The 60,948-nt window shown below is 41.2% G+C and overlaps 3 protein-coding genes across 9 annotated transcripts; 2 read left to right on the top strand and 1 right to left on the bottom strand.

The window, feature by feature from the left end:
* The first annotated feature begins 892 nt into the window (after nt 1–892).
* Nucleotides 893–18,584, top strand: FUCA2 (alpha-L-fucosidase 2). 7 transcript variants are annotated; one of them, XM_052784569.1, is made up of 8 exons: nt 893–1,127; nt 5,216–5,403; nt 7,042–7,381; nt 7,996–8,206; nt 9,571–9,761; nt 11,010–11,118; nt 12,591–12,761; nt 17,842–17,924. In XM_052784569.1, exons 1-7 carry the CDS (start codon nt 895–897, stop codon nt 12,729–12,731), a joined length of 1,413 nt encoding a protein of 470 aa, XP_052640529.1. In that variant the 5' UTR covers nt 893–894; the 3' UTR covers nt 12,732–12,761; nt 17,842–17,924. The 7 variants fall into 7 exon arrangements, with proteins under 7 accessions (XP_052640529.1, XP_052640528.1, XP_052640531.1 ...); XM_052784568.1 differs by lacking the exon at nt 17,842–17,924 and adding an exon at nt 14,980–15,171; XM_052784573.1 differs by lacking the exon at nt 17,842–17,924 and adding an exon at nt 1,423–1,537 and having other exon boundaries at nt 1,039–1,127; nt 12,591–13,522.
* PEX3 (peroxisomal biogenesis factor 3) lies at nt 14,355–35,071 on the bottom strand. The gene is made up of 12 exons (XM_052784575.1): nt 34,930–35,071; nt 26,812–26,943; nt 25,376–25,457; nt 21,603–21,646; nt 20,257–20,381; nt 18,842–18,908; nt 18,687–18,741; nt 18,264–18,420; nt 17,271–17,341; nt 16,325–16,447; nt 15,080–15,176; nt 14,355–14,679 (listed from the first exon to the last, which is right to left on the bottom strand). Exons 1-12 carry the CDS (start codon nt 35,000–35,002, stop codon nt 14,596–14,598), a joined length of 1,110 nt encoding a protein of 369 aa, XP_052640535.1. The 5' UTR covers nt 35,003–35,071; the 3' UTR covers nt 14,355–14,595.
* Nucleotides 35,072–35,084: 13 nt separating this feature from the next.
* Nucleotides 35,085–46,067, top strand: ADAT2 (adenosine deaminase tRNA specific 2). Its single transcript, XM_052784576.1, has 6 exons — nt 35,085–35,187; nt 35,460–35,564; nt 43,003–43,153; nt 43,728–43,834; nt 45,541–45,613; nt 45,732–46,067. Exons 1-6 carry the CDS (start codon nt 35,137–35,139, stop codon nt 45,770–45,772), a joined length of 528 nt encoding a protein of 175 aa, XP_052640536.1. The 5' UTR covers nt 35,085–35,136; the 3' UTR covers nt 45,773–46,067.
* The last annotated feature ends 14,881 nt before the right edge of the window (nt 46,068–60,948 follow it).

Genomic DNA, 60,948 nt, shown 5'->3' with positions numbered 1-60,948 from the left:
CAGCGCAAATGCCAAGTGTCATCTACTGAATCAAGGCAGCTTCAGCACAGGCTTCCTCTGAAGCTACTCTAATGGTCAAAGAAATATTTCCTTGACAGGCGTTGGGGCATCTCCCTACCCTGGAAGCCATCACGTATCAGTGGGCTGGAAGGAGCTGCAGAACAATGTTATACCCTGTCCTTCTCGGGAAGGGGAAAGGGAAGGGGAAAGGGAGCTGAACCTGTGGTTGGAAGCAGGCTGGAAGCGCAAAACCAGCAGGCCACTGAGGCCAGCTCTGAAGCAGACCCTGGCTGCACATCCAAGACTCGGACCTGGATCAGGCTGCAGATCCAGCAGACCCCCGCAGGCAGCTTTCAGGCAAGCCCCGAGGGAGGCAGCCAGTGTTCCCAGCATGAGGAGAGCAGTAATGGGCCACGCTGGGCCAAACCGGCGGGGCCTGGGGCGAAGGAGGCGGGAGAAGCACAGCGGGATGTTGGCCAAGGCAGAAGTCAGTTACTCCATTTTCTTAAGATCCTTAAAATCCAAGTGACAAGTTGTGGCCGAGCAGCCAGATAAAACGGCACCGGTGGGGAGGAGAACCCCAACGGCTGGCGCGCTTCTCCACACAGAGGAGGGGAAGGACGCGGCGCTGCCGGCTCAGCCAGGACACGGCGGGGCTGAGCCTCGGGAGGGGCGGAACCGGAGCCCTTCACCGGCCGGCGGCAGTGGCAAGCTACATTTTGGCCGGAGGGCGGCCGGGCTCTGGCGGAACGGGCGGGGAGAGCCCGAGCCCGCCTTATGCCCCGGGCCCGCCCCGCCTGTGCTCCCCCCTTCCCGGCCAGCGGCATCCCCCGGCGCGGCCACGCAGCGCCGCGACCCCCGCCCTGAGGAGCCGCCTCCCCTCGACCCGCCGCCATGTTGGGCCCGCCCGGCCGCAGCGCGCTGCTGCTGCTGCTTCAGCTGCTGCTGGGGCTGCCTGGGCTCCTGCCGGCGCGGCCGCCGGGCGGCGACGGGCGGCCCCGCTACGAGCCCACCTGGGGCTCGCTGGACGCCCGGCCGCTGCCCGCCTGGTTTGACGAGGCGAAGTTTGGCGTCTTCATCCACTGGGGCGTGTTCTCGGTGCCCAGCTTCGGCAGCGAGTGGTTCTGGTGAGCTCCCCGGCCTGGCCCCGGCACTGGCCCCCGCCCCGCCGGCCGCAGCGGCCTGCCCGCCCCGGCCCGCGGGCCTCCCCGGCGGCGGCGGCGCCCCGCAGCCCCCTCGGGCCCCGGCGCCCCTGGGCGCGGCCGCCGTGCGGCAGCTGGGAGGGTCGCACCGAAATAGCTGCTGCGGATGGGTCGTACCAGCGATCTGAGGGGTTCGCTTGGAGAGCGGCTCTTCGGGCAGGTGGGGCTTGGTTTGGTGTTCCCCCTTAAAGTGATGCTTAGGTTTAAAGCCCGTCTGCAGATGGCCCTGGAGCTGAGGTGTGTGGGAAGAGGTTTATTTCCACCTGAGGCCAGTCAGTCAGACCATGGACTCTATGGCGCCGTTTATGAAGGAAGCAGAGTTTTATGTGCTTCTGGTATGTCTGACTATCTGTCTGCCTAGCCCTAAAACTCCTGAATGTGTCGGCTAACGTTAATCAAATTCAGCAGAGGACTTGTAGAGCTGAAAGGTACACTTTCCACAGCGTTGGTGAAAAAGGCGGTTGGTTGAGTGGCAGAAGGAGACCTCTCCAGGGCCGCGATGAAGGGACGGATGAAGGGGCTTTCTCCAGGCCTTGTGGGGACGGGTTGGGGATCTCCCAGCCCCCGGGGAAGCCTTGCACAGCTGCTGCCCTCCGGAGTGCCGTGGCACTGTGTGAGGAGCGCAGGAGTCCATTGCTCCCTCCATCACTGCCCTTGCTTGGCAAACTGCCTGCAGTTTTCCTGTGTGTGTTTTGTGCTGTTGATGGTTTTCTTTTTTTTTTGTTTTGTTATTATTTTTATTAAAGAGTACTTTCTGCTTAAAAGAGCCTAGAGCTCTGATCCTTCAAATAATTTTAATTCAAAGGCTGAATAAAACCTTTAGTTTGTGAGTATTCACTGGTTCAGGCCCTTTGGCTGTAAGCATTTTTTACTATCTTCTTTCTATGCTCTACCAATTATTTCCTGTATGACTTCAAGTGAGTCACATCACTTACAATATGAAGATAACGGTAGCTCTGGGGCAGAGCTATGGTAGACCTTAAATGTAATATTCGTAAAACAAACCAACATTGATATAAACAAACCATTGTTTTCTGACAATATTTGGTCTGCTCTTTTCAGAGTTATGTTCAAGGGTTTCAGCAGTTTTTTAAGTGGACTCTGTTTACTAATAAATTACTTTCCCTGTGCGGGGGGAAGCTAGCTTTGGGTTCAAGCCTTACTCTGAGTGCTGTGCTCTGATAGTGGTGCACAGACTCAGGATCAAGTGTTCATTTTTTGTTGCTCTAAAAAGACCCCAAAACATCTAATGTAATTGGTGAAGTTGTTTTTTATATCCTGTAGCATCCCATCCTTAGGCACGTGTGGGTGTAGACCTGCTTCAGGGCCTTCTGGCAGCATGTGCAGTCAGATGATTGAGGTCCTGTGTTAGCAGCTTCAAATGGAAGTTCATAAACTCTGATATCACCCAGCCCATCCTCCTTCCCTTGGAGCTGCACAGCCTTGGTCAGGATGCTTCTAGAATCTAATCAAGTCAGAGTAGAAGTGCTCATGTTAGCAAACCATGTGACAGAGGGAGAGAAGCAAAGATGTTACCTGTTTTTTTTATGCAATTACGTACTTTAAAATCAGAGGGTGGGGTTTTTTTTCTTTTTTCCCAGGCTCTTTCAGTGAGGAAGGCTGTCTCAGCCTCTTTCTTCTAGATTTTTTTTTCGCTGTTGGCTGCTAGAAGTCATGTTTGTTTATGCTGAAGTCTGGGAAGGTTACAACAATAGCCATATGGTTACTGTGGTCTTGCAGAACTGATGTCAGAGTCCAGTTCAGGACAGGAGAGAGAAACGCATTGCAAACATTCAGATTCTGGCCTGTTTTATTCCTTCACTTTCAGTTTGTTTCGTTGATGTCTAAATTTGCCAACGGCATTTTTTCTGCTTGGCTTCATTCATAGAAAGGTGAATGCTTTCAGACCTTTTTCTCTGTAAGTATTAGCAGTCACAACATATGTTTTTGTTAGAAGGTCTCCAGCAATAAGGCTGTTTATGCAGTAAGGACTGTTGCATGTTGTTTCTGGAGCTCCTCTTTTGTTGCTAGGAGGGGGAGGGATGGAGCAGGTTGAAAATAAATAGTGGTCTGTTGGTGACTTAAGATCTCTGACCATGATGAGGGTGAGAGACCACCGTTGGACCACAGAGCGGAGCTCCAAGCCTTGCTGTGGACTAGTCCAGTTGGAATGGTGACAATACTGGTCACTGTTATGGAGAAGCACAGGATAGAAACTGTCTCTGTCCTTGCTAGGTGGGATGCAAAAAGAGATTATCAGCTTATTTTTCCTTCTGGTTCCTAAATCTCTGTGCACTGGTAGGTAGGTAGTTGTGTGCCTGCGTGTTAGAGCCTGTGATGGATGTGCATTTGTAATTGTGTGGGATTCTTGCAGAGGCATGTTGTTGGAGGACATGCCTTCTAGTAGGGTGCCTTTGCTTCAGAGCCTCACAATGTGTAGCGGCTGCAGTGCACTGCAGTCACAGCTCTCTCCTGCTCTGGGACTGTGGGCATCCACTCACACATCAGGTCACTCAGCTGCATTTGGTGTAGAGGACTCTGGACCAGCAGAGAGGTAAAGCTGCTGGCCCGCATGTTTGTGGGTTGCAGGAGCTGCAGTGTGGGGGGCAGAGCAGAGATGGCTGATGTGTGAGACTTGAGGAGGGCGAGTCATGTTAGTCCAGAAAAAGTGCATTCCTTGTGCCACCTGAGCTGTGGTTTTGGGTTTGTGTAGTGGGGTTTTGGTAGTGGGGGAGGGGCTACAGGGGTGGCTCCTGTGAGAAGCTGCTGGAAACTTCCCCAGATCCAAGGCAGACCCACCTCTGGCCAAGGCCAAGGCCAAGTCCAAGCCCATCAGTGACAGTGGTAGCGCCTCTGGGAGAACAGATTGAAGAAGGGGAACTGGCAGTGAGTAGTGGGATTGGAATGTGAGAGGAACCCCTCTGCAGACACCGAGGTCAGTGAAGAAGGAGGGGGAGGAGGTGACTCCCCTGCAGCCCGTGGAGGTGAATGGTGGAGTGGATGCCCACCTGCAGCCCGTGGAGGTGAATGGTGGAGCAGATGCCCACCTGCAACCCGTGGAGGACTCCATGTCAGAGCATGCAGATGCCCTTGAAGATGGCTGTGACTCTGTGGGAAAACCTGTGCTGGAGCAGCCTGTGCCTGAAGATCTGCAGCCCGTGGAAAGGACCCATGGTGGAGAAGTTCGTGGAGAACTGTCTCCTGTGGGAGGGACCGCATGCTGGAGCAGGGGAAGAGTGAGGAGTCCTCCCCCTGAGGAGGAAGGAGCAGCAGAGACAAATGTGTGATGAACTGACTGCAACCCCCATTCCCTGTCCCCCTGCGCTGCTGGGGGGGAGGAGGCAGAGAAAATTGGGAGTGGAGTTGAGCCAGGAAGGATGGAGGGGTGGGGGGAAGGTGTTTTAAGATTTGGTTCTGCTTCTCATTGTCCTTGTTTTGATTTAATTGGTAGTAAATAAAATTGATTTTGTTTTTTCCCCAAGTTGAGTCTGTCTTTTGCCCGTGACCATAAGTGGTGAGTGATCCCTCCCTGTCCTTGTCTTGACGCATGGACGTTTCTTTATATTTTCTCCTCCTCATCCCACCCGGGCCAGGGGCAGAGAGGAGTGATCAAGTGACCCTGTTGTGCTTTGTAGCTGGCTGGGCTTAAACCACGACAGCTGCTTACCCGGACCATCTGCCTGTGCTCTCTAGTACAGTTTTGGGACTTGGGTACTGAACAAGACTGCCATTTTTCCAGTCTCAAAGCGTAGCTGCTTTGTTTTGTTGCTCCAAATGAAATCCTGGGACCTTTCAGAAGTGGCGTGCTTGAAGGATGTAGAGCATGGGCAAAGAGAAAAGGAAATCTTTGATAATTAATACTGTTCTGAAGCAGTTTTGTCTTATTGCCAGTGTTGTGTACCTCCAGTGCATGTGCCTCTCAGTGTGAGCTCAAATAGGAGCTGATGATTTCAATTCTCTTTTTATTTGTCTAAAAATACACCAGCAGGCATGTTTTGCTCTATATTTTGTAGGTGGTACTGGCAGAAGGAAAAGAGAGCGCCCTATGTGAAATTCATGGAGGCAAATTACCCACCTGGGTTCAGTTATGAAGATTTTGGGCCACTGTTTACAGCAGAATTCTTTGATCCCAACCAGTGGGCAGATATTCTGAAGGCTTCAGGTGCAAAATATGTTGTCTTAACTTCAAAACATCATGAAGGTAAGTGGAAGGTTTGTGAATGTTAGTAGTTGTTGCATTTCTTTCAACAGAAGAAAAATCCAGGTGACTTTTCTGCCTGCTAAGAGAGTTAGAGAAAGCCAGGCAGGCTTACCTGACCCAACCCAGCCAAAGAGGAAGCAAACCACCCAAGAAATGTGCATGCATTTTTCTGACTCTTGCACAAAATCTATGGCCATGAAGCCTGCATAGGAGGAAAAACAGATTGTGCCATTGTTCTCTTGCTGTAGGTAAGACAGCCTGAACCAGTGGGGGCAGCTGAGCTTCCTGCAGTAGCCATAGTTTATTTTTTATTGTTGTGCAATTCATTGCTCAAGGAACCACAAAAGTGAATTCTGCGCTGTTTAACATACGGAGGGCTCCTGTGTACAGGCAGTTAATGAGCTCCATAGGTTTCTCCAAGGAATTTAGGAGCATGTTCCAGGAGTCAACTTCAGAGTTAGAAACGTACACAGGGTATAGCTCTTCCTGATGCAGTGCATAGAAACCAAAACCTTGAACCAGGTTTGTAACTTTACAGGCACAATTGATTTTTGGCGCTGTAATTGTAAGATGTTTTGCAGGAAAAGTAAAGTGGTTGGAAGGAAATATGGTAGCAAAGAAAGTATAAAATACTAAGATGCAATGTGACAGTACATCTAGCGAACGTTGTTGGTCTTTGGGGAGATGTGGGTTCAAGGCTGGCAGCTCGTAACTTGTGAATTTAAATCTCAGCTCTGACACACATAGAATCTTGATCTTGATGATGTTCGTGGCGTAATTCCCAGCGACTTCAAAAGAACCATGATTCATTTAGTCTGTCCTGTAGCCTTGGGCATGAATTTTTAGCTTGTTTGTCTAGTCAATACAATTGCATGTATCCAGTTCACAAAAATATTGCAAGATTTATTAGTGTAATGAGTGTAAAGCAGTTTGAAGGTGAGAGTGGAGCTCCTCTGGCAGTGGTCTAAGTCTGCGGTGCAGTAGTACTTGTAAGTGCTTGTGCTGGATTGCTGGATGTCTGAAACGTTAAATCCTTCGTGATATTTAACGCTGGTACTTTAAAAGCTGTTTCAGGAGTTTTTGCACTCTGCTTATATACATGTAGTGAGTAGTTGATTGAGGTGTTACAAATGTCAAGTCAAATGAAAAGTGAACATTTGCAGAAGATGTAAACAGAAGGGAGGAGAACAGTCTTTGAATGCAAAAGACAGCTTGTGCATTCTGCAACTGAGAGCATTTTATCTTCCAATTGTTGAATGTGTATTCACAGTTCACATGTGATACATTCAGTGAAAATGTAGATGCCTTGGAAGTTGCTGTATTTTTGGTTAATTTAATGGGGACATATAAATGGAGTGAATAATTAAGTAGAAGGAGCAATTATCCTAAGCAGTACAGAACTGGAAAATATAAATGCATATGTGTATTTATAAAAAACCCCATATCTGATGTTATGGCTGCTGTCATCATGCATAAACAGATTATAGGCATACTTTATACCATGATAACAATATTATTACATATATGACTTTTATATTTATTTTTTGCAACACACTTGCAAACTACTTTCCAGAAAGAGGAACTATAACTTCCCCTCTTCTGCTTCCCTTTCTTATCCTTCGATTTTTCTCTTTTCAGGCTTTACTTTGTGGGGGTCCAAATATTCTTGGAACTGGAATGCTGTTGATGTGGGACCAAAACGAGATCTTGTGGCTGAACTGGCAATGTCTGTTAGAAACAAGACTGACTTGCGTTTTGGGTTATATCATTCCCTGTTTGAATGGTTTAATCCTCATTTCCTTGAGGATGCCACCAATGTCTTTAAGACAAGAAAGTTTCCAGCCAGTAAATCCTTACCAGAACTCTATGAAATTGTGACCAAGTACCAACCAGAAATAATTTGGTCTGATGGGAATGGAAATGCACCAGATACTTACTGGAATAGCACTGGTTTCTTGGCTTGGCTGTATAACGACAGGTACATAATGATGCTGGTTTAGCTCCTTATCTGAAATTCTGCTCTGTGTCTCATTTGTCTCATTTTCTATATATTTTGTGGAACCTATTGCCTCTTTTCATGAGGACTTAACTAAATATTAATTTTCCTGAAATCCAGGTCTTCCCTACAACTATCAAAGCTTGCTTTAGAAAAAGACTTCTTCCTATTTTTTTAACCACATTTGCAAATTAATTAGTTAAAATGGTATTTGCTATTCTACCTAATCATATTCTTCTCTAAGTATTGTGTGCAGACAAACAGGATAGCAGGATAATTTGAGAATATGGGTGCATTGTTGTCATAGCAGACTGAATATCTGGTTGTGAATGTGAAGTGCAGGCTGATTTCTGGCAGACCTCCTGTGAAAGTCAAGTGTATTTCCCTAAGAAATGCCAATCTATCTGGACCTTTTACTAGCAAAGGATGAGAATAGGATTCCTGATCTAATTGTTATAAATTAATAGTACAGAAGTCATCCTAAATGTTAGTTTCTGAGAGGGGTGTGCGTGTGAGAAGGCTGGCTCGCTGGCACTGACTCACTGGCTGTGAGTGCGTTTTATAGAATAAAAATAATAAAATTTCTCTGTTTCCAGTCCAGTCCGGGACACAGTTGTGACCAATGACCGCTGGGGAGTTGGCAGCATCTGTACACATGGTGGATTCTACACTTGTAGTGACCGGTATAACCCCGGCCACCTCCTGCCTCACAAGTGGGAGAACTGTATGACTATTGACAAGAGGTCATGGGGGTACAGGAGGAACGCACAGCTTGACGATTACCTCACAATCGAGGACTTGGTGAAGGTACAGAGGGACAAAGGAGTTGCCTGCAACTTCTGATTCTCCCTCCTGATATTATGCTATATAACATTTCAATTATGTATCTATTTTTATAAAAAAATTATTAACTGATGAAATAATAAATAATTTTGTTCATTTGTAGCCTAACACTGGCAGGATGGCATATCCATGTAATTCTTATTTATTTTATAGAAATGACTGAAAGAAAAACTACCTAGTAAAAATTCAGTTTCTTGGAAGCTGTTTCCCCTGTGAGTAACTGGCCAAGACTATGGATAGTCTCATAATTACCTTTTCTACTAAGTTTTTCTAGTAACTGCACCTTTAAGTTGATGAGAAGCAAACAGTTGCAGTTTCACTGTTCCTGTTTAGGAACTCCTTATTGAAGGCTACGTCTTTTCCCCTGTCTAGCTAGAAACAGTTTATAATTCTTAATAGTCTTTTTACCTTGTAGTGAGAAACTTTCCTTTTATCCCACTTCATTTAAAGAAAAAAACCCAACACGCTTATTACAGACATACAGATAAACACTAGTAGAGGCACATAGCTGGTGTTAATAGAATGTTGATTCCTTTTGCTAGTCTAAGGTATTAAAAAAAGATTTGAAGCTTAGGAAAACTGAATTGATCTTTCAGATATATGCATTTAATTGCAAAATTCAGCTAGTGAGGGAAAGATTGTTATTGTTGCTTAATCCAAATCTGTTCCTAGTACTGTCCTTGCAAAAGATAATTTCAAATTGAAGTAACCTCTTTTCAGAGGCAGGTTTAAATTCATTCAGTAGCTTGTCTCCAGCTGTCTGTTCCTCAGACTTGTGCATCTCAGTCCATGATCTCTGGAGGGCAGTGTGGATGTGAACACAAATATTTATGGATTCTCTAGAAGGCTTCCTCATGTTTTACAGATGTCTCTCTAAAATAGGGAGAGCATCAAACCAAGGAAGAAGGAGGAAGTTGCTTCTCTCAGCTTCAGTAAAAATGAAGTGGCATCCGTTAGCCTTATTCTCCTTTCGTGTATAGAAATCTATCTGTCCTATTGGTAAAACTCTCATGAAATTGCTGCAGAAGTCAAAACGTTAAGAAGTTGTGGGATCTGATTCTAATGTAGATTCAGTCAGACACATTGGTGCAAAATTGTATTTTGGGATGTTTTCTGCCATAAAAATTGACAGCGGAGCTTTGTTTTATGGGAGCTTAAGTTTTGTGTTGACTGTTGGGATAACCCCCAAAGTCTAAACAGGCAGCAGTAACATAACTTGTTCAGTTCATTGTTCTGAAGCAGTACGGCAGACTTCAGAAAGTACTTCAAATGTATGATTTCATTAGCCGTAACCATGTGCTCTGTGCATATGTTTAAAAACATTTCAGCAACTTGTAGAAACAGTGTCTTGTGGAGGAAATCTCCTGATGAATATTGGGCCCACTCACGATGGTCGCATTGCTGTTATATTTGAGGAACGCCTGAGGCAGATGGGTGCCTGGCTGAAAGTCAATGGAGAAGCCATCTATGGAACGAAACCATGGAGAGCACAGAATGACACGGTCACACCAGAAGTGTGGTAAGGCTACTGAATCAAAACATAGACTGCATAAAGCAGCAGCAGTGTATGTGAAACTTTGAAATTCTTAATGACTTGATGCTACAGAAATCACCAGCTTAGTTTGTATGCTGTGAAATTAACCCTTTTGTCAGTTTAAGTAACTGCACATAAAAGAGTGTATAAAACTGTAGGTAGACGATGGGTGTCAGAGACAGTAGTTTTGGGATGACGCTGAGGCTGAAGGGAAGGTTGCAAGCCTTTCCTTGGTGATCTTGTGCTTCTTAGCGTAGCTGGCAACAGAAACTATAGAAAAAATAAAATCCAGAAATATAAAACTGCTATGTAGTGTTTATCTGTACAAAGGAATACTTGATGTCACTGTTTAGAGAGAAAGAGGGGAGAGAAAGAAACTAGAAATCAGTCTAGCATATTCTGCATTTCTTTTTAAGGTAAAAATGCATGGGAACATAACAGCAATTGTTTGGTCACTAAATTGTCAGTCTCTGGACTCTCCTCTGCCTTCATGCCTCATAGCTGCTGTAACGCCTTAATGATCCATCAGGGTTTTGGTCTTGACCCTCTTCTCTGCCTCAGTGGGCCTTTTTACTCTTGCTCCCAGTAAGATTTGGCTATCTGGCTTTAGTCTTGAAATGCTCAACTGTTGACTGTTCAGTAAAACCACTTCCGAGAGCAATAAAAAATTGTAACTAAATGAAGGAAGGATGGAGGAATGTTTCAAGTGTATGCCACAAGATTTCCAGAGATATACTGTAGATAATGTCTGCTGAAATTAAATTTTTAAAAAACTAGCTATGCAAGGTGGAAGCTTTATTGTTGCTTGTACTCTTGTTAAATCTTTTTTAGTGGAATGTCTGTATGTTTGTGTATGGATGTGAATTACCGTGTTTTTCTGAATATAACCCACAACTGTCTGTTAATGATTCCCCCTGCCCTGCAAGTACCTCCTTCCTATATGGTTGAGCAGCAGTGAGTTGTTATATGCTTGCTAAAGTTACTACAGATGTTTACCTCTGAATTCAGTTCTTTAATAGTCTCTATTACCTGTAGTTTGTTGGAACATGTTTTCAAGGAACAGTACTTTATTAAAGGGTATAAATTGTCTGAAAAGATGGTTATGTGTGTGAAAGTGTAATTAATGCCAGCTTTTCAAATCCATTTTTCCAGTCTTGAAAGCACTCTGTGTATCACTTCAGAAAATTTACAAGGAAAAACTGGCATGCATTTCTGTTCCCCATTTCCAACCAGGTATACTTTCAGTCCTAAAGAAGGCCAAGTCAATGCTATCTTCCTTAACTGGCCAGTCTCTGGGACTCTGGAACTTGGTGAGCCACAGGCTAAGCTTGGAGAAACACAGGTAAAAAACAACACACCCCACCCCCCCCCACTTGCCCTCTTCCCCTTTAGAACAGTGAGGTTTTTAACATACAGTGCAAGAAATTAACATACTCTGAAGGAAAACACCTCTAGGATTTGTCATGTTCCATCATGTTTGTTTTAGTTTCTGGCATCTTTGGGAATGCATAGCTCTTAGGACAGAGTATGTTGGAAGAGACCCAGCAAAACGTTTTCGTTCTGGGACCTCCTTGTTGTAGTCCTCCCAGTGGGATGCTGCTTCTCCAACAAACAAAGTTAGACTGAATTGTTGCTGGGATATGTTTTAGCTTGCAAACTAAGGATCATAAAAAGAGGCCAAGTAGCAGGGAAAAAAACTGTGCTGCCCCTCCTGTTTCCTGTGTAGACTCTAACTCAGCATGACCTTTCTTTATAAATAGCTTTCCTCATGACTTTGGTGATATTCTAATTGCTGTAATGGTGCAGTAGTTTCAAGTCAAAGCCTTGCACAAAGGGAAAGCACACAGAGGTTTTCATTGCCCGTGGAGGCTAAATATTAAGTTAGTGCGACCCTAGATGGGTGTCAGTGTGTCAGAAATTGAGGACACTGATGCCACATGTACACTAGCAAGTAGAGTAACCCAGTGGAAGCAGATTTATAGAGAACAGCTGGTGACCAGGACTTGGTATCAACACTCTGCATTCAAGGTGGGGATTCACTTTGGCTTAGCTCTGTTTGGGTCTCATGCATTGGCTGTCCACTAGCTGCTGAAATGCATTAAGGGTGTTTCTGGACTGCCTCTTCTGGTCTAGTTCCATACGAAAATAATCTATTTAGTGCCAAGACAGCTCTGTGATAAGGAAGAAAGAGTAATTTCAGAAGTGATGTAGATGCATCTTGAATTTTGGAGAGGCATCTAGACTATATGTGTATAAGACAGTAATGTTCCTCAGCAGTAGAGACTGGTCTTCAGCTGCTCCACTATTTTCAGCATTTCACCAGCTGGTGTAAGAGTCTCACCATGAAACCTATATGTATGTTGTTAGTGGAGGGGTTCTTCAGGTCAGCTGTTTGAGGTATCTGGCTGCACTCTGTAAGAAACAGTGATGCTCATTCAAGACCACAAGTTCCACCGTGGGAAACAGGCATTTTGGAAATAGGCGATACAAAGCTGCGTACTGTGGCACCCAGATCCCTGCTTTGACCCAAATCCCATCCCAAACACTTCTGAGAAGTGTTTTTGTAGCTCTTACAGCCCCAAGTACTTCTCAAGACCCAACATCACTAACTTTATTACTTACATATCATCTACTTTGCAAGTATTTTTCTATTAATTACCTTTAATAATTATAATTCATTTGGTTGGTAAGTGGCATTTAGAGGGTAACTGGATAGTAAGGTATAGCTATGGATCAACATTTCTTTGTCAATATTGCAATTATATGCACTTTGAAAAGACACTGTTCTAATTATGGTGTATGTTTCCATCTCAGGTGAAGCTGGTTGGCTACAAGGAACTGCTGAAATGGGTTGCCCTAGGAGAAAAGGGAATTGTTATAGCTCTACCTCAATTAACTCCTAAGCAATTGCCATGTCAGTGGGGCTGGACTTTACAGCTGATTGACATAAACTGAGCCATACACTGCTGGAGCCTTGGGTAGTAGGTAATGCTGCTCTTTTGCCAGTTTCTCATCATTGGTTTCTAACTGGTACTTGCTTGACTGGGAAACATCAATAATTTCACTTTTTTATGAAAGGTGGGCTGTAATTAAAGGATGGAATGAACCTCACATGAAATCTAGCACTAGATAGTTGAATCTCTGCATACAATTTGTTTCTTTGAACTTGTGTGAAATACTGAGCATCTACCTTGAGCTCTCTACTTTTATTTTTTTTAGTCAGTTTCTTGCCAAGTTTCGTGAAGAAGGGGGGGTGGGGGCAGGGGAAACAGGCACAAGATTTTTAAAGCCATGAGAAAGAACAAAGCTAGCTCAAGCCAGCATTCAGATGGATGTAAGTCAGTCAGTTGTATGTCTTAATGGAAGAAATCTAACTTCCACAAAACTGTACAGTAAAAACTGAGTTTTAGAAAAAAGAATAAACTTTTTCCAGTTGTGTGCAACAACTGGCAGCTGATAGTTTCAGCTGAGTAGGGTACTGGATCTAGAAGGGTGAGGAATATTTCACAAATGTATGGAGGAAATGCATATATGTACATCTTCATTTCTCATTGTGAAAATCATTAATTTTACATGTTCCTACTCTTGAGTAGTCCTATTACTGGGATGCAAGTAAAGTGAGAGAGGTTTTTTTTGCCGTTTTGTATAATTCTACATGCTTAAAGCTGATTCTTCTTTACAGCCATTTTTACACAGTTACTAGGTTGCCTTCTGTGAACTATTAAACAAAACATATACTTCAGTTACTAACTTTTTTAAAAAAGAGAAATAACCAGGAGTTGCTAGGGATCCTCAGCTTTGGCAGAGACACAACATTTTAAGCAGAGGGTAGATTGCACCCAACTTGAAAAATTCCCAAACTCATCATGTGTTAGGATTTGTAAGGACAAATCTGCACTGTGGAGTTTGCAAAGAGGGGGAGGTATAGGACAACAAAAAGCATGAAGCGTTTCAGTGTAGAGAGCGAGGGTTTATTTTTCCTGAGTAATGTTAGTAAGTGCAAAACTATTACTGTACAAGTTTAAATTTATTCTTTCAACTATGTCAAGATTTTAAGTAACAGGCCAAATGAAATTAATCTTGTCTTTCCTGCTAGTAATGTTAATACACACACAAATTTTACATTAAAATATTTTATTACAATACAGACCATTGGGCTCAAAATTAATACAAATTAAGATAAAATATTTACAAGTTAATGTGTACAGTGTAGCTGTTTGAACAGCATAAACAAGAGAACTTCTAAAAATCCACATTCCTTAAGTAACAGAGAGCACCCCCCCCAGCTTGTTCAAGAGGAATGTGCATCAGTTGGCAAAGGCTTTCTGAAGAATGAGAAACTCTTTGGAATAACGTTTGTAAAGTTAAGGAAAAAAGTTTTCTTCTCCCAAATTTTTCTTTTTATAAAGGAAGAAAGAAGCCTTGCTCCATTCTGCTACTCTCTGCTATTCTTAGATCACTATCATTAGTTTTTTCCAAAACTTACACAGCCCAAGCAAACAAATATTTTTTTAGTAACTTGTAATACTGCCACCAGATGCCTTTCAGATGCAATAAAAATAATCAAATTAATTATGGAAGAGTTTAACCACTTTAATAGAAAAGTCTTTACATACAATGATTCTTTCAACAAGAATATTTTTAATGGGTGTTTGAAACAGAATTCTATTAGAACAAATATGGGCTCACTCCCACTTTTTTCAGGATGTTCTTTCTGCTGGTCTACCACTCCTACACCATTATAAAATTAACCCAAGTCTCATCAGTAGTCACAAGGGATTTGTTATAAATACAGGATCTATTCCTATAAATGTGCAGTTCATTTCTCTAGTTGCTGAGGGGTACTAAAAGCTTCATAAACATTAGCAGCAAAATCTTTCACTTGTTCCATCATCAACAGGTCCTGGAAGAAATTTAAAGAATAAATGTGCTTAATCAAACACATCCACCACTATTCTGGTTTTGCTGCAGTATGTAATTCATCATGAGAAAAGCACCTGGCACTCCCACAGAGATGTAACTCAGATTTCTTGCTTTAGAAAGGTTTAGGAGCAGAATTGCAAGCAGAACCAAGTTAAAAGATATTTTGTGCTTCTGCACAGTTTAGCAGAGGGAAGAGTTTCTAGAAAAAGCATATTTTTGGAAGATACAAATGCAGAAAAAGTTTAAGTTACACCAATTTTCTACTTTTTTTTTTTTAAAGCCACTGAAATTAAACAGAATGAAGTATGTTATTAAAAAGAAATATACAACATTCATTTCAAAATTTTACTTGGGATATTTTAAATAAGCAAGATTCTTACCTGAACAAAGTGACTGGGTGTTTCACTGCATACTGAATGGATCTGTCCATTTATTATTGGAATTATCTTGGCTAAAGGAAGACTGACACTGGAAAGACTAGAAAAGAACAAAAATACTGACCTGGACCTGCTCTGAGATTAGTAAAGCCACTAAACTGTGAGTATTACAGTTCTGAAAATTACTACTTCAGAAGTAAGAGTTGAAAGACTGCAAACTAAAATGTACAGATGAAGTTGGTTCCCCCCCCCGTTAAGCTTTTCTTTTAATATAGAGAAGTACCAAAGCAAATTTCAGTTGATGTTCCTATTATATACAGTTTCACACTTGCTTCTCATGCAAGAGAAATATGGTTTAGGCGGAGTCTTTACATGTGTGTGTGTATGTAAACAGTTGTTAGCACTATTTCAAACTCTAAACCTGGCTTAGGGCAGACAGCCAAACTACAGCCTTTGGGACATTTTAAGTATGTAAATAGTGTATATTTAAATAAAAACATTACTCTGAGTGCCATCAGTTATTAAAATGAATAATAACTGGGTTTATGGATGTTTGAGGTTTTAATTTTTAGTATTTTAGAAATCACATTTCAAGGATTTGAACACAACTTTTGGATTTGTAACACTTTCACTGCACGGTTTAAAACCAAAGTTAACTTCAGAATAAAAGCTATTTTTAAACAGCCTTCTAGGAAGAGGTAGAAGATCCTGAATGTTAGGATCTTTTTTTCAGCATAGCAGCAAAGAACCTAAAGCTCCATAGGTGCTTTGGCTACATGTATTTGGAGAATCATGGTAATGCCTGCCTTCCTTGAGAACTACAGTAACTGACAGTTAGAGACTGGGGTGTACAGACCTTATCTGCTAACTGTAGGGAAATGCTATCTTTCTCACGACCTCATAGGGGAGGTACTGCAATACATCTTTCAGTAGTCACCACCAGTGAGGTAAATCCTCCTTAGCCAGAAAGGCAGTCTGCTTGTACAGTGTTGAGGCAAAAAGTAGGTGGTGTAGGTCTTCTGATTGCTACTTTTAGATCTGCAAGTAATGGTGGGAAGAAACATGCAAACTCCTCACTGCCTACCTGACCAAAGTGAGGAGATTGGATTTATTCTTGAAGAGCAAGAAGCAGAATTATTTCCAGCATGAGAACTTCAAGTAGGCAGGAAAATCAATAGCCTTTTTTGGAATTCACTATGATCCCAAAGCATTACTCACATGAGAACCAGAACAAAAGAAAACATTTACCTATTTACAGAGCCATTCTGAGAGAGGTCCTTTTCAGTAGGTCTAAAAAACTCTGCCATATTGTCCAGTAGTCGACTGAATCCTCTATTTAAACATGTGCTCAAAACTGTACTGAAGTCTGGACTGGGAGGGGGGAAAAAAAAGTTTCATTCCTGGGATTTACTTTTCCAAACTAAAAAACCCTGCAACTATTCAGTGTTACAGACATCCCTCCCACAAGGGAAGATGTATGACCCAGATAAAAGGCCATTAGTATAGCCACCTCAAGAAAGACCAGCTCCCCAATAACTCCACAGCAAACCAATCAACAACCTAAACTCTACCCTAAGATTACTAAAACCCAGATAAATCTAAAGCATTCCTCACTTCTCTTTCTTACTAATAACACAGAAGGGACTTACCTCATCCTTAAAATGCCCCAGATCTCTAGCAGCTAAATTGCAAGAATAGTTTGGCATTTGGCTCAATTCCCTCATATTCAATGTTTATTATAGATGCCTCACTTTGGTAGCTCTCTGGTAAAAGGATGCATACAACCACTCTCAAAACCATGCATTAAAAATACATTCTGATGAGCCAAAACTGGCATTCGTTTTATCAAAGGAAGTAAATCCAATAAAATTACTCTCAATTTACCCTGCTTTAGCAGAAGACAAGTACTCCTCTGTTCCTGCATAACTACAGAAAAGGTGAGGAAGAGATAAGGGGGTGTGACTGGGAAGGACATCCTGGTCATCTCATTAAGGCAGGATTGTTTCTTATAAGCAATTTCAGAGCGCTCAAATTTTGGAAATCCCAGCCTACAATTAGTGAATATAAAAGTTTAATGCAACAGAGTGGCCACATTTTGCAAATGAAAGTTGACAGCTTTTTATATTAAAGAAATGGTCTTACATAAACAATAGTTGTGAGAAGTTTAATAGGAATACAGAATATTGCTCTCTACCTTTCTAGCATATCTCTAGTTTCATTAAGTAATTTAATTGTAGCAATGTCTCTTTCTGTGAGTCCACAGGCCTAGAAAAAGCAAAGACAGACACTATTTAGTAAGAAATCTATTGGCAACCATAACAACAGAAATGGAAGAGTTTTGTACCATGGAATTATGTCAAGATGTGTAAGGCAAATCTATTTAAAAGAAAAGATTTACTGTCGTAAATCAGATTCTTTATAATTTGTGTTCTAACTTCCCTTTTAAATGGTCACTGTAGGATTTTTTTTTTACTAAAAACAGTATTAGCAGGAAATACCAGACTAATTGAACAAAGTATTTTTTCCACTTCTGACCTCCAGAACTGAAATAAACCCTGCATATCAGCTTAAGTTAAAGGGATAAGTGCATGCAGTCACACACTGAAGCCTAAGTTTCTTCTTTATACTACTGTGATACCAAGTTAAGCATGAGTTTTCTCCAACCTGTGGTGTGGATGGAGACAAACACCTTTAGAAAATTTAGGAAATTAATGTCACAACTGAGATTAGATACACCTTTCCCTTGACTCCTGTTCATTTTCCAGCCCAAAGCGACAAAGGACTCCAGCACACCATCACCTTCTTGTGCATCAGCCAAGATGCTACAGCTGTCCATGATCTTTGCTGGTACACAAGTGCAAGGTAATACAATTTAGCTTAGGGCTGAGTTAAGCTGCATTGTGTTACAGCATACATCACAGGCTAAAAGCAGTAACTGGGCTGTGTTCCTGAGCTCAGAGCTGACATTCTGAGGATGGCACTTGTTTTCAATCAAATCTGAAGTACAACTTTACTTTGCCTTGATTAAAGGGATAAGGACACTTGATGTATGACAGAAGAGGCCTTGCCATTTATTAAAAGATACAGATGCCATGGTATAGCTAGAGGACTGTTACATACCCTTCCCTCCCCAAAACAAAAAAACACAGAATGAAAAAAGATAGATGAAAGAAACTGAAACAAGTACCTGGGTAGCCAAGGGATTTTCTTCATCTGGCATCAGATAATGACATAAGGGAGAGTGAGATGCAATCTGATCTGAATCTTTATGTTCCACTACTTCCCTGATATCTTTAACTTTCTGTTCCAGCTCCAGAAGAGATAGGGTGTGCTTAAGGGAAATACTGGAAAGGAAAAAAAGACTACAGTGTTGGTTGCAAAATGAATAATGATGCTTTGTTCTCCTACCAGTAACATGTTCACAAGCAACAGGATCCCAGTCTGCTATATGAGTTTAGACTGGCAGATATAGCCTGCTATAATAAAAACATTGTTTTGGAAAAAGTCAGTACACCTTCCTTTTTTTTTAATTCTAGTAAAACTTGTTGTTTTGGGAGCAGTCATCACAATAAAGGTTAAAAGCTAACCACAAAGAAATAGAGACTCTTACCTTCCAAAAACTTTATGCACAGCTTGTTTAACAATAGTTATTAACTCAGTCAGTCCTAGAACAAGAAAAGTGTCAAAATTATTCTAATGATTTGCTCAAGTCTAGAAAAAAAGTAGCATTTTGTAGGTTTAGTTAGCTTATAATAAGCATCATACCATCTCCTAAAAGGTGCTGAATACTTGATAAATATTGCTGCTGAACTTCAGGGGGAGCTAGTGGTGTCTGTGAGGAAAAAATAATAAACAGTTCTGTGACATGTCAACAGTAGAGAACAATGCAAAAATAATTCAAACCTGTTGCAACCAATTTCCGTAATTTTTGTAACACCCTGCAGCAGATGGATTCTCCCATTCTGACCCAACTCTGTAGCTTCTGACTCTCTTCCTGCCATCAACCCATGGATATTTCATAAGTCCTCTGGCACTCTTCAATACTATACAGATCTCTCTTCCATCTTCAGTGGCACAGAAAAATCTTTCACTTTTCATTCACGTATAGGAAAGTCTTTTAAAAAAACCCTGCATTGCAGGTGAAACTAGACCCTCCACCACCCCCAAAATAAAACCTAGTGGAATAGGATATTTGTGCTCAGCCCTAACAAAAGGCCATCTGGTAGAAAAGCAGCTTTCAGGAACTGAGACAGGATGCCAGTTTGCTCCAGCGGAGTGCCTCAGAGTTGGCCCTCTCAACCCACTTCTCTATTGGAAAAGTAACAGAAAGGAAACACATTTCTAGCCCAAGCTTATCTTGCCCTTTTAAAAAGCTTTTTCAGGTTTCACAAAATGAAGCACAACGTCCACATCAACCCTGGCCTCCCTAGTGAAAGCTTTTCTTAGACCTGCTGTGACATGCTGTTCCTTAACTCTCAGCAGGAGCTATCACAGCAGGGCATATGACAACTAATCAAAGTTTATATCCATTATTTTTAGATGAGCCATCCAACAATTTGCAGATCTTACTCTGTACAATGGGTACTTGCTTACTGTGGGATTGACATTTTTATTGAGCAGTGATAGAAACACTATATAAACAAAAAACAAGTCTTCTGCCTTACTTGGTTCCACCAACAGACATTTAAGGTAGATGACCTTTTGGAGTTACAACAAAATAGTCAAAATTTCAAAGACAACATTTTTCTTCTTTAATCCTAGGAAAATTTAACTGGGGCAATTAATGTATGTGCTAGAAAGACCTAAGCATTTATATATATTTGCATACATATCTTGGATTATTCACACAGTATTACTGTTTCACAAAAAATTAAATTATTTTATGTTGGTGTTCAGATATGAAGTAACCTTTAAGCAGTACAAATGCAGATAAAGGGTATTCTTCAATACTGCTAGTATTTTGTTAAGCAACAGTATCACCACATCATCCAAATTTAGCAGCTATTAAAACACATCAATATATTTTACTTCGAGTAATGCTTCCACATCTCCCACTCTTGTAAGAGCTCTTGGTTTCGTTCTAATACTCCTAAGCTATGCTCTTTCTCTCTCTCACGAAATAATTCTTTCACTTCCAAGAATGTGGAAGTTCTACCTTTGAAACAAAACAAGAAACTTACTGTGCCGTTTTTGCAGAGTGCAGCATTATCTAGGTAGATGTAACCGCCAATAATATTTAACTGGACTCGCAAAAGAACTACTAGCATACAGGTACTATATACAGCTACAATGCTTCTTGTGAAACCTTGAAAAGAGACAACAAAATAACTTCAGAGTCAAAGAAATAAGGGTGAGCCAAGGAGGGAGACTGCTCTCCAAAACTCAAGAAGTGCTGATGATTTTTAAATACACAGTCACATTTCTCTCATTGGTTGTCATAACACATTTTTTCACAACATATACCCAAGATGGTCATGAGTCTAATATGTGCTGGAGCTACATGTGAAGTGTCCCATTTAAAGTCCAATATTAATATCATTTTGCACGTTACACAAGTTATTTTGGGAAAAAATAAAAATCATAAAAGTTGCTCCAGAAGGAAAACAGATGTACTGTCAAATCGTCTTTCTTCATTAGGCCAGGAAATACACACACTATGTTAGCCCTCATCATGCAATTAAGACACAGAAGGCGTAACAGCAGCTTGGGGAAAAGTTACCTGAAGCACGAGCAGCTACTATCTAAAGAACGAACATGAAAATGAGCATCAACTACCAGCCACTAGGCAACAGAGGACGTGTAGAAGAAGTGACACGAATAAATATGGATGAATGTTGAGTAGCAAGGACACGGGAAGAAAGGAGCCGGATCAGAAGTAGGATCTGTAAAGGTGGTGTGAAAAGGAAAAGCAAAACCAAAAGGAAGGGAAGACAAAACCAGGGAGGTGGTAGGGATAACAAATGGTACCAAAGAATCAAAAGTAGTAAAAAAAGCTCAGTAGTATTCACTACATAATTATCTGACTTCACTATTCTTCCTTCCCTTCCACTGCTTCCATCAGCCAATAAATAAGAACATGAACCAAAGGGTTCATAACCACTGCTATGGTGGTTCTCCCCAACAGGCTTGAAGAGAGGAAATTGCGGGCCATGTAAGGGCTGGCCTACATTTCTGATTGATATTTTCTGTTAGGTTCAGCATAGAACTTTCTGAAAAACTAGTTTGATTTTTCTGTGATGGCACAGAAAGTTCTCACAAAGTTTTCTTGAGCAGGGTAACATGAAGGCCAATAAAATTCTTCACCTTCGTCTCTGAGCTTCTAACTTCTGTGGGGGCTATGAAAAATTCATTCATGAGGAGCTTTTGGGAGGTGGGGCAGGGAGGAATTTTGCCATATAGCGTGTTACACTATCTTCATACCTACTGAGACAACAACCCAGTATAAAGTGTGCATTTTAAAGGGTGTGAAAGACATTTTAAATTTATGCCAAATAGTATGTAGATGGAATCTTTCATTTCCACTTACTTATTATCTTTAAATCCTCCCATATTTCTAACTTGTTTGCTGGCCTGTAGGAAACATAAATGGAAATATTAAACATTAAAAAGTATATTTTCCTTGGAAATCAATAAACACGTTAAGTGAAATAGTACTCTAAGGTGAGCTCATTTAACTACTATAATTATTCAGATCAGATTCATGTCTACATAAGTTTGCCTCATTCAAGAAAGCAGTGTATAAACAATATGCTTTGAAGTCACAGAAAAGATATTCAAACTTTAATGTGTAAGTGTAGTATTTAGTGATGTCAATTATAGACTTCTATTAACAATTTTGAGTTCCTATGCTAAGCAGCCAGAAAAAGCCCACTGATGGTACAAAGTAGTCTTTTCTGGGGCCTTGATCCTGTATGTATTTAAAGTAGACCTCAGTTCAGTAGGGCTTCCTGTATCCACCTGTGCATAATAAGTGCAGGACCAGAATTTCTATACCCTACTTTCGTGCAAGATTTACCATTGCCTGACCTGGTTTTAAAGTTGAGATTTAATCACCAAAAACCAAAGAGATCACAACCATCTGTGGAAAAGAAGTCTTGCACCATCCACACAAATACAAGTTGATCTTACTTCTTTTGTTGAGGTACGTTGACTTTTTTGACCTGACCAATTCCTAAGATTTTATATATTCTGCAGTCAAAAGAACAAGACTGTATGTAGATTGCATAGATACAACTGAACTGCCTAAGCTATGTTGTATATTTATAACTACTATCTAGAGGTAATGCTAGCAGTATAGCAGCAGTAGCAGAGATAAGAGCAAGCTAACCATCCAAAAAGTTTCATCAGCCATTCTCGCCTGTTAAGCACTGTCAGTAAAGAACAGCCACTCTATCTCTGTCATGGAAAAAATATATTGTGAAAGTCACTTAGAGAAACATTTGGTAATTTCTTAGGATCAGAATTGACACTTAAATATTTTGGGCAGATAGTTCAGATTAACCTAGACTTTACAGTAGCCTAGTTTATAAAAAATATTTCACCAGAAATAATTTCTCTTTACAGGCACAACACGTGCACTTTGGCATTAGTTTGACCATTATATCACTCACAAACAATTTTTAAGCTCAGTGCGATCAAATAATGCAAATGAACTGATATAATAAACTATTAAGTCTCCAACTCCAAAAATGAAAGAGACAGATCAAAGAAAGGATAGCTGGAAGAGATACAAGGACCCATGGCACACACAAAAACAGTTTACTTGCTTCTTTTTTTGCAAGCTAAGTCAACAGTTTTAAAAGCTATTCTAAAGCAAAACAAAGACTGTTAAAAAAATACAGTAATATTTCTATAAATAAAACACATTAACAGGACTCAAAACCACATTTGTTACTTATAAGTGCTAAGTTCTCCATGCCAACTGAAGAGAGAAAGGGAAGCCAATACATCGACGTCAGCCAACTACATTTGCACCTATTATGTCAAAACATTTTCTAGAGCTCATGCTTACAAAGTTTCTCCTCACAACATAAGGCAACAGCCAGGTAACAGTTTAAGTCTGCAAGTATTAAGTCTAGCAGTGCAAATGGATTTTTCAGTCTTCCTCTGCTGCAATTTGCTAAGACTCAGCTGCTACTCAAAACTCATCTTTTATTTCACATTTATTTGGAAAACCATTACCTGCTATGGAAGCAAAAAGCAATGCAAACAAAGAAACAGAGGTTTGGAATAAAGCTAAGTGCTGAATAGGTGGGAGATACGCAACATCCGCAAGGCTACAGCAGTAGGTACTTCACCTCATCTCATTCAATCACATTGCTTTGAAAAGAGGAGGACAGATGGAGCAAGAACATCTGTGGTCTTGTGTGCCACTCCCTCTTTAAAAGTTTCTCTGAAAGACTGAAGACTTCAGCCTCCTTACACCCCCAGCCTACCACTGGCCACCCCAAATTACTAAAACAACGTGAAGAGGTTTTAAAATCCATTCACTCCCTTAAATTTAAGTTAAAGGAGCTTACCTAAGCCATAACATGATCTGTGACATATGACAACATAGATCCATAACATGTTAAGCCATAACATAGATTATGTGAGAAAAAGAACACATCTTCAGGGACATTAAGAAAGGTAAATCTCCACATGTACTTTTTTGTATATTCAACAACAACAGCACTCAAAGGTCCAGAGCTGTTTGATTCATCTTCTCCAATTTAAGTGGAAAGAAAACAAATCTATACCTCCACGTGTAGCACAAGAATGCAGAGCTTCTTTAAAGAATCACTTCAACATGGAATGAGCTCTGATGGCTGATTCTATGATCTGTGCCTTCCCAACCCCTCCTCTGCCTTTTCAGTTAAAAAATTTCAAGCATCTAGTTAAAACTTCTCAGCATAAGTCAAAAAAGGAAACATTAAGACACAAACTCCACTGTAAGATACACTCTAAATGGACATCCATGCTTACAGGATATTGCATGTAACCAGCCTTTTAAAAAACACTTGTTTTCAGAAATGCCTAACAATAATATCAAAAAGTCTCATCTCTATTTTCACTGGCATTACTGGAATTCAGAAGTGTGTTACTGTACCCGTAAACTGTTTGACTAGTTGAAACAAGTTAGAGACACCAGATGTATTTTGATAAAAGAATGCACGCTACGGAGAACAAACTAAGGCATTACATGTCTTCACCATTGAACAAAGGATTACAGGCCTTTGTAGACTATTTTGCTGCACAGTCCAGAAGACAAATCTGGTGATCCACAAGATCTCTTGTTCATTCAGATTAATTTTTCATTGAGTAAATTGACAAATATATTAAGCATTCCATTAAAATTAACTTTTCCTAATTTCTTGTGGTTTGGTGTAAATAATATTCAATTACAATTGGAAATTCTCAGATAATCTATTACAAAAACATAGTTCAGGTGGTAATTCTCACTTTAAATATCACATTCTGTTGCCTTGTTGTGAGAGTTTTTTGACTGAGAACAGACAATGACTGGATAGGTAATCTATTAAATGCTGGACAGCTGAAGTTACAGCTACATAAATAAGCTAGTGGGAGGTAAACTAGAAAGGCAGTCTAGAGTGAGTCAGAAATGCTGTGTTAACTGCCTACATAACACTTTTACTCCGTGCCAAATGCCAAGCAGCTTACTCTACTTTTAAGGCATGCTGTTATACACTTTATGTATTTGAAAATACGCTATTTGTTCCTGCAGTTACAATGAAACCAAAGGTGTTTTCTGACACGGAAGCATTCCTCTTAATGTATGACATGCCCCTATTTGCTCTACTTCAAAAAAGAAAAAAAACCAACCAAACAACAAACACACACTTCTCACGGCTTACATCCATTTGCAATGTCATCTTGGTTACTTTCCACTACCATTCACATCTGACCTTTATAAGATTACATAAACATTTTTACAAACACAACATCGACAACTCAGTCAAAATACTCTGTCCTGTTTAAGAGAGGACTAGATCCTCTAAGTACTTTTACCTGCCCATCTTGTAAGCACTTCAACAAAACCCATGGCTCTCACTGAAGCATCTTAAAGGAAGTATTATTTCTTGTAATGTTTGGAAAATGCCAGCCATACTTATCAAAATACATCTAACATGACACAAAATATTTACGTAGTGATTTAAAAATACTTTAAGACCAGCGACTCAATGGGACACAGAAACAAAATCCTGCATACTCTCTGCATTATAAATATATAATTTGAAAAAAACCTTATCTCGTGACCAAAACAAGTGATCTTTAACACAATTAACAAAACAGTCTTACCTATTTTTAAGAAGAGACGTGAGACTCTCAGAATTTAATTGATGCATTAAGGCATCCCTCAATGTTGGGAGCATTGACAGCACTGTTATTAAAAGAAAAAAAAAAAGGAAAAAAACCTGTCAACGTAAAAAAAAAATCATCATAAACTTATCCCCAGTTCTTGCTCAGTAGCTGCTATACAATGTAAATCCCATTCCTCAACAGGCAAAGCTGGGAGGACTCAGAGAAGTGCAATTACTTGCTTATCTCTTACCAGCTTGGGCACAATGCTGCCCTTATGTGGCTGCATGTCTTTGTTGGCTCTAGCTGCAGATCACATCCTGCATTATCTGCATATACATGCCTTCAATTCCCCAGAAGAAAACCTGGTGAAAATCTACACTGTGCATTTCTCCAAACGAGAAGAAAAAGATCTGAGGTTTGGTTTTATCCAACAAGAGAACCAGAGAAAGGCACGTTTTAAACAAAAGAAAGCTGGTGGCGAAAAAAATACTTTACTTTCAGAATATTCAATGTCAGATCTGCAGTTATATGATGGGAACATGAAATGGAAAAAAAGCATGCTCAGAACATAATAAATACTAAGAACAAAGTATGAAAAATCTTGACAAGAATGCATGCTGCCAGACAGAAGGTACTTCGTACAAAGAAGGGCAAAGAAAAACTTAGTCCTTGCAGTAAAATCAATCCCAGCACTACAAAATGGAAAAGATGAAAATGAAACACCAATTGGTCAGGGTAAACAAGGTGCACAGAAAGCATTTGCAGCCACCCAAGAAGCCATTACAGATTTCAACAGGAAAAGAAAATGCTGCCCAATTTGTTTTGTAGAAGTAGTTTTGAATGGCCTGTATTTACAAGAATGACAAGGATTTTGTTAAACTCCACCATCTCCTCTCCAAAAATCCAAACACCAGTGCTATAATATAAATACTGTTACTTTTTGCTCCCAGCTAGTCAGGTACCTTTTAACTGTTAAAATGTAGGGAACTAATGGGCTGACATGCTTCTTATTTGTAAAGAAAAATTACCCACCAAGCTCTCTGTGTAGCTTACTAACAATGTGCTATAACGAATAAAATAATCCTGCTGTAAATCCAGTAGTGTTTGAATCTGGGTGCTGTTTCACACCTCAATATCACACGCAGTTTAGGGCAATACACAAAGGGTCTTGAAGTGACAAAAAATTGTAACCTGCATGTATATTTGTATGCATATAAATGGATAAGGGTTCAGATGACCCCTAGAAATGCCTTCAAACCTCTGTTCTTCAGATTCTGTTTTTACTATGCAAAATTACTCTATTTATGCATTAGTATTTAATTAAGATTTTGAATTCACCCACATTTCTTATTTGTCTTCCATCCTGTCAATATGTAGTATAAATCCCCAACTAATTCCACCTATCAAGAACAGTAGCTATTTCCTTATCTTACCTGTCATATTGCACGTCCTCTGATTACTTTCAAAATGATACTGCCTTCGCGCTTGGGCAATGTATTCAGCTGCTTCTCGTTCTTGGATTTCTCTGATTTTCTTCTGCCCATATTTTCCCAGTAAATAGACTCCTACAGAGAGATTTTCATAATACAAGCTGCTTTAGAAGCGTGAGGAAGGCCCATTCAGTCCCTTTCTTTGATTTTAAACCATAAGGGTGCATAGTGGGTTTTTGGGGATATGTGGGTCTTGAGTATTTTAATACTGATTGACAAAGTAATACCCAGAAATAATATTTTCAGAATCAGTATAAGAAACTTTATTGAGAAGAGTTATCTTGCTTTTCAAAGAAGTCATTTTTGGTACTACTGCAACATAAACAACTAGTACTGAAGAGATTGAATCAAATATTGGGAAGAGAAAAAATGTAAAGTAACAAAACCAAAGAATAGAGAAAATAAACTGAAATGCATAGGTCTGGAGATGGATGAAAATTTAAAATTTTTTAAAGATAGCTTTCTAAAATTAGCAGAAGTTAGAGGTAAACCTCAAGTCTTAAAAATCACCTAAGAGAAAAACGTTACAGACCAACACTTCCTTCATTTGGTCCTGAAACTTCTGTAGGAAGAACCTTAGCTTCAGGGACACCTGACTGTGGCCCTCTTATTTCTTACCATGCCTGGTTCCTACCCTCCAGCCCCACCCTTCTACCCTTGAGGATCTGATCATCCCTCATCACCCTCACTATGAATCTCCATTTCCACAAAGACCCCACCAAAAATTTTTGCTCTACATTTCCTCCTCTCCCAACATACATCCCTTGGAAGTTGCCCCCAACAGCTCTTCCCACACCACCGGGGGTTCAGAGGTCTCTCCAGGCTGCCCGCAGCCCTCTTCTTTCCTCGTCTCTGTCCTCCTTTCTAAGCCATTCCTCAAGATACCACTACATCTTCTAGACTTATCCTCAGCACCTTTGCCCACTGCAAGCTGCTTTGCATGAATTTCTCCCCCTCCACCTGGGGCTTCTTATAACACCTCCTGTGTATCAAGTTCATTTGCTGCCTCCTGTATGCACTGGTAGCAGCAGTTACCTATTTAGGTGCATAACAAGCTCTTCCCATGTTCTCTCATGAAAGAATTGGGGCAGGGGGAGAGAGAGAGAAGGGAGGAACAAACCCAAGCAGAAAAGACTACTGTACAAGTTGATCATCTTCCGTCCACTGGGGAGCAATCCCCTAAGTACTGAAACTCCTCTACAGAGTGTCAGCTCTGACTCTGTCAAGTCAATAATGGTACAAAGAAGAAATCTGAATATCAAGTCTTTATGTTTTCCACCAAGCACTTTCAGAAGTCATAAACACAGAGCCACAACGTTTTCTTCAAAGTTCAATTTTCACATTTTGAAGTTAATATCTGAATTAACAAGGCATTTAACAGCTGCTGAATGCTGAAAGTTTTAGAACTATTTTTATAAGCCTGATCCACAAAAACTAAAAAACAAACAAACAAACCAAAAAACCCCAACAAAACCAAACTCCCCAAGATTTTGAATTCAGCTACATTTTTTAGGTCATTAAAACCTTTCAATACATTCTCCAAAACTATCATCAGTATTTCAAAAGGCTTGTCAACTTTGTGCCCCAATATTAATGGTTGCAAAAACCCCCAGCTATTCGTATTAGCATTATGTTTCCTAATAGGCAACTACAAGCCAGACCAGTTTCGAACAACCACAGTCACTTCCATTTATTTCCCAAAAGCCTCATAACATAAAAATGTGGAAGTCACTCTCTCTTACTTCAGCCTTTAGGCAGACTGACCATTTGCCATGTGGAAGATTCACCCCATTAGATGCAAACTTTAATATTATGGTTCCATATACATAAAAATCAATTTTACCACTAAATTGTTAAACAAAATGAGACTTCATGAGTAACAATTATATTATTTTTCTCTAAAAAATTATCAATTCCTGCCAAGTATATCTATTTAGAACACAACTGTCAGGGTACTGATTTTTTTTTTTTTTCAGCTAACATACTGAAACAGGAACAATTTTTTTATAGTATTAGCAAATAATTTTTGAACACAATATTTTTCCAACCATTTTATCCCACCACATTTTTCACATTACATTCACACACTCATTTGTCCACATGACTACTTTTGTTTATTTTTCCCCCCCCAAAGTAAATCCTTTAACTCCAGGTCTTACGGCAGAAAAGTCATAAGTATAAAAAAAGACTCTTCCTGAACGTACACAGGCAGACATGCAAACAGTTAAAGAAGAATCATGTGCATGCCCTTGAGTGATATGGTGGAGCAGCACCTTTAAGATTGAGACAGCTAATTGCTTAGTACTCAATTGTTAAAGCTGTGTGATTACTCTGTACTAAAAACTGCTGTGCCTCATGAGTGTCCAAAGTTGCAGTAGCAGTCATCCAGGTTTAACAAGGAGTTATGAGAAAAAACACTTGTCTAAAATGATGCATCACCACCTACTAGTAGTCTTACTTGTCCCCCCTGCCCTGAACTAAGCCGTAACTTTGACCCATCACTAACATGTTATTTACTCCGGTATCATCCTCATCTTTGGGAATGCAACGCATTATAAGTTAACCAAGGTAAAAGTTACACCACCCACACAGCTTAAGCAAAACCAACAAACAACAGAAAAGTTTGGATGTCGGCAACAGACTGCCTCTGTTACTAGCTCCATGGCTTTTAAGTGCCTCTAAGTCACCTGGAGGACACAGCACCTCACTTGGGAAATTCAAGTCTCGTTTGTGACAATGAACTTCTGCCCACTAGTCACTCATGCCTGAACGCAGCAGCAGAGCCTCTGCGAGTCTCTGGCTTATGGGATATTTCAAGGAGCTGCCAGCCTGGGAGTTGGCCTGCATGTGTGCACATTTTACTTTAGAACAACCACGTGTATCTATATTGATACACATAGCATTAATTCAGAAGACTTGAAAATAACACAGCTAAGAAGTCCAGAATGCATCACACAAAACCACTGTCACTTGGAGTTCGAAGCAGGACCAGAGAAAGCCACGTCCCAAGAACTGCCATAATGTCAAATCATCTAATGTACCTGTAGGAAACTACATTGACATTTTGAAAGTGTCTGTTGTGTTAAACAAGCAAAGTGGACACCAACTTTTTACAATAGCTAATATAACTCAATGTTACCTCTCAGTATGGGATAGGAGGTCTGCAAAAAGTGGCAGCAGCAACATTTTACTCACGTCTAATTAGCTAAACTATTGTAAAGATGGAACTTCACAATGACTCTTACCCATATGTTCCATACAAAACCAGGAATTAAGAAAATTCAGCAATAATGAGACTGCCCAAAAGATAATTCCTATGTAAACCTTTTTCTGCTTTCATTAAAATGTGAACTATGCGAACAACTACTGTCCCAACAGTTCTGATTCAGAGGGTTCAGAAACAGATGAGTGTTACAAACTAGGACTACATCAGCTGATGCCAGAACCTTCAGGTACAGGAACCTCAGTAAGGATGTTGAACTACAATTCATACTGCTTTAAAACTGATCTACAAAGTGAAATGTATTTACATTTGCATTAGCTGTGTGTGCTGGTTTTGGCTGGGATAGAGTTAATTTTCTTTATAGTAGCTGGTATGGGGCTGTGTTCTGGATTTGTGCTGGAAACAGTGTTGATAACTCAGGGATATTTTCCTTACTACTGAGCAGTGCTTACACAGAGCCAAGGGCTTTTCTGGTTCTCACCCCACCCCACCAGCGAGGAAGCTGGGGGGGCACAAGAAGTTGGGAGGGGGCACAGCTGGGACAGCTGACCCCAACTGACCCAAGGGATATTCCATGCCATATGACATCATGCTCAGCAATAAAACTAGGGGGGAGGTTGGCAGGGGGGCCGCTGCTCGGGGACTGGCTGGGCATGGGTCAGTTGGTGTTGAGTAATTGTTTTCACTTGCATCACTTGTCTTCCTTAGGTTTTATTTTTCTCTGTTATTTATCCCCCCCCGCCTTTTCCTTACTATTTATTACTTTTTTTTTTTTAACTGTTAAACTTTTTATCTCAACCCATGAGTTTTCTCACTTTTACCCTTCTGATTCTCTCCCCCATCCCACTGGGGGAGGAGGGGCAGTGACTGAGTGGCTGTGGGGTGCTTAGCTGATGGCCGGGGTTAAACCACGACACTGTCCCGCAACACCGGGAACACCCAGGGTCTACAATACCCACAACCATGTGGAAGCAACACTTTGATTCATCTGTTAGCAGTGAACTGAGATAAATATGCTCTAATTTGTCTGTAGCCCACTTTGGCTGTAGCATTTGTACAGACTCTTCCCATTTTAATGTAAGTAATGGAAGTAGCTTACAAAATCTACAGACTCTTACATATTCATACCAGTGGCCTCAAACAGGTAGGATATTTCTCACATCACATAAGTTATGGCTTACCTCTCTCTCAGCCCTTTCCCTTCTTCGCAGGTGGGATGGAGAGATGAGCAGAAGGGTGGGATAGGTAACTAGGAGGCATAAAGTTTTCAGGAAACCTCTTTATAACCCTGTGTAACCTTTACCCTCACTGCCATACTTCCCTCAGAAAAAAAAAAAATAAGGGAAAATTTTCAGTTTTAAGAATTTTATTATGTAGAAATTGTGCTGACACACAGAAGCCTGCATCCTTCCAGAACATCAACAGCTCTATAAGTTGTGGTTTGTCATTATGTACAAGCCGTGCATGAACTGACATACAATTGTCTCATTATGGTTGAAAACCATATTTAAAATAAGGTGGCACTAAAGCCTTATTCTCTTGGCACCACTGAGTCCCACCAAAAGCTATTTAACGCCCCTGCACTCACTCACAAACCAAGACAACTTTCTTTGCTAAGCAGACAGACTTCTGAGCTGAAGTGTTCTTTCTGCAAGGCAAAGGTTGCAACAGATGAGATTGAGCAATAACTCATTCACCACTGAAATCAGAACCATACATTGCAGATGCACCCTGAACTGGCTCTTCTACTGCAGTGAGAGAATTTCAACAGTGAATCATTTTGTAATATCCATTGAAATCTGCCTTGAATGCTGAGCACTGAGATAGAAACCACTTTAAAAAGTAAATCTACCTATGCAATAAGAACAAGTGAACATTAACACGTCCTTGCAGCTCCGTCATGCTAGCTCTCTCTCTACTTTAAATATTTCTAGTGGGTTTGATCCCAGAGCACTAGATTTTGCTTGCTTGAAGAGATTTAAGTCTTTTTAGTATGCAATTTACTTTATATTGCTAAAAGAACAGACTTCTGAAGAATGGGTTTGTACAGGGTCTCTGCTAACTTGAGGTCTTTTCAACCCCGCTCTATGGTTAAGGGAAAATTACACCTGTTGCTTTTCCCTCAATTTGAGTACTTATTTTATAAGTTTTGTATCTTCATAAGCAGAAAAGTCTGTTGCAGTGTTGGGATTGACAGAAATTACATTAAGCATGACAGCCACTGATAACACACAAAGAATCCATCTCGGTAAACAGAGGAAAGGCCACCAACCAACTCAGATTTTGGTGCAATAATTCTTCAGTAACACAACACTGATACAACATTGAATCAGTAATAATGTAGAGACTCTTCTGTACTGTCTAATGAATCATTAAATATTCACATTAATCTCTGACCATGTGCCAGTTAAAGACTTAAAATCATTAAACCCTGTGATGTCCCATTTTCCTTGTTACATCCTCCTGAGGAAATGCACCTACAGCTCTTAAAAAAACCAACCAAACACCAGAGAGATGCAGATTCCAGTCTCTGGTATTAAATCAGCAGATTTGGATGCTTTTCTTAAATCATTCAGCGACTTCCAAATATTTTGTCTTCAAGTAAAAGCAGTGATGTAAAGTTGTATTCTACTTTCAACATTAGGCAGTATTTTTTGGAGGACAGTCCTCTGTGGATCTCAGATTTCCAATTCATTGGTGGCAGCATTACCATAGCTTCTGAAGTTATTTTAAGATCTGATCCATAACTAATATGTAGATGGCCAAAGCACTCACAATTCAGCTGCTGGACAACTGTAGTGCAGCACTCTGCAGTAAATCCCTCCGTCTCCCAAGCTGCCCTAAAATAACATGGTACAAGTTGCAGCTGGTGGCAGCTAAGACATTCGCCTGCTTGCAGATGCCCTGATTTACTACAGAGTCTCAAATACAAAAAACCAATTTTCTACAGAGTTCTCAAATATACCACAGCTTGAGGAAACAGGTGTTTGATCCATGCTGCAGACAATGACAGCACAGCTCAATATTTTCAGTCAGAAGTTGAAACGCTTGTTAGAAGAGGAGCATCTTGGGTTTTTTTGGATTGGTCGTACTTTAAATGACTTTATTTTAGTCCCCAATTTTTTTTTTTTAAGTGTACTTCATCTAGTCAGTAGCATTTTAATGAAAGTGATACTGAACTGTACATAAACAGCACCAATCATAAGGAAAAGGCTACAAATTCAGTGATATTAGGATGGTTTGCAGGCTGGCAGAAGGCTGTTTAGACATAATGAATTTAGGATTTCAGGCTGTGAGGACTACCAAGAGCCACAAGCTCCCCAATATCTGCTTTCCCACTTGCACATTGATCCACATTTACTAGCTGAAACTGGGACAACTGATGTTTTTACCATTCCCATTTGACCGCCCACCACCCTCACAAAGACAGTTGAAGGGGAGGGGGAACAGCTTGCAGGTTACAGCCTGGTATATTAAAGTAAATCTGTTTACTTAACATGGTGGGCTGTAAGCGTGATGGCTCAGAAACTGGTAAACATTACGTTCTACTGTACTTGCAGAGTCAGAAAACCTGCAGGTGAGGGGGTGAACTGGAGAAGTGGTCTGATAAGTACTTCAGTAACCATCATCTAACCTGTTATCGTGTATTAATCGGCACTCTTTGGAAAAACACAGAAGGAATTCATGCTGAAAGGATGCAGAGGACACAACAATCAAGGCAAGTCAGAAGTATATACAATTCACAAGAGACCTCACCTGAATACGAGACAAAACGTACTGCAAAAACCCTGTAGCCCTCAGAATATTTAACTGTTCAGGCAACTTCCAGTGGGTATGAACAAACACAAACTTTCCTTATCAACTCTGTAATATTTAATTCTGTGTCATTTGCATAAGATATAAGTACACATGATGACTGAGTGTGCAAAGACATGCCCGTACCTTTTGAAGAGTATCTGATCTCCAGCTGCACAGATGTACATTTTGTTATTAAACAGAGAGATGGATCCAAGGTGTTCTTTTAAATCCAGTTCTGACTAAAAATAACCCTATAATAACTCCAGGGAAAGGAGGAGCTTACCAGACCATAACCACCCGACAGGTTAAGTCAAGAGCCTTAGGGGAGAAAGAATGGCTTGAGTAATTACTGTAAATCCTCCTCTCCAGTAAAGTTTTGCATCTGCAGTCGGTTTATATTTGACAATTCACCTCGATGCACAAGTCACTTCTAGAAATACAAGCTTTCAGCCTCTGTCCTAATAATAACAACAAAAACGTCACCCACGCTTCGCGCGGTTAAACGTTATTTCAAACCAACACAAACACCCGCTGTAAGAACCCCCAGGCAACTCGAATCCCTGTGTTTCAGGACTTACAGGACGACGCGCAGATTCTCCTGCCTGCCTAAGAGAAAAGTCCTCCTGCCACCCGAGCTCTCCCGCAGGCGGTCGGGGGATGCGCTCCGGTACCACCAGCAAGGCGAAGGGCTGCTCCACGCCACTGCGAAGCTCCCTGCAACAGCCCACCGCGGCGGCCATGCAGGGACGAGGCCAGCCGGGCCCGCGGCACCGCCGGGCCGGTCACGCCAGCGGCCGGCGCCGGGCTGGCCCAGGCGGCAGGGGCGCGGCGGGCAGACGAGCCTTCTTTCCTACCAGCGGGGAACCCGCCCGACCACCAGCGGCTCCTCGGGCTCAGCGGCCGACCGCCGCCTCTGAGGGGGCCTCGCCGGCGGGAACCGCGAGCACTTCAGCGACAGCGGGCAGGCCCCGAGGCCGGCTCCGCACTGAGCCCTCCTGTCGCCCCCTCGCCGCCCCTCGGCCCGGCCGCCGAGCACTCACCGCCGAGGAAGGTGCCGAGGACGAGGCATTTCTTCTTGTGCCGCTTGAGGAAACTCCAGAGGGACCGGAGCATCCTGCGCGCCCGGCCCGGCCCGGCCGCCCCTCGCCTCCCCGCGTCGGCGGAAGGGGCGGTGGCGGCGGCTCCGCCCGCGGTGCCTCGCCGCCCGGCCCCCCGGAAACACCGCCCGCGCTGCGCCGGTGCCGGCCATGGAGGAGGAGGAGGAGGCGGTGGCCTGGATGGACCAGGCCCTCGACGTGGTCAGTGCGGGCGGGGGGCTCTCGCCCCCCCCCCCCCATCCCCGGCCGTGAGGGAGGGGGGCGGGCGGGCTCCGCCCTCCCGCGGGGGACAGCCTCGGAGGAAGCCTGAGGGGAAGGGAGCGGGGAACCCCGGTGCGGGCGGGCCGGGGCCTCCCTCCCGGCAGCGCCGAGGGGGCGGGAGAAGGGGGGTTCGTTAAAGCCCGGCCCGCGCCTCCCGGCGGGTAACGTTGTCCTGCTCCTTGCGTTTGTCTGTCTGTCTGTCTGTCCTGCAGGCTAAAGAGGCGCTGGAGAAGGGGGAGGTTCCCGTCGGTTGCCTGTTGGTGTACAACGGCGAGGCCGTGGGGCGGGGCAGGAACGAGGTCAACGAGACGAAGAACGTGAGTCGGGGCGAGGGGTTCCCCCGGGCGGGGGGCCCGGCCCGGCCCGGCCCGGCGAGGCCGCCGTTGCTTCCCGCCCTGCGGCGGCAGCCGCCTCTGCCGGCGGGCGGTTCGGCCGTTTCACCCCTCCCGGCCGTCAGGGGAGGGGTTTGGGGAGATTAGGGGCAGTTTGGGGCAAGTGTCACCTCGGCGCCCGGCTGCGGAGAGGGAGCAAGCGGCTACCAGGAGGAACGGGATAGAGAGGAAAGCGGGGCGGGTCGTAAAGTCAGTCACGGTGTGAGCTGGAGACCGGCGTCCCTGGCGGGTGTTCGGGCTACCGGTGTGCTCTCTGGGGGCCTTTAAAGGCACCTGGGGATTAACAGTGACCTGTGCAGCCTTCCTCTTGAAATTCTCTCCACAGACGCTCCACAAACGGTTTACGTTGCTGGCAAACTGGCATTTTCGTGTGCTGTGATGAGGTTATCTGAAAAGTAACGAACTGTAAATTGGAAGTCCAACTGTGTTGCTTTTCTAGGAAAAGTTCCGTACAAATAAAGGAATAAATAATTACCAGTCTCATTTGGGAAGAGAGGGGGGAAGACAAGGAGTCAGGAAGTTGTGGAGAGTTGCAGAATATATAGGGTAACAAAATCTCATGTCTAGTTTACAAAAATTCTTCCTTTGACAGGATTGTTCTTTCAAAACCTTATTGCCTGTAAATTTTAGACCTGATGCTTGGAATTTTAGCCATCAGATTAGATCTTACACATGCAAATTAGATCTTGGGGGCGGGAGTGAGTGAGCGGCTGCGTGGTGCTTAGTTGCTGGCTGGGGTTAAACCATGACAGAGACCCGTTAAAGCCAACAGGGATTTTGTAGAACTGGAAGTTTTGTATAAATGAATCTGATTGCAGGATCTGGCTGTAATTTATATTTGGATGTCTCAAATCTGAAAATATAATAAAAGGTGAAAATGAGTCTTTGAAGCTCAAAAGTGCAACAGTAAAGATGAATCATTATACTAATTTGTGCTACAGGACAATCCATAATGTATTAAGATGCTTCTAATACAACTCAAGAAAGCCAGATGATGGAGAAGCTAGGTATCTCAAGCTAAATCAGTGTAAACACTGCAGAGAAGCAGATGCTTCCTGGGAAAATTGTGCCAGAGATATTGATGCTGTATAAAAAAATCACGCATTAATAAACAGGCAAAACACAACTGATGAGACTGATAACAAAACCAGAATCAACTTAAAAATATTAGGGAAGCTTTCGGACTTTTTTAGTGTTAACATCAGGGTTGTCTGAAGGTATGTACTTAAACCCATGTAGCCCGATTTAAAAAATTCGACTGCATTTTGGAAACAGTAAACTGTTAATATCTTTGAAAGCCAAGCCTTTTTACAATTTCTCTTTAGCTCAAGTTTCAATTCTTTTGTGGCTTAATTTTTATAAATGCTTGTATTATAGTGATTGGAAATGCTGGGTACTCAGTGCTTCTGAATTTTGTATCAGATACTTAATTGCTCCATATAGTCTAAGCTTGAAAGAGGCACTTGCTGGGAAATGTGAATAAAGGAAGTTGTTTTCAGTTTTCTCCTAATGATTTCTGGCATTATTTACAAACAATCCTGGGGAAAAAAAACCAAACTCTTGAACCATTGAGGCAGTTCCAGTAGACATCATAAATTTGTCAAGGTCTATTTTAAAACTAATGTCTCGTCCCACCTCATATTGGAGGACCTTTCCAGAACATCATTCCTCAGATGGCTAGAAAACATCTGATTTCCAGTTTTAAACTTTTTATGGTCCGTTTAGATCTCTCTGTTCTTGTGCCAGCATCATCCATTATTTTACATAGCTTGGATGTATTAAAGTCATATTCCCTTTTGGCTTTTATTTTTCCCTGTTCTCCCCAAGCCAACTGTTTAATCTCCTCTCAGAAGATAGGCTTTCTTTCTGTGTTCATTCTAATAATTCTTGTATACATCCATTCCAGCTTTGATTCATCTTTCTTGAATTCACTTAACCAGAACTATATACTTTATTCCAGATAGACTTTCTCTTGTGCCTAGTTTGATAACAGTAATACTTCCCATTCTCCCTTGAAGTAAGTCCACCCATCTTTTCTGGAGCTTCCTTGGTCTTTCATGCTGTTTTGTTATTCTTCATTTGTTATTTTGATTTTTTTTTTTTTTTTTTTTACTCCCATCTATAAGGCCATCCACCTCTTGAGTGACACTCCGATCCATGACATGCAAGACATAACACTGTTAGCTGTTTTCTGTAGGTGTTTCTCCAGTTAATGCCAATGTCACAACTGAAAACATTTAAGCAAAATGATCTTTGACCATCTTTGCTAATCTTAGTTTCCTCTGTACAAATATTTCCCCTTGCAATGCAACTTCTCTTCTTTGCTTGCTTACCTTATGTTTCTTGTGCTATGCAGTTTTCCCCAGAATGACAATAATTTCACATGTTGCACTGTGCCAGATGCATTGTAGGAGTCCAGAAAGATGAGATTGGTATTTCTCTTGCCTAGAAGAAACATTTGTCAAAGCAAGTTACTAGGTTAATTTAAAGTCAACTATCTTAGTAAATCCACATTGTATTTTGTTTCATTTTCCTTTTACAGACTAGTCCTTATAACATTACCTTCAAAGTTTATATTGCCTGTTTTGCTGTTGAGACTATCCTGGATCTGTAGATGTCAGGATTGTATGTCCTTCCTATTTTTCATTCCAGTGACTCTGTTCACTCTGACAGGTTTCAGTCACGTGATACTCTCCCTTGATGTATTAAAAGCATTGCTGTGAGATTGGCAGCCTCATGCACAAGTTCTTTAGTATTTTTCTGATGGAGATGATCTATCAACTTGGGGTTTTGCCTCTCATCTCTCTTCCATGCCCTAGGCAATTTCATAATTTTAAAGTCCTAATTCTGTATCTCATACACTGTAATTTGTGCTTTCATACTCTTATTCTGCCTTTTGACCACGTTTTCTGCGTCATTTTTATTGAGAAGGCAAAATACTGATTTTCTTTTGGTGTAGTACTATAATTATATTTGAGCCTCATCTCAAGGTCACTGTAGTAGTTCTAACTCCTTTTTTACATTTTGTCTCAAGGTATTTTTACTTTTTATGTAATTTGTTTTGCAAGGTTGACGTTTGGTGATTCTTCCTTTAGCCTTTGCTTTCTGACCTCCAAAATGTAGCTTTATAATATATTGGCTTTTTTTACTCCATGAAAACTTTCTTCCTGCTTTTAGAAAACACTGTGTTTATCCAGTTAGGTCTGCAGTCCTTCTTTACAATTCTGCCCTTGCAGGAATCAACTTGCCACTAGGCTTTGTGTCAAATAAATTCCATCTTTTCCTTAAGTAAGTCCCTGCATCCTCTGATCTCACTGACTGGAGTTAGGAGCAGGTAGGGTCTTCTTTATGGCCTCTTTCTTTCTGTTCCTAAACTGCTCATTTTGGCAAGAAGATTTAGTTGCTGAAAGCTCTCTAATTTTTTCAGTCTTTCTCCTGTCACCCTGCATACTTTGTTTCTGCCCTGCATGTCCACAGCAGAACACATTAACGTCAGAGATACTGCTGCTTACTCTGTGGAAGTTATTTGCAAAATTATTGATCATCATCACATTCTTCTGGAAAATGTTGCTGTTGGAAGAAGGGAGTTTATATACAGCTGTGTTTGTTTTATTTTTTTAGGAGCATGGCTGTGTCATCAGCATTTCAAAATAGTTAGGCATGTCATTATTTGTATTCATTGGGCAATAGTGCAACAAATGTCTGTGTAAGACACTCATTTTCAACAGCCTGGCAATACATTCACAAGCTTGTGCCAGTACTGTGCTCCCTCTGGCAGCTCCCACACTTGCTTGTTTACAGTCTTGCCTCAGACCAACCTGAAAGTTTTCTTCCTTATAACATATGTGACCCTTCCCAAATAGAACCCTTTTTTTGGGCATGTTTATTCCCACGTGTGATCCAATCATTCGCTTCCCGCTGAAATGGTCTCTGATTCAGGTCCTTTGTTGATACACACAGACTTCTTTCTCTTTGTTATCTCCTGTTGGGTCATTGTAGCATGTGTCTTTGCTCAGATCACCTTGCAAGTACCATATGCGATAACTGAAGTATTGTTTGCACTCTTAAATTACTAATGAAGCCATAAGATAATATAGAACTTTGAGCTTTGGCCCCTTTTACTCTCAATTCTTAGTTCTAGTCTAAGATTTAGAAGGTAAGCTTTTCAGGGCAGTGATGATATCTTTATTTGTCTATAAAACATTTGCCACAGTTTGGGGTACTATTTTAAGGCTTTGTCAAGGCTTTTTCCCCACTGACATCAGCTTCAGATAATTTCTCCTTGGAACACCATTTGCCACTCTCTAACAATTCTCTTTTTCCCTTGCTACTCTGACCTGCTTTTGTTTTTTTGGCTTTAAAATAATGCATAAGATTGGGCAAGTTTTTAAAAAAACAGTAGGGGTTTATAGAAGCTAATTAATTGAGTCAGTGACTCAAAATGAAAATAATCTGGTTTTCTCCTTAAATTGACACACAGAGTCAATAAAAAGGACTATCTAGTCATCGCTCAATACAAAATAATATCTTAAGACAGACCTAAAAGGTCAGTTTTTCCCCCATATCTTGTCTTTTAAGAGGGATCTTTAGCAGGTGCTTAAGGAAGGAGCTCAAGAAACTGGAAGAGAGTAGCATAAATCTTCCCCTTGCATATCCTTTCCACTTCTGAAAGTGAACAGCGTAGGGACTTCCAGAGCCCAAGACTGTATCTGGACCTTTGTTTCTGATAGCTGTCTGTGCACATATCCTCCATGAATTTGTCTAAACTTTTTTTGAACTTGTTTATGTTTTTGGCTTCCATAGCATCCTGTGGCAATGAGTTCCACAATTTAATTATGTGCTTTGTGAAAGAGTACTTCCTTTTGTTTGTTTTAAATCTGCTGCATGATAATTTCATTGGGTACCCACTTGTTATGAGAAACAATAAATCACAATTTACTGTTTGCTTTTTCACATTTTTCTTGATTTTTTTATAAACCTCTACTGTAGTCATCTTAACTTGGAAAAGTAATGATTGTATCTGGTGAGTTAAGAGCTGTAGTCTAGTTAGTCTCTGTACTGTTCTGTAACTTGGATAATCCTTTCTCACCCTGTGGTGAATTTGTCCTGGTGTTCCCATGTCTTCATGAGGTGAGATGACCAAACCAGCATGTATTACTTAAGATGTGGATGCACTGGGATCGAGTAATATTATATATTAGTGTCATCTCTTTTGTGTAGCTGTCTTCTATTACCACAGAAGCCAGTATGACTTACAGCAGCTGCATGGCTTTTCTTAACTTGTACTTCCAAGATCAGCAGAGGCCTAAAAGCTACTCAGTGTACTCAGTATAAAGCAGTGTCATAGGTTAGAGGCATGTTTTCCTCCGGTAGTGAAGAGTTATTGCTTATATGCTTTCAGTTCATGCTCAGGAGTTGAAAAGCCAGTATGGTATTCATGTCTCTTCTGATCTGAGGGGCACAAAACTAGAATAGCCACAGCTTACACTTTTGAGTTACGGTAGCTATAGTAGTTCTGAGGCATCATTCTGCTGGAGGGCATTGTGCTTTGTGTCTCCATAACGTGTGTGCGCTGAGACTTCAGCTGATGTGATCTCATTTATTCAACTACGGAACCTTCATGGCAACATTTCACTAGTAGGTCTGGAGGAATCATGTCTGCGTATTGATTCAGATCCATGTTTTTATTCTGAGTGGGTTCATTAGTATGTTAGTTCAGATCACAAGTGCACTCATGGAATAAATTTCTTGATTGTGTCTTCTTACCATGCTTTGGTTTGTGTCTCAGAGATGTCAAACTGTCTTCCTTTCAGATGAAACTATACTGAAAAGATGCGCTCAGGGAGCATACCTAATGCACTCCAGCTGTTGCTGGGAATATACCATCCATGGGACTAAACTGGAGCTTGGCCAGTGTGAACTCCCCTGAACTGGTGTTGATTCCTCAGCACTGTTTTGCTCTACAGATACATTCCTCTTGCACTGCACTATTTCCTAATGTAGGCATAGGCAATGTAGATCTCTGTAGGAGTTTTAAAACATTTTTTAAACAGTATTAAACTTACCACTAAGTTACTTATACATGAGTCTTTTGCCATATATTGTAGAGCATCTCACAGTTATCACCACAGATCTTCACAGTGCTAAAACATTAACCCAAGTTCATGTATTGAGAGGAAGTTATCTCAGGTCACATAAAGACTTATGTAGCAGAGGTACAAGTATAATTTGGATTGATTAAGTCTTAGTCTTGTACCTCTGTCAAAAACATCCTTTTTCCAGAATAGATTAAAAAGAAGGAAAATACTAACAAATAGCCTTAATTCAAATAAGCATCAGGCTTTAACTGGAGAGTCCTTTCATAACTAGTAGTTTGTGATATTTTTGCTGTGATGTGATGGGCAAAACACACCGCTGCAGACATTCCAGAGTGATACTGGGACATTACTGATTGTTTTTGTCTCTCTGCAATTAAAGTCAACACTTCTTCTGTTCAGGTGTTTGTGCTATACCTATTGCTGTGACCTCTGAGATACTCATCATTCAGTTGTATTGGATTAAAAAAAGAGAAATCAATATTCTTCTTTTTTAATCAGGCATGTACTGCAATCCCTGCCTATTACTTAAGGGACTTTCTGTACGTGTATGTATTCCCAGGCAGCATTAAACCCGATGCAAACCAAAAATACTGTGTCTACACAGTAGGCCAAGCAGTTCCAGAAACTTTTGCACATGCACAGCACATTCATTCCATGCAGGCACAGTAACATTGTCAGCTGGAGGAAAAGGTACCAGCTAGGAGCAGTTTCTTAATATTTCCAGCAAAAGTAACACAGCCTGCATTCTTGCTCTTGGAAGCACAGTGGGCTAGATCAGTTGTTCTAGTGAGCTTTTTGTGTCCCTTATGCCTCAAGCAGAGCTTTCATGTCTTGTCTTACTATACTGGTATGACAGAGAAAGGAGAACTTCTGAGCAGACTCCTCTGCCTGGAAACAGGTAGAAGAAAAAACTGGTTTGTGCTTGTGGATCCTGTGTGTGCTGCATACGAGGTGGAGGTTGAATCTGTTCTTTCTTGGGCTGAGTATTTCTTCTGCAGTTTGGGCTGCGTGAAATTTCTTTTGCAACTTGAACCAGCAAAGAGGTGTACTAAAAAGAGACTTCTCAAGAAAGCATTGCATTACTTCTTTAACAGAAGTGAAAATAATTGCATTATTAATAAATGAGATGTCAGGCCATCGTGCCTTTGACTTGAAAGAATAATTTTATGACATTGCATCTTAATTCATTTGTATCTGTACAAGTGAGAAGCTTAAAGCTGTGAATCAATGCAAACTTCAAGAAAATGTTTATTTTTATCTCCTAGGCTACTCGACATGCAGAAATGGTGGCAATTGATCAGGTCCTTGACTGGTGCAAGCAACACAACAGAGATTATACAGAAGTGTTTGCACACTCGGTATTGTACGTAACTGTAGAGCCTTGTATCATGTGTGCAGCTGCCGTGCGCTTGATGAGTATCCTTTCATGCTTATTCATGCTGGGAAACCATATGTTAAAACGTTACTCTTTTGGCAGTGAGCCCACAGGGAAGGGCTTGATGCTGTAAGGCAAAGCCAACAGGGTACCATCTTACGGTTTCAGACTCTGCACCCATCTCCATTTATTGGATGGTAAATAGTAAGAGCCTCAAGAACGTAAGAGAAATGGTGCAATTATGACAAACAACGATTTCTCTTAGGGATGTAAAAATACATTTTAGAGATATCTGTTATTATGTAAAATGAGCTAATCTTAGTTCAGTGTTCAGTTTTGAATGTTATAACAATCAGTAAACTATGGCTTTGTATGCCTCTGCTTTGGGATTCATGCTTCTCCTTTTCTGAGGAAGGCTAGATGTGCATCTTCAGCAATACATCTTACATTATTCAGAAGTAAGTTCTGATTTTATGAGGGAGGAATTGTAGTGCAAACTAATTTACTTTGAAAAGTACAAGCACATTTTAGTGAAATTTAATGACTACTTAAATCGGGCTACTGTACTTCCTGCTTGCTTTTCACTTTTAACTTAATACCTTAACTCATTCACATAAATTCCACGGGTCATATATGGCTGTCGAAATGAGCGATTTGGAGGCTGTGGCTCAGTTTTGAGCATCTCGTCTGATGATATGGTAGACACAGGAGAACCATTTGAAGTAAGCTATAAAATATTTTCCCTTGTTTTTTAGCTAGGGTACTGTGCCTAGCTTCATTACCATGCTTTGAGAATGTTATGCATCAGTTTAAGAGGACTCAGATGAAAGATGATAAAAGTCAAGTAAACCTGACTTAACGAGAAAATAATGTAAAAAATTTAAGTCCTTAAAGAAAAGAAAATTGAGGAAAAGCCTGATGACAGTCTTAAAATAATTAAAAGGATGCATCAAAGGGGAAAGGAAAGAATTACATTTGTGGAACAAGGTAAGGAATAAATGTATCTAGAAGATGTGTAATACTTGGAACAGTAAGTGTATGCTGTAGGAAGAGATGAGGGAAAAATTATTTTAAACTGCAGAATGTACAAACACATCATCAATAAAGATCAAGTAACAGCAGCTTACTAAGTTACTGGATTTTAGCTGAGCCACTGGAAATGATTGTATTTTTGCTCCCAGTCTATCCATATATGAGGTAAAATGCATTAGCTTAGACTACTTCATATTGTTCAAATCCCAAAATAAATACGGACTGCAAAAGTAGCAGAGGAATTTTAGCTTAGATATCAGGAAACTTTCTGAACAGTAAGGACACTGAAGGACTGGAACAGAGCGTCTGGGGAGAATGAGGCGTCTTTGTCATTTAAGAAACGCTGGACAAACATTCAGTGAAGGTATAGTACACATAAATCTAGATACTTTACAGCATTATACTAGTATACCTATACATACATATAGATAGAGAATATTTATAGCATTATATTTACTACATTATATGTAGTTGTAGACGATCCTGCCTTATACAAGGATACGGATTAGGGTTCTTAGGAGTTCTTTTCCACACTTAACATTTATGATTTAAGGAGTGTAAAAAACCAAGTCATATATTTCAGCATTGTAAATAAGCACTAAAGGCTCAAGGCTCAGAAAGAATTTCAGTCACCAAGACAATACGGTTTGGCAGTCCAGTGTAAACATATTAAGCATCTTTCTTTCAGGGTGTTTGAGACTAGCATCTGAATTAATTTGTATAGTCAGTACTGGAAGAGTGTTCATTTACTAACATTGGCATGTGGTATTTAATTTTTCTACATGTTCAGAAGAAAGAAAGGGGAAGATTCTTGCTATTACAAATCCTTCCTTTTGTTTCTGTAGGCAACTGCAATGGGATGTATAGGTGTGATGCATTATTTTCTAGTGTGGGTGGAGATTCATTTCGTATTAGTGACACTTAAAACGCTTTGTCATTATGTTCATAGCCTGGAAAAACATTTTAGAAGGACCGAAAAGGTCTGAGAGGTGACTGTTAGGAATAAAGAACAGGCATGTGGACCAATGTTTTCTTGTAGGAATCTTATCTACAAATACCTAGGTGTATGTCTCTTACATTTCCAAGTGCTTGAGGGGTATATGAAGTAAGTTGGAAACACATTAATAAGAAAGAAATTGGGGATTGCATAAAATTTTTACCAAAGTTACTAAGAAAGTTTGTTTTGCCTTACTTTAAGTTATTAGGGAAATCATTTACTCTACTAAGCCTTAACAGAGTATTTTTCAACTGTATTAGGTATTCAACCTGAAAAGGGAGATTTTGACCCCTAAACAGACAGTACAGTTTACATTTACTCTGTACTTCAGGCATTATTGTGAAGCATGGAATATGTTATTCTCAGATGCGCTCATGAACATTATTCTAATTTGAACAGTGCATTTCTGGCTATCGTGCCGAAGAAGCAGTGGAAATGTTAAAAGCTTTCTACAGACAAGAAAATCCCAATGGTAGGTTTCACATTAATGGATCCATTTTGATCCCAACCTGATTTAAAAGAATGCTGGCACTGGTATTACTGTAATTAATTTCTGATGGTTTTTCTCCCTTTCTGTTTCTTCTTGGCAGCACCAAAATCAAAAGTACGCAAGAAAGACCATCGTAATTAGCCCTATGCTGATGGGAGACAGAAACTTACCAAAAATGAGACGTGAAGATTTCTTCAGCGTCCTTCTTTTTTAAAATGTACAGTCCAATTAAACTATGTCTAATGTTCTGTACAGAGTTTTTACTAATAGGATACTCACTACCTGTTCCTGCATTTCTACGTATGTGTTTTCTTGTTATCATACATGACCAAACAGAAGAATAAGTGGCTGTTTTTAGAAAGAGGAAAATTTATGGTTCAAGTTCGGTTGTTTACAGCCAGATGGATCCATTAAAATTCTGCCATTCTGTACAGCACGTTCTAGAATATTTTCTTTCCTTCTGTCTGTGGAGAAGCATCTTGGTTTTCAATAGTAAATGTTTGCTTAGGCAAGTAAGTAAATCTCTTGGAAAGTTACATTTGTAAGACCTTCACAGTCCTTGTGTGTATATTTAATCAAAAGGCACATAAGGAATTGTACAGCCCTTGAAGACTTTAGATAAGATCATTGTAACGGTTATTCATTGTTTTTTAAACCCCCTCTAGCATAAGCCAAATTTTCAGACATCTTCTGAAAGTCACATACATATGTAGACAGGTATATATGCAGAATCACGTCTCAGTTTGTACATACTGTTGCTTAATAAGCGTAAGCAAGCATCACTGCACAGCATCTTTGTATAAAGTTGTGGAGAAACTCTCCACAACTCTCTTTAGACTGTCTGGTGAATATTAGCATAAGAAATGCTTTATTATTAAGAATCTGCTAAGAAGTTGTTCTCGGGTACTAAATTATAGTAACTGAGATGGGCAGATACACATGAAAACCAGGAAATTAAATTGGTAATAGTATGAACAAAATATGTTTTGAGATACTTACCTTTTTGTAGTGTTGGTTGGCTTTGTCATTTCCATGTACTTTGCTTGGCCGTGCAGTAATTTATAATCCAGAAGAGGGCCTTACAGTTCCACTAATGAATTACGAATACAAAGAAGTACAGTTCAATCTTGATTATGTATCTCTTAGTGGATACTTCTCTTAAGCATGAAACTGTTTGTAGTTTATTCAGCTGATATTCAGAAATTTGAGAAATGCCCTAACTTTTTTTTTTAATGTAAGTGGTTAGAATTCTATGACTATAAAAACTGAATACAATTAAACCTTTTAGATATTTCAAATAAATACTTTCAAAAGTGTTTTTTAAAAGAGCATTAAAAGCATTACTTTGTCACTATTGCTCCTAGTAGCTTAGAATTTGTATTTTCTGTATTTACTTATTTACAAAGTGATATAGGAAAGAAGTGTTTTTACCATAATAGCTATTTTCAGAGTTTAGAAATAGTATCCCTTTAACTTAAGCCTTTTAACTGACATCTGTGACCTATCCTGTTCTCCTGACCATTACTTACAGCACTCTGAGTCTGTTCCTTTCCATAAACAAAAGAAGTTACCACTGTGTCAGTAGATTTCATCAGCTTCAGAGCTATGAGGGCTCATGAACCAGACAGCTAAGTTGTAAAAGCTATTTAGGAAAAGACCATTTTTAATGACTGTGATGGCTTTATTGGGAAGAAACGGTCACACCTGCGGTTATGGTGTTTAAGATAGGTATTTATCTATACAGATTCATACATTCAGTTCTCAGCTGGACCCTAATTTTCTTATACCTTGAAGAAGTCACTGAAGTCCAAATTAAAGGAAGATGTTAGACTTCTGGCTTGTCAGTGACATCAGTGACAGTAGGAATTGGAGCCTCCATATTGTTATGGACCAGGACCTAAATGTCTCGGCATCTGTTCTTCTGCAGAGGGGCTAAGAATGCTTTCCTTCCCCACTGCCTTCTTTCAGAGAAGAATATTATTAGCATCTGGATAGTGTGACAGTAGGAGCAATGTAAATAAGTAGAAAGATTACTGGTAGTAGGACAAAACACACTTTAAAAGCTGTGTCCAATTCTGCAATCCTTAAAAGGGGAACAGAAATATTTTCTAACAGGAGTCAGTGATAACCTGTCACTTAAAAAACAGTTTAAGTCCCACTCAAAGCCAAGAGACACTGAAGAGGGTGACAAAAATAAAAGTTTCTCTTAAGAATGATTAAGGGTAATAATGTGCATCCTTCTTAGAAAAGGGGCGTGAAAGAGGAATAACATAGCAAAGTAAAAACTATTGTATTACAGAAAGGTTATAAAAGATGCTTCTGTTTACTATTTAGTGTAATGTGTGAGCAAAAAAACCCAGTCTAGTATTAAGAGGCACATTTGGATGGGGGGTGGGGGTGTTGGTTTTTTTTTGGTTTTACAGTACAATAATTAGCTTGGGGAACAAACTGCTAAAAGATTACACTAAAAGCAAAAATGTAGCCCATTCTCCTTAAAATGCTATTACTTAGGTGAGTAAGAACAAATGCATATACACAGGTATTTTTATAAAAAAAAGAAATTAACTCACGTTTGAAGACAAGCTGCTCTTCAGATTCATGGCATGGTATCTCGACAACTGGCACGCATGCAGCTGTGTCCTCTCTCCCCCCAGGCAGTGCTGTCCTCCCTCCACGGTAGCAGCAGCTCTGGCAGCAGGAGCCCACGGAGGCTGGTCCCATTGGTCTCCACTTGGCACTGCCCTCAGAGGTATGCCTGGGGCGGTTGTCCCTGTCTGAGGTGCTGCAGCTCTTCCTAACCATGAGTTTTGAGTTTGTCAGCATTGTTTAGAGTCGGATTCACAGACTTGAGTGCTTCACAAGAAATTATGGAGATCCTGGGCAGAAGACTCTAGGTTCAGGCTCAGAGAAACATCTCCATGGCTAAACTCAACACAAGGGCTGGAAGAAGGCAGGAGGCAGCCACCACAGTTATAACCCGACTAACTGACCGCTTTCAGCGCTCCAGATCAGAAAATGAACTTAACAAGAAAGAGAATTGGAGAATACAGAAAGAAGAATGTTAGAAAAAGGATGGAACCGTTCTTGGAACGCTTACTTAGCAAGGAGGAGACGGTTGCTCGTGGCTGCAGAAGCATAGGCTTAGTTTGTACCTGTTGCTACCAGATCAAGCCCTGCAGCAAACCACGCCAGAGTCACCCCGGGAATCAAGAGCTGATGCGTTACACAGACTGGAAGAAGTGTTGCTGTCTGCTTGCTGGGGACCTGGGTCTCAGGCTTTGGCTCTAGCCCTAAACGAGCGTCAAGAGCAACAACTTTAATTGTTACTGCCACGTGGAAAACTCAGAGCAGCGGCTCGTAAAAGATGCTATTAATTTTCACTGTGTTTTTACTTGTTTTTATCTATTTGTGTCTGGTTGCCACATAGCTGGCCTCAAGAGCAGCAGTAAATATATTCAACTGGTTTATTTAAAGAAGTTTAAATGCTTCACATCACCATTTTTCCTTTGCTGCTTGATAAATAAATATGTAGCCTTCAGCGTTACATTTACCTTGGACTGCATTTTTGTCAGTTCATCACAGGTAAACATCATTTTATTTCAGCCTTTGGTTTGCTTGTCAATAGTCTGACATCAAAGGATATTGAACCAGCTAGGAGGGCAAGGAAGCAAAACAACATGGCTTTGTCTCTGCTAAACCAATTACAATTGACAATCCAAGGCTATAATAAATATGTCTTGTGACTTAGACACTAGAGGAGAGCCTGAATTTAAATTATAGCTTTGGGTTTTGAAATGCTCACTGATCCATTCCATTCCCATTAAGAGTGCCTTCCGCTCTGCAAAATTAAGTGATATCTTTACGTGACAGTTTAATTTAATTAATTTATTTCTCAATATGTACATTTATGGAGTTTCTCCATTAAGCTTTTGAAATGTCTGTAGGTCCTATGCATTAATGTAAATGCACCATGGCCCGTAATTACCTTTGGCAGGCTTAGGGCACTGATAAAAAGATTATACTTTTAAAAACTAAAGTCTTCAAACTTCCGCGGCGCTTGGCAGGAAATCTGTTTCTGTGTTTTATTTGGAGCAAGGCTGGGGAGCCTGCAGCCAACAACTCCAGCGTAGGCCGTAACTGTTACATTTTAGAAGAAAATACGTTTGACGCTAAAAGAGAGAAGGAGAGAGGAAGACAATTAGTGCGAGAGTACTAGAAGCAGCTGTTTATTTGTTTTGCCTTGTGGCTGCCAATATATACTCTTATCATTACAGTGCATCTAGAAATGGGTTTTTTTTCTATGAAATTACTTCACAAGACATGGATCTTTGTCTTTTTAAGGGGCTGCCCCAAAGTGAGTTTATCTTCCTTTTTCACAATAGCTCTGCACTAGCCAGGAATGCTGGATTCTCCCTTTGCCTCCTCCTCCCTCCTTTCTAAAAATGAACTTTTCAGGGAAATATGGAATTCAGAGAAGTTTGAAGGAGAGCAGATGGCCAACAGTGAGCCAATAGGATGTAAAACTTCAGTTAGGTAGTCACTTGGCAGGCAAGTACAAGTGAGCCCATGATGTTTCCATAGTGATGTTTTCACATGGTGCCTTCCTTTTGTCTTTTAAAAATCTAAGTGATTAAAAAAAGGGGGGGGAATATAAAATAAAATAAGGGCTCTGTAGACCTGAACGTTTAGCATGGTGTAATTAACTCTGCCCTTCCCAGGGGCAGTGACTTGGGCTCGTTGCTGCTTTCTGGCTGAAGAGCGATGCACTGACTTCAGCTACGGTTGCACTCACCAGCCTCAGTTGCTGTGTTGCCAAATAAAGCAGGGACAGCTTCTGAAATTCAGATATGACTCAGATTGTAGTGCTCTTGGAGGGACAATTGCTCGGGCACTGATTTTTGTGGTGTCAGGATTTCATATTTACGTATGGGTGAAGGTTTGCTGTGGCACTTCTCTAACCTTCAGAGCTTTCTCTGTGCAAAGAGGCAGTGTAATAAAAATTGATGCTTCCCATGACTTCGATTCCTACTTTCTCTTTTGAAGTCTGCAAGCTAGCCATTATGGTCACATTAATTTGTGAGGATATAAACAACTGCCATTATCTGTGCAGCCATATTGCGCAAGAGAAACAAGATTTGTAGGGAGAGGCAATATCTTTTATTAAGCCAAATGGTAGTCAAAAAAAACAGGCAAGCTTTTCAGCAACCAGCCGTAGGGACACCGAGTTCAAAAGCTTACCAGCTTTTTCCACATACCTAATGAAAGTAAAATGAAAATAAGTGAGTACATGTTCGTGCGTACCACCTCCCTGCAAACCTTGCCTTTCTTGAAAAAAAAACTGGACAAATTTGACCGTCAGCTGGTTTGAGCAGGAAAAGAGGTTGTAGGAGACCGGACTTGTGGTAAACTCTGCTCCTAACTCCCCAGCAGACCTCTCCGCTGCCTCTGCACAGACACATCAGCACGTGTAACCAGCACTTTGTGAGGACCCAATGCAATTTTCCTTTCCCAAAAACCTCCCAGCGAAGTGCTGAATGCAGCAGCTCATTTACTGAGCCCCTCGCCCTCAAGCAGGGAGACTCTCCCAAGGAGAAGCAGCTTCCTAGCGGGAGTGCTGTGGGACAGGGGAGAGTAGTTCACATCACCTGTGGTTTACAAATCCCAGCATGAACTCCCCTGAATGCCACCGTACAAGCAAATGAAGTCAGGTTAGCCTGGGAACAAAGTTACCTAGCTGCCCTTCTGTGCTCTGGCCTCACCTGTACACTCAGAGCTCCGCAGCAAGGAACCCTCTGCTTGTGTAGCGGCCAGCCTGTTATTACTAAACCTGACCCTGGAGACAGAAAATACTTGGTTTTTTAAGAAATTAATTTTCTTACCCTCTGCAGCTTCTTTCCAGTCATGCTGTGCAGCACTCGTACTGACAGCACCGGCAGCAGCCTAAATGAATCATTCAAAACTATACATGTTTAGGGCACTTTTTAATATTTAAATGGGTTTATCCCATCAGGGAGCTCCATCAGGATGCTCGAGCTGCCAGTGACAATGGGGACAACTAAATGCTCTCAGCCACGGTTCCAACAAAACCTTGATTACTTACAACGTAGGGCACTTCAGTAGCATTTCCACCACAGGGAAGATCTGGCAGCTTTGGTGTTGGTAGCTATAGCTCAGGGGTTTCAACCTATGGATTTACCTGCAGATTTAGAGTCCTTGCAGCACCGCTGTGCCACAGGGGGCAGGTAGGGAATGGCATTGCTGTGGGTTGAAGCTGGACCAAGTGGAGCGGCTCAGACTCTTTCCCATCTTTACCTTAACCCTGTGCCACGGGTGTTTCCTCAGTGCTTCTTCACTTCACTGTACTGAAAGTTCATTCAGGTCGTTCCTGCAGGTCTTAGTCCAGGTAGGGAGAATCCTTTAATCCTCTTTTATACCCCGACAGAGCTACCGAATGCTCCCATTTGAAGCTACCTGCCTGTCCATCTCAGGGTTCAGACTACTATCAGGCAGCACTATTCAGCAGCCATCAACCCTTGCCCGTGCGCCGAGGCTGTAGTTACAAACCTAACTCCAAGATACCTTTGTGTCTGGTCCCATGCTGAGCTCAACCCAGCTGTACCAAGGAACGTGCCGCCCTATCGATCTTGCCTGGCATTGTTTTCATTTTGTGCCCTCTTTTCCCTCCTGCTGCACCCCAAAATCAGCAAGGAGCTGGGCTGTGTAGCCAAGGAGCAGCAGTAGTGAGGAGCCTCTGCCCTCCTGCCTTTCTGCTGCTGCAGCTAGAGTAATGCCAGCTACCAAGAAGGAATAACCCACAAGGAGCCTAATGAAACAGCAATCTGGCATTAAGATGTGTATACCGTTGCCATTTGTTAAATTGACAGATGACATTTGGAACATGCAGCCCCTATTCATTTTTTAAAGCTAAATACTCTCTTGAAATAAAGTCTTTGCCATTAGTCTTAAAGCTGATTTCCAGCCCAGACAGGGCCAGCTGTGCTTTTACACATTTCTGGGCACAAGGTCAGATACCTAGCAGCTATAAGATTTTTTTGTTTGTTTGTTTTGCAATGAACTGGACAATTCATGAACAATAAACAGTTACCTGCCTCCCACATTACCTTGGACTCTGCCTTTCTTTTTTTCCCTTGCTACCTTCCCATGTAGAATTCTTTATACAAGAAAAAAAAAAAAAAAAAGAGTTTTGACAAACAGTTTTTAATCCACTTGAATTTCATCATCTGCTACCTAGTCCCACTCGTCTACATTTTTATGTATCTACAATAACAAGGTGCCAAAGGGATGCTCCAAACACCTTCAGCAATAGTTTAAAATTTATTCACAAGCGACAAAGACTCAGCTTTCTTAGAGACAAATACCTCAGACATTATATTTTAGGAACAGTTAAGAGTGTGAAGGGACTCAGCTCATCCAACTCAAAAGCATAGAAATCATGGTAAAGACGCAATATTCCTTTACACCTTCAAATCGCTGTCAACACTTTCAATAGCATACTTACGACAACTTCCATTTCCAACTCCAGAAATACTGAGAAGAAACAGGTGCCCAAACTTTATCAAAGTTGTACTCTTAGACAAGTATTTGGCTGTTACCTCATGTGCTTCTTCATCAGTTTTATTGATAAAGGTTCAACTGACTCTTGTTTATTTAATGTCTTTTCAAAGTCATTCCATTTTAACACTAGAATGTCATTCCACTACTGCTATGCTGCCACTTCAGCTTATTTTTGCACATAAAAGAGCAAAAATTAAGCCTTCCAATGCGCAGAAAAGTTGATAAGTAGATGGCAACTATCGACTGAAGGGAGGTAGGCACCTTACATGGGCGTACACCAGGCACGAGCATGTAGAAGATAACAGAGTTTCATCTTGTATCCTTTCAATGACTAAACCAAGGTTGGCAAAAAGTGAAGTCTCTTGGCAGATGCTTTCTCCAGCAGCTAAGGCAAGAGAAGCCAGGAGTGTGGCCAGCAACCCTCTCACTCTGCATCAGATTTGCCAGGAGTCACAGCCACACGGGAGCCACAAGAGGAGCAAGAGCCTGCAGAATGTTTGAGTCACAGGGACGCTTTCTTTCTTTAAGTTAAAAAAATAAATCTTAAGTGATTTACATATGAATTGCTTCTAATGAGGACACACAATCTCAGTTTTCCAGCAGACTTTCAACAAGGCCAAAATTAAGGATACAATTACATGGCAGAATACTAGACTGAGATCTTCATGGTTTTTATGTCAACAGTGAAGTCAGCCACTGCTGGTGGGTGGGAAGCAGCTCTCTTTAGGGATGTTGAGCTGGTTGATTTTCTGATTACTTCAGAGAATTTTAAAAATAGCAAATTATAATAACAGGCCTATAGACTCTGTAGCAGCTTTCTGATTAATGTGAACCTCAAGATATATGCTAAGTTCTTGTCCATAAGGTATGCTGTTCAGACATTTTCTAGATGCTATTTTAACCTGTGTCTTCTGAGTCACGTTAGTCAAAAGAATTGGTGTGTAATTTAATTATTGCAAATGGTGCATCAGTGAGTTATTTCCTAGGAAAGAGAGTTAAGAAAACCCAACACTGCAATTAATGCTGAAATTGAATCCTTTTGCTTTGGCCTTTTGCAAATTTTTCCGTATGACAGGAGCCAAGTGAGACTGAAAGAGTTTAGAAAATTCTATTAGAAAGTCATCTTCACCCAGAGCTTTCCCAGAGACCAGAGGTTTTATGACTCCTTTTTATTTCTTCCTCTGCTTTGGGAGTACCTAACTATTCCCTAATTTCCTGCAGAATTATAGGTATTTCCAGTTTACTTAAGAGACCTTGAGCCTGTTCAGCTGTGCAAATGACTCAGATTAGTTAAAGGATTTTAGAAATCAAGAGACATCCTTAAGGTCCACAGGGTTTGTAGCTTGTATGACAGATGCCTGTGCACAGGATTCACAATAATACCCTGTGCTTGCTTTCCTTCCTGAACTGTACTGCCAGCAGTTCCCAGACATTTCCTCATGGCTCTTAATTTCTGTTTTTCTACCATTTTGTAAGCAAAGGATTCTCTACTTTTGCTTACCATAGAAATGCAAGTACAATGCAGTTGTGCACTCGAGTCCCATAAAGCAATAGGCCCTTGCTATATTGCTTCTTCATAACCACGCAGCTTTATAATTTAGAACAGTAACATTTGGGACCTGAGCAGATTAATCAACAAAATCATCAGCATAAAGGATTCTCAGTGGGATTCAGAGACTCTCCCAAACTGCAGCAAGGAATCTCAAAAGGTTTTTAAGCCTTGTTATGTCCAAAAGCACTATGAGGTGAAGATAATAGCAAGTTCTGTGATCCACCCCTCCAACCTTCCTCCTATACCGTCATCTTTTAACTCCACTGCGTATCTTGTGGGTATTTTGGGCCATCCACACTCTACAGGTGAAGAGCAGGCCTTGCTGCACCTGCTAGTGGGCTGAAATACAGTCTGCCCATGCCTGACTCAACCAGACCACCTTGGGCACACATTAAGGTGGTGAGCATGACTGGACTTTTCCCTTCAGAGATCTCCAGAAGGCAGCCTGCGGCCATGCAGTGTAGGTGCCACCAGCTGTGCAGATGGCACACAAGGTTTGAATTTGTGAATGAACTTAAGACTCCTCTTATAGACAGTTGAGCTATACCGTGTGTGAGGACTCTGCCACTTAGCAGCTCAGCTGAACTAGGCTACCACTGCCTTAACACTTTCCAAATAGCATCCTCCAGGGATAGTGTTTCATGCAATCTATGAAATATTCAAGTGATATTTCAATTTGGCCTATGGAGTGCGTTTATCTTCTTCCTGACAAAAGAAAAAGATCGGAAATAAAGGGGAATAGGGAAAAAAAAGGCACAGAAAGGAAAAAATCAAATAAATGTGAAAGATACGGCAAGTCAAAGTGCCACAAACGTAAAATGCTAACATGCAACATTATTAAAGCCTTGATCCTGTGAAATGCGTAGGGCACATATGGGCGCCTGTTTTACTTACAAGGAAAGAAAACAGTCCTATTTCCAATACATTTATCTTCTAACTTCCTTTTGCTAAAAACATGTTTGTTTTTAAATTAATTACTTTGGGAAATGGCAAGAGAAATGGGTGTGGTGGAGTTAGAGGAAAAATAAATACCATGAGTTTGAACTAATTAAAAAAAAAACAACCCATGCACCCACAGAACATGGTGGAGACCAGATTTCTGCTCTTCAGCTATTTCTGGAGGGTGAAGGAGAACAAATGGACTGAACTGGTTCTACCCTCCATAGCAGGTTGCGCCAGAAGATCTGCACTCTTTGTCCTTCAAGGTAGAGAGCAAGACACAAGGAGATGTAATCATCATGAGCCACACAATCTACATACGCCAGGTTTTTTACTTGATCTGTATTTGGGGAAACTCAAAGTCTGGCATGCCAAAGCTTGGGATTGGACTGGATGCAATCTTTCTGCTGTGGGAGAGCTAGCTGTTAAAAACTATTTCTAGTAGACTCTGCTCTCCACTACTTCTAGCCACTGTCTAGATACGGGTGAACAGATGCTTGTGTTGGCAAGTGGCTTCGCTACTCCAGGTAGACTCACAGGAGGAAACCCCACCAGCTATAAAAATCACTTCTCTCTGTCCACCTTCCTCTTCCCTCTCCCCATAGAAGTCCTGCTGGCTCAATGTAACTATATCCCACTGGAGTCAGACTGTATTTATTTGGCTGCACGCCCCAGCTTCCTACGGTGAGTGTACAGCAACCAAGCTGGGCTTTGGTGATCACACCGCACTTGATCTGCCCAGCAAACACAAGCTCAGAGCCACAAAAGTTCTGTCCACCACAGGATGCATATTAATACATCATGCATGTGTTTAGTTTTAAGAGCAATTCAGACTTGTGCTTGACTGATAGAGCAGACGTACCTTTTGTTTCCAGGGTACGTATTTTCAGTGTGTCCTAACTGGCCACAGTTTTCAGATCCTACGGCTGTTCCTGTGTTGCAGTATAATAAGCGAAGGCAGATGATCTCAGTGTCATTGCCTGAAGAGAGATAAATCACATTGTAGGTATTATTTCTTCACGTGTTGTATCATTTGCTGAACAATTAAGTGTGCACTACTGAAGGAGTAATAAGTGAGCCAATGCTACAGAACAAAATACAACTTCACAGCAAGAAATGACAATGCAATTCTTCAATACTGTAATATTATTTCATGTAAAAGCAGATAATGTAAAATCAATTCCATGCTAAATTGTGTTTTCCCCTTCAGTCCTTTTAAACTTAAAAAAAAAAATAAAAAAGTAGGAAAGATACCAACAGCCCATAAATAATCTCCAAATAATGTGTTACAGACTGATGGTAAGTGGCACTCTCACAAACCCATATTTATATTAAAAAAACTCATATGTGTACATTATATAGACTATCAATTATAACAGCTGAAAGTAAAATGAATGTGATGAATGTATGTCTACTTTACTATCCATTACATCTCATCTTTGTGAGAAAAATGCTATTTTTATTCCAAGCTATATATCTTATAAAGTTAACACAAAACCCCATATGTTTTAGCCCTATCAAAATCTAAATATCTACGTCCAATACATGCAATTACACATAAGTTTTTTATAAACTATACATAAATGAGTAACAAACCACTAGTTTTAGGTCTTTTCTCTGTGGAGTTCTATTTATCATGCTTTGGCAGGTAAATTAATAGATTCATCCTTGCAAAATTGCACTTCTTTCAATAAATGCAACTCTGGGGTGTGATTTTGGACAGTATCTTCATAATCTTGGACAGCTCAACATTAAGACTGCGGGGACCCAGACTGGGCCAAAAAGCAGACAGCCAGTTCAAAGGTTTTCACTTTTGGCTATCTCTTTGATAATTGCGTGAGGGGCAAAGGGTGCTGGTCCCCTCCCAGGGCGGTAACACAAAAGGCCGGTCTCTGCCAGCTGTTGCTTAAGAGGACTGAACAATCCACCCTCCCCTCCCAGTGGACCGTGTTGCTCCCCTGGTCTATGGAAAATGCTCAGCTGTTGCTAGCACAGCAATTACACTGCAGGAAAATCCACTTCCAAATAATTTAGTCTTTATTTACTCAGAAAAAAAAAAAACCCAAAAGCCAAAAGGTGAAGGCTAATGAGATACTGGCATGGGAATTATTTTACAGCAATAAAATACTTCACATGTTTCTAAGGGCACAACATCATGCACAGGTCCACAGAGAGTCCTTCAGAGCAAGATTTCCTGAGGACCTTGCACCCGTACACATAACTTGGTAGTGGGAAAGTTGCTGCTACATCAGCCTGTCCCATCACACTAAGAAGGCAGGGTACAAGTTAATTGATAGGACTAGGCATACCATGGGCGACTGGGGAAAGGGAGCAAGCAGAGAAAATAACTGAGTGCCCTTTCTATGTTAACTTCACATGCAAAGTGTTTTTATTATGGTTTTTGAACCTAAAGTTGAAACTACTCCATAGTCCAGCTCTATGGTCCCACTATTTACCTAGTTCACAAAGTTCTTTCTTACAATGTTTCTCATTTGGCTGCTTTTTGAATTAGTATATTCATATATAAATAAGCTAAATTAGGATATGCCTTACTTACAGGATATGACTGGCAAAATGCATTGGGGAATGAGAGCGCTTGCCAAGTTCTACCAGAAACACGGATCAGGCTCCTGGTAACATGGAGACTTTTGCTATTCATTCCCACCTAGCAAAGGAATGATGCAATACAGAGCTCCAGGCTTCACATCTTGCCTCTGCCACTGACCCACACAGGCAGGGTGAGAGTTGCTCAGTGTCTCCATTTGCTCCTCTAAATTACAGCATGCTCAGTAATACATCAGCTGGGGGGTTTGAAGCTAAACTCTCATAAACCAATTTTGATTCCTTCCATCATGTCTCTCATTAAGTGTAAAGCGCCTCCAGGGAAAGGCAGCTGATTAAACAGATTCCTCAGTGACATAATGAATTTACAAAATCCCTCCACTTTCACTAGGGATGTTTGGGGAAAAATATCTTCAGCCACAGAGAGGGAGAATAACTCCAATTCCTCTGCCTTGGGGCCTGACAAACCTTCCACACCCACCCTGGGGGGCTGAGGGGAGATCCCTGTGAGTGCTGGGAGGGAAAGGAGAAGGGGCAGGGACACATCCATCCATGGCACCAGCACAGCAGCCCACTGTGCCCATGCCAAAGCGTGCAGGTCACAGTCTTCTTGCTTTCCTTGGCAATCATAGCCAAGCCCAGCCAGCTTCCCCACACAGCTCTTGCGCTACAGCCCCAAGGCAAAGCTCTGCAAGGCAAGCTCTGCGCACAGAGAGGTACTGCCTCTCGGCACAGGAAAGAGGTATGAGGCTTTTTTCCAGCACTCAGATCCCGTTTCTAATGCAACTCAGCTCTGCAGAGTCCATAAGGATGACACAGGTTGTGCTTTATTAGCAGTTAGGTTAATGTTTGGAAATAAAAAGACTGATGGTTTTATCTGTTTAATCATTTGGTGCTGCCAAAAGCGACCATAAGCACAGTCCAATGGTGCATGAAGAGAGTACAGCCTGACATTTGTTTCCCACCACTAAAATCCAAACACTAGCATACAAGTTGTATAGCAGGCTAGAAGGGGCAGGCAGCCAGGATCTCAGCTATTGGAAAGACTCAATGATCATAATTTTTCTTCATGGAGCTTTTCAACCTCCTGCAACGGAAGAAAATAGGAATGGATGAGGTGGGCTAATTTTGAAGTTTGGCTGTTCGTTTGTGTTTGCCCAGCTTTCCTATACCCTCAACTGAACTAGGCTACAGAGCTAAGGACTAAAAGACTCCCCTAGTTTTTCCCCAACGTTATTTCACTTGTGTAGGGGGGTTCCCCCCATCTCTTTTGTCTTAAATCTCCCCTTCTCAGGTACATTCTTTAGCAAACAGTAGCTGCAATGCAGATTCACCACACGTAACCAGGCGATGCCTACTGACCTGCCGTATGCAGCCAGCAGCGGCTACAGCAGTTTATCACTGAAAAGCAATCGGATGGCCAGATCACAGAGTCAGCTGGCACCCAGACAACACTGGATGTGGCAGATGCCATCAGTGCAAAGAGCAGAATAAGAGACAACAGGAGCCAACGGACACAAGGATGTTGTCTTAACAGATTATAGCTATCTCAGCTAGTGTTTATCAGCATTTATCACTAAATAAGTGCACCTCTTAGACTTATTGATCCTTTGAAAAAGGATCCTTTGTAAAGCAGAGTTTGGCGATTTTTGGCTGAGTTACACAGAACACCTCTCCTTCTGTACACAAACTCAAGGGGGAGAAGCCACTGAAACAATCACATTGGAGTTGCACTCCAAGCAAGGATTCCTTGGATGTGCAAACACACACCCTACCTGCTTCTGGGAAGGCATGTGGCTGTATACATAATGGTCCAGCTGGCCCAACAATTCTGAGTAAATATTGTGCCATTGTAAGAGCACTGCAGAGCTTATATCCAGCCACATAAAGTGTGTTTTGTGAAAGCTTTTTAGCAGCTACACAGGTGGGCTGTCACACAGGGGACTGGCTAGCCACATTAAACAAGGCAGAGCTTCTGCAGGGCTGGCAGACCTGAAACACAAGGACTCCGAGACCCTTAAAGCTTCCGCAGTTGTCCTGCATCCAATTTGTTTCTCCTACTTGTATTCTGTTGGTATCTACTCTTTCCAGTCAAAAGGGCAGTAGCAGCAGCCCATGTTCTTGACCACCTTCTCATATGTCTGTGATATTTCTAAGAGAGAAAATGCTGTCAGGAGCTGCCCATGGATTTAACATGTCAGCCCAACACTTTAAATCCTTTTTCCTCTGCCAGAGCTATGCTGTTTGCTAGCACAAAAATAAGCAGAGTCTGAGCTCTGCCCACTCTCCCTGCCTTTCCTCATATACTTACCAGAAAAATAGCTGGAGCACAACTCCCACACATTGCACAAGATTCAGACTCAAGCAGCCCTAAAACAGGCTTTTTCCTGTCCCAAGTCTATGCTAGAACTAGTCAAAATTTAACTTGCAAGATTATAACATCTTTAGAGCAGGGGAGGTGGGGGGAAATCCAAATCTAAACAAACCTGAACACACCCAAAATGTACTGCCACTTCCATGACCAATAGAATCCCACAACACTAAGCTAAAATAAAAATAATAAAAAAATCTTACCACCACCTCTTTAACCTCAGCCTCAAGGCCATCTCTGCTCCACAGCTACATAGTTCCCCTCCAGCTTCCCATTTTCAGCCTTGCCATCCTAATGAGAAATCTTTGCCAGCTGGAT

Source organism: Harpia harpyja, chromosome 4 (genome assembly GCF_026419915.1).
Source record: "Harpia harpyja isolate bHarHar1 chromosome 4, bHarHar1 primary haplotype, whole genome shotgun sequence".
Lineage (NCBI taxonomy): Eukaryota > Metazoa > Chordata > Aves > Accipitriformes > Accipitridae > Harpia > Harpia harpyja.
The sequence above is the reverse complement of the archived record's forward strand: the minus strand, read 5'-3'. Positions and strand labels throughout refer to the sequence as shown.

Excerpts from the sequence above, each read along its gene's own strand:
- PEX3 (XM_052784575.1), bottom strand. The coding sequence starts at position 35,002 with ATGCTCCGGTCCCTCTGGAGTTTCCTCAAGCGGCACAAGAAGAAATGC. Across the intron at positions 20,382-21,602 it reads GGAGGATTTAAAGATAATAA|GTTTCACAAGAAGCATTGTA; the intron begins GTAAGTGGAAAT and ends TCTCTTTTCAAG. Across the intron at positions 18,421-18,686 it reads GTGCATAAAGTTTTTGGAAG|TATTTCCCTTAAGCACACCC; the intron begins GTAAGAGTCTCT and ends TTTCCTTTCCAG.
- ADAT2 (XM_052784576.1), top strand. The coding sequence starts at position 35,137 with ATGGAGGAGGAGGAGGAGGCGGTGGCCTGGATGGACCAGGCCCTCGAC. Across the intron at positions 35,188-35,459 it reads TGGACCAGGCCCTCGACGTG|GCTAAAGAGGCGCTGGAGAA; the intron begins GTCAGTGCGGGC and ends TCTGTCCTGCAG. Across the intron at positions 43,154-43,727 it reads AGCTGCCGTGCGCTTGATGA|AAATTCCACGGGTCATATAT; the intron begins GTATCCTTTCAT and ends ACTCATTCACAT.
- FUCA2 (XM_052784569.1), top strand. The coding sequence starts at position 895 with ATGTTGGGCCCGCCCGGCCGCAGCGCGCTGCTGCTGCTGCTTCAGCTG. Across the intron at positions 9,762-11,009 it reads ACGGTCACACCAGAAGTGTG|GTATACTTTCAGTCCTAAAG; the intron begins GTAAGGCTACTG and ends ATTTCCAACCAG. Across the intron at positions 11,119-12,590 it reads CTAAGCTTGGAGAAACACAG|GTGAAGCTGGTTGGCTACAA; the intron begins GTAAAAAACAAC and ends TTTCCATCTCAG.